The sequence below is a fragment of the Haliotis rufescens genome, unplaced genomic scaffold (assembly GCF_023055435.1).
Source record: "Haliotis rufescens isolate VD_foot unplaced genomic scaffold, xgHalRufe1.0.p SCAF_116, whole genome shotgun sequence".
Taxonomy (NCBI): Eukaryota; Metazoa; Mollusca; class Gastropoda; order Lepetellida; family Haliotidae; genus Haliotis; species Haliotis rufescens.
In genome coordinates, this window is record NW_025963798.1 from 618060 (window position 1) to 689775 (window position 71716).

Consider the following 71716-nt stretch of genomic DNA (forward strand, 5'->3'; position numbering starts at 1 on the left):
TCCCCAGTCCTCCACTCTTGTCGCTCCGTCTGAATACCGTGAAGGCTGGGTCCCCACTACCCCACTCTTGTCCCTCCCTCTGAATACCGGAAGGCCGCTCCCCAGTCCTCCACACTTGTCCCTCCGTCTGAATACCGTGAAGGCTGTTCCCTAGTCCTCCACTCTTGTCCCTCGGTCTGAATACCGTGAAGGCTGGGTCCATAGTGCTCCAGTCTTGTCCCTCCGTCTGAATACCGTGAAGGCTGCTCCCCAGTCCTCCACTCTTGTCCCTCCGTCTGAATACCATGAAGGCTGGGTCCCCACTACCCCACTCTTGTCCCTCCGTCTGAATACCGTGAAGGCTGGGTCCATAGTGCTCCACTCTTGTCCCTCCGTCTGAATACCGTGAAGGCTGCTCCCCAGTCCTCCATTCTTGTCCCTCCGTCTGAATACCGTGAAGGCTGCTCCCCAGTCCTCCACTCTTGTCGCTCCGTCTGAATACCGTGAAGGCTGGGTCCCCACTACCCCACTCTTGTCCCTCCCTCTGAATACCGTGAAGGCCGCTCCCCAGTCCTCCACACTTGTCCCTCCGTCTGAATACCGTGAAGGCTGTTCCCCAGTCCTCCACTCTTGTCCCTCCGTCTGAATACCGTGAAGGCTGGGTCCATAGTGCTCCAGTCTTGTCCCTCCGTCTGAATACCGTGAAGGCTGCTCCCCAGTCCTCCAGTCTTGTCCCTCCGTCTGAATACCATGAAGGCTGCTCCCCAGTCCTCCACTCTTGTCCCTCCGTCTGAATACCGTGAAGGCTGGGTCCATAGTGCTCCAGTCTTGTCCCTCCGTCTGAATACCGTGAAGGCTGCTCCCCACTACCCCACTCTTGTCCCTCCGTCTGAATACCGTAAAGGCTGCTCCCAAGCCCTCCACTCTTGTCCCTCCGTCTGAATACCGTGAAGGCTGCTCCCCAGTCCTCCACTCTTGTCGCTCCGTCTGAATACCGTGAAGGCTGCTCCCCAGTCCTCCACTCATGTCCCTCCGTCTGAATACCGTGAAGGCTGCTCCCCAGTCCTCCACTCATGTCCCTCCGTCTGAATACCGTGAAGGCTGGTCCCCAAATACCCGACTCTTGTCCCTCCGTCTGAATACCGTGAAGGCTGCTCCCCACTACCCCACTCTTGTCCCTCCGTCTGAATACCGTGAAGGCTGCTCCCCAGTCCTCCACTCTTGTCGCTCCGTCTGAATACCGTGAAGGCTGGGTCCCCACTACCCCACTCTTGTCCCTCCCTCTGAATACCGTGAAGGCCGCTCCCCAGTCCTCCACACTTGTCCCTCCGTCTGAATACCTTGAAGGCTGGGTCCATAGTGCTCCAGTCTTGTCCCTCCGTCTGAATACCGTGAAGGCTGGGTCCATAGTGCTCCAGTCTTGTCCCTCCGTCTGAATACCGTGAAGGCTGCTCCCCAGTCCTCCACTCTTGTCCCTCCGTCTGAATACCATGAAGGCTGGGTCCCCACTACCCCACTCTTGTCCCTCCGTCTGAATACCGTGAAGGCTGGGTCCATAGTGCTCCACTCTTGTCCCTCCGTCTGAATACCGTGAAGGCTGCTCCCCAGTCCTCCACTCTTGTCCTTCCGTCTGAATACCGTGAAGGCTGCTCCCCAGTCCTCCACTCTTGTCGCTCCGTCTGAATACCGTGAAGGCTGGGTCCCCACTACCCCACTCTTGTCCCTCCCTCTGAATACCGTGAAGGCCGCTCCCCAGTCCTCCACACTTGTCCCTCCGTCTGAATACCGTGAAGGCTGGGTCCATAGTGCTCCACTCTTGTCCCTCCGTCTGAATACCGTGAAGGCTGCTCCCCACTACCCCACTCTTGTCCATCCGTCTGAATACCATGAAGGCTGCTCCCCAGTCCTCCACTCTTGTCCCTCCGTTTGAATACCGTGAAGGCTGCTCCCCAGTCCTCCACTCTTCTCCCTCTGTCTGAATACCGTGAAGGCTGCTCCCCAGCCCTCCACTCTTCTCCCTCCGTCTGAATACCGTGAAGGCTGCTCCCCAGCCCTCCACTCTTCTCCCTCAGCCTGAATAACGTGAAGGCTGCTCCCCACAACCCCACTCTTGTCCCTCCGTCTGAATACCGTGAAGGCTGCTCCCCAGCCCTCCACTCTTCTCCCTCCGTCTGAATACCGTGAAGGCTGCTCCCCAGTCCTCCGCTCTTCTCCCTCCGTCTGAATACCGTGAAGGCTGCTCCCCACTACCCCACTCTTGTCCCTCCGTCTGAATACCGTGAAGGCTGCTCCCCAGCCCTCCACTCTTGTCCCTCCGTCTGAATACCGTGAAGGCTGCTCCCCAGTCCTCCACTCATGTCCCTCCGTCTGAATACCGTGAAGGCTGCTCCCCAAATACCCGACTCTTGTCCCTCCGTCTGAATACCGTGAAGGCTGCTCCCCACTACCCCACTCTTGTCCCTCCGTATGAATACCGTGAAGGCTGCTCCCCAGTCCTCCACTCTTGTCGCTCCTTCTGAATACCGTGAAGGCTGCTCCCCAGTCCTCCACTCTTGTCCCTCCGTCTGAATACCGTGAAGGCTGCTCCCCAGTCCTCCACTCTTGTCGCTCCGTCTGAATACCGTCAAGGCTGGGTCCCCACTACCCCACTCTTGTCCCTCCGTCTGAATACCGTGAAGGCTGCTCCCCAGTCCTCCACTCTTGTCCCTCCGTCTGAATACCGTGAAGGCTGGGTCCCCACTACCCCACTCTTGTCCCTCCGTCTGAATACCGTGAAGGCTGCTCCCCAGTCCTCCACTCTTCTCCCTCCGTCTGAATACCGTGAAGGCTGCTCCCCAGTCCTCCACTCTTGTCGCTCCGTCTGAATACCGTGAAGGCTGGGTCCCCACTACCCCACTCTTGTCCCTCCGTCTGAATACCGTGAAGGCTGCTCCCCAGTGCTCCACTCTTGTCGCTCCGTCTGAATACCGTGAAGGCTGGGTCCCCACTACCCCACTCTTGTCCCTCCGTCTGAATACCGTGAAGGCTGCTCCCCAGTCCTCCGCTCTTCTCCCTCCGTCTGAATACCGTGAAGGCTGCTCCCCAGCCCTCCACTCTTCTCCCTCCGTCTGAATATCGTGAAGGCTGATCCCCAGTCCTCCACTCTTGTCCCTCCGTCTGAATACCGTGAAGGCTGCTCCCCAGTCCTCCACTCATGTCCCTCCGTCTGAATACCGTGAAGGCTGGTCCCCAAATACCCGACTCTTGTCCCTCCGTCTGAATACCGTGAAGGCTGCTCCCCACTACCCCACTCTTGTCCCTTCGTCTGAATACCGTGAAGGCTGCTCGCCAGTCCTCCACTCTTGTCGCTCCGTCTGAATACCGTGAAGGCTGCTCCCCAGTCCTCCACTCTTGTCCCTCCGTCTGAATACCGTGAAGGCTGCTCCCCAGTCCTCCACTCTTGTCGCTCCGTCTGAATACCGTGAAGGCTGGGTTCCCACTACCCCACTCTTGTCCCTCCGTCTGAATACCGTGAAGGCTGCTCCCCAGTCCTCCACTCTTGTCGCTCCGTCTGAATACCGTGAAGGCTGAGTCCCCACTACCCCACTCTTGTCCCTCCGTCTGAATACCGTGAAGGCTGCTCCCCAGTCCTCCACTCTTGTCCCTCCGTCTGAATACCGTGAAGGCTGCTCCCCAGTCCTCCACTCTTGTCGCTCCGTCTGAATACCGTGAAGGCTGGGTCCCCACTACCCCACTCTTGTCCCTCCCTCTGAATACCGTGAAGGCCGCTCCCCAGTCCTCCACACTTGTCCCTCCGTCTGAATACCGTGAAGGCTGTTCCCCAGTCCTCCACTATTGTCCCTCCGTCTGAATACCGTGAAGGCTGGGTCCATAGTGCTCCAGTCTTGTCCCTCCGTCTGAATACCGTGAAGGCTGCTCCCCAGTCCTCCACTCTTGTCCCTCCGTCTGAATACCATGAAGGCTGGGTCCCCACTACCCCACTCTTGTCCCTCCGTCTGAATACCGTGAAGGCTGGGTCCATAGTGCTCCACTCTTGTCCCTCCGTCTGAATACCGTGAAGGCTGCTCCCCAGTCCTCCACTCTTGTCCCTCCGTCTGAATACCGTGAAGACTGCTCCCCAGTCCTCCACTCTTGTCGCTCCGTCTGAATACCGTGAAGGCTGGGTCCCCACTACCCCACTCTTGTCCCTCCGTCTGAATACCGTGAAGGCTGCTCCCCAGTCCTTCACTCTTGTCGCTCCGTCTGAATACCGTGAAGGCTGGGTCCCCACTACCCCACTCTTGTCCCTCCGTCTGAATACCGTGAAGGCTGCTCCCCAGTCCTCCACTCTTGTCGCTCCGTCTGAATACCGTGAAGGCTGGGTCCCCACTACCCCACTCTTGTCCCTCCGTCTGAATACCGTGAAGGCTGCTCCCCAGTCCTCCACTCTTGTCCCTCCGTCTGAATACCGTGAAGGCTGCTCCCCAGTCCTCCACTCTTGTCGCTCCGTCTGAATACCGTGAAGGCTGGGTCCCCACTACCCCACTCTTGTCCCTCCCTCTGAATACCGTGAAGGCCGCTCCCCAGTCCTCCACACTTGTCCCTCCGTCTGAATACCGTGAAGGCTGTTCCCCAGTCCTCCACTCTTGTCCCTCCGTCTGAATACCGTGAAGGCTGGGTCCATAGTGCTCCAGTCTTGTCCCTCCGTCTGAATACCGTGAAGGCTGCTCCCCAGTCCTCCACTCTTGTCCCTCCGTCTGAATACCATGAAGGCTGCTCCCCAGTCCTCCACTCTTGTCCCTCCGTCTGAATACCGTGAAGGCTGCTCCCCAGTCCTCCACTCTTGTCGCTCCGTCTGAATACCGTGAAGGCTGCTCCCCAGTCCACCACTCTTGTCCCTCCGTCTGAATACCGTGAAGGCTGCTCCCCAGTCCCCCACTCTTGTCCCTCCGTCTGAATACCGTGAAGGCTGTGTCCCCAGAACCCAACTCTTGTCCTTCCGTCTGAATACCGTGAAGGCTGCTCCCCAGTCCTCCGCTCTTGTCCCACCTTTCATGTTGATTCGCGGTGTGATGCTGTCTTGCTGAAACATGGTCCAAAGGCTTTGTTGCAGTGAAAACCAGGGCGAAATACCCCATCCCGTAGCATTGTTCCGTGAGTGAGTGAGTGTGTTAGGTTTAACGCCGCTTTTAACAGTATTCAAGTCATACCACGGCGTGTCAGCTTAATGTGGGAGGAAAGCCCGAAGTGATGCAGGTCTCAGACGTTTACCACTTTGGTGAAACCCACGAGCACTGGTATGGTGCTGACAAACCTAGAAACATAATCGGGGCGAACCGGGATTCGAACCCACAATCATAGGTTTCTGGCGTGCTCAAGGGACGCAACTCTGCGAATCGCAGCGCCTTAGACGACTAAGCCACCCGTCCCCCCGTTGTGCCGTGAAATTGCCGTTGAAAACTACGTTGTCTGCTGTCCACAGATACCGCTCAAACCGTGACGCTACCAGCAACGAAAGGAACGGCCTCCTGATTGCAACAACGTGCCGTCCCTCTCCCCGTCGACGGTGAATACGAACTCTGCCATCATGCCAGAAGAGCTGAAATCGACTTTCGTTAGAAAAGAGAACCAGTGAAATCTTTGATGTGGATGTTGAGGCGTCAAGGCTATTCCGTGGTACGGTTTTCATTCACGAATCCCATGTTTCCGTAGCCTCCTCGATGCAGTTGTTCGACTGACAGGGCTGTTGCTGACGATCACCTCACTGTGGCGAATCTGTTCCTCAGGTGTATGACGTGTAGATACCGGTCTTCTTTGCATCACTTCGGTCTTTCTTGGGGGGCACGGGTGGCCAAGTCGTCTAAGGCGCCGCGATTCGCTGTGCAGAGTTGCGTCCCTTGGGCACGCCAGAAACATATGATTGTGGGTTCGAATCCCGGTTCGCCCCGATTATGTTTCTAGGTTTGTCAGCACCATACCAGTGCTCGTGGGTTTCACCGAAGTGATAAACGTCTGAGACCTGCATCACTTCGGGCTTTCCTCCCACATTAAGCTGACAGGCCGCGATATAACTGTAATACTGTTAAAAGCGGCGTTAAACCCAACTCACTCACTCACTCACTTCTGTAGGGTGTCGTGACGGATGGCCTACCACCCCTGGGGAAGTGCACGGTACGGCCACTATGCCGGTCAACCTTGTGATTGCAGTGCGGGTACAACTGACACGTGACCTTGTGAAGCTCCCATCTGTATCATACGTGTTGCTGTGTTTGTTTGTTTGTTGTTTGATGCCGCACTCAGCACTATTCCAGCTATATGACGGCGGTCTGTAAATAATCTGGACCAGACAATCCAGTGATTGATTTCCTGAGCATCGATCTACGCAGTTGGGATCGATGACATACATCAATAAAATCAGCGAGTCTGACCACCCGATCCCGTTAGTCGCCTCTTACGACAAGCGTAGCCGCCTTTTACGGCAAGCATGGGTTGCTGAAGACCTATTCTATCCCGGATCTTCACGGGTTTCATAGTTTTGCCCTTTATCTCTCTTCTGTCAACAGCCTTCGCATGGTCGTTTTGTTTTTACTCCCATGTGGGTGACATCGAAGACAGCCTAACTCCTGTTATAACCTAACTGTTCAAACAACATCGTGCTGCACGTGTCACAAACCTTCACGGTTAGCCATTTTGTACGAGATCCCGTTACCAGAATTGTGGCTTTCAGAAACACCCGTTTGGGTGATTGATTTACATCATTTGTTTTATTACGACAAATTATTATTTAAAGTTAAGTATAGTTTCTCTTGTCCGTGACTATGTTATTTATCTGCCGAGGAATCAGTTCAAATAAAGCCTGCTTTATGTTCATAATTAAACCGTCTAGCAAAAGAACGTATACACTTGAAAACTGGATTTGACAAAAAAAAAGGATGCAAACGTTACAAAGCTGAAACCAGTCGCCAAAACACTGTACGCGTCCAGTCCAAAACACATGTATGACACCCGTATAAAAAACGTGTTTGTTTCATTTTTAGCCACCATCAAACATTAGTGTTTTCTTTCCTTTTTCGTGGATGTATATTGGGTTTCGACAAACATGTGTTTATATCTACACCTTAACAAGGTAATCAGAATACAGTATGCCAGTGACCATATTGATCAGCTGTTGAGACGTTTTTGTATCGATCACGTGAATCTGCCAAGAAACAAAACCAATATTTATGTCGTCAAAACAGTTGATGCTTGCATTCGGCTAGACACAAGATCATATTTACTTTCGACAAGACTCAAGAGCATATTTACTTTCGACTAGACACAATTTTCCCACCATACACAAACTTCACGTAGTTCCTTCAATAAACGCAACGTTTGAGAATTGAAGTATATGTTTTAATGTTTGCTAGGAGGTGAGGTGAGGTGAGGTGAGGTGAGGTGAGGTGAGGTGAGGTGAGGTGAGGTGAAATGGGGTTTAAGGTCGCGTCCAAGAATAAAACCCCTTTAGAGCGACGTGCATGCACGTGTGTGTGTGTGTGCGTGTGTGTGTGTGTGTGTGTGTGTGTGTGTGTGTGTGTGTGTGTGTGTGTGTGTGTGTGTGTGTGCGCGTGCGTGTGTGTGTGTGTGCGCGCGTGCATGTGTGTGTATGTGTGTGCGTGCGTGCGTGCGTGCGTGCGTGCGTGCGTGTGTGTGTGTGTGTGTGTGTGTGTGTGTGTGTGTGTGTGTGTGTGTGTGTGTGTGTGTGTGTGTGTGTGTGTGTGTGTGTGTGTGTGTGTGTGTGTGTGTGTGTGTGTGTGCGTGCGTGTGCGTGTGTGTGTCTGCTTGTACTAGTCCGGACTGAAATACAATGCTAATGTTTAACATGAATACACCACCCACACACAGTATACTGACTCCGACCCTACCAGACCTTGCTTTAGCCCCTTAATAGCGAGTGCCAGGCAGGGCAACAACAGATACAATCTTTCAACGCATTTAGGTCAGGCAAAGAAAGGGATCTCTCGGTCACAACATCAACTTGATGAATAGTACGCGGAGTAACCCAGGCGAAAACTTCAGGGACAAATTGTTCAGTTTCAATTTCATATTATACAGCAGTGAACGTTTTAACACCAGGACACTGAGCAGGTGAACCTGCTGAATCACAGGAGTCTGTCTGAACCTGTGTTTAAACTTACTTAAAATTCAACTCACTGACTGGCTTTGTTAAAATGTGTCGTCATTCGTCACAAATGTTAAATTTGGAATAAAACTTTCTCAGTAAAGTACAGATTCACGTACTTTTTGGGCTGACTCCCGTCCGGGATTCGAACTCGCACTGCCAGAGTGAAGCACCTAGTCGCCAGCACACAAAGTCAGCGATCTAACTCACTCAGCCCCCGAGGCTAACCCACTCAGCCACCGAGGCTTCCACCGAGGCTTCCATGGAAGACCTGGTAGTCTAGATTAAGTGTTATCCCAAATATAACATTTGTAACATTTGACCACTTTCCCAATGGCATTTTGTGTTCGCGTCGGCTTTCATTGCATATTTCCGGAAAAAATGTAATACCGGCTCCCCCGCTGTTTCATAAAGGTGTTGTGTTGATATTTGAAAAAAACTCAATGTCTATCCTTTAGCGTACATCCAACTCGTGATTAGAACATTAGGATTAAGGGAGAGGTCTGTAAGAGGGCACTACACAATCTATAAGGTCTGAAGTGATCAGAGCAAGCAGAAGGTGTCGCGTTTAGTGATTGGTCGATTGATTGCAGTTAGTTATTAGCCTCCTCCAAGAATGAGGAGTTGAGGTTAGTACTGCTTGTCAACCAGTACTGGATGCAGAGTCCTCCCAGTATCATTGCATGCAGCCATCAGAAGTCCCTGGGGCAGTGTATGTCACTCTGCCTCCAGTCTTCTGATACAGTCTGATCGGTTTACGATACTTGATTTCAGCATTCTACGGTTTATATTTGAGCACTGAATATGTGTAGTTAATCAATCAAAGTGTTATTATTGTTCCTGTGACAGTTCAAATAGAAATATCGATATCATTCAACTCCGAATCTCTTTCAATATCCCCGTAGACGCGGAGAAGACATGTATACGGTAAACGCTGAGATGACTAGCCCTCGCGACAATTCTATTCACCTTTCATAATGTTGAATAAAGCTGTTTTCACGTTGCCAACAAACAGTCATAGTTTCTAAGGTGTTATTTTCACCATTAAGACTTGCTACAAACAGACTGGAAGCACTCCTCTCCAGTGAAGAGCTTGTACAATGGGCTTCTCAGACGCATCTCTTCTCACCAAGGTTGCGCTAGGTTTGGCCATTGCCAGTTTTCTGTTTCACATAATTGGATTCCCGACAAATAGCTGGCTGACTTTCTCCACGTCTGCGGGGACGAGACACGTGGGCTTGTTCAAAGTGTGCGTTGTGGATGTATGTGTTGACATCGACTCCTCCGACTGTGAGTATACAGTGTCACGTGTAGATACATGGATACAGCGTGTGCAGTCCCTTGAATATACAGCTCCGTAAATACAGCTGCTTGTGTTTACAACCCCTTGACCATACAGCTCCTTAAATACAGCTGCTTGTCGTCATAGCCCTTGACCATACAGCTCCGTTAATACAGCTGCTTGTCGTCATAGGCCTTGGCCATACAGCTCCGTAAATACAACTGCTTGTCTTCACAACCCTTGGCCATACAGCTCCGTAAATACAGCTGCTTGTCGCCATAGCCCTTGGCCATACAGCTCCTTGTTTAAATACAACTGCTTGTCTTCACAACCCTTGGCCATACAGCGCAGTAAATACAGCTGCCTGTGTATACAGCTCCTTGACCATACAGCTCCGTAAACACAGCTTCTTGTGTTCAGAGCCCAATGCGGTCGGGTAGCCTAGTGGTTAGAGTGTTCGATCGTCACGCCGAAGACCCGGGATCGATTCCCGACATGGGTACAATGTGTGAAGCCCATTTCTGGTGTCGTGATATTGCTGGAATATTGCTGAGAGCGGCGTAAAACCATACTCACTCAGTCACTCACTCACAGCCCAATGACCATATAGCTCCTAGTTAAATTATAGTTGCTTCTGTTTACAACCCCTTTATCAAACAGTTCAGTGTAGTGTGTTTATGTGTTTCCAGGAGTTGTGTGTGTCTAAAGGAGCTGTATGTGCTTCAATAAGCTGTATGTGTTTCAATGAGCCGTATGTGTTTCAATATGTGCTGTATGTGTTTAAAGGAGCTGTATGTGTTTAAAGGAGCTGTATGTGTTTAAAGGGGTTGTATGTGTTTAAAGGAGTTGTATGTGTTTAAAGGAGCTGTATGTGTTTAAAGGGGTTGTATGTGTTTAAAGGAGTTGTATGTGTTTAAAGGAGCTGTATGTGTTTAAAGGAGCTGTATGTGTTCAAAGGAGCTGTATATGTTTAAAGAAGCTGTATGTGTTTAAAGGAGCTGTATATGTTTAAAAGAGCTGTATGTGTTTCAATGGGATGTATCTGTTTAAAGAAGTTGTGTGTGTTTAAAGTACCTGTATGTGTTTCAATGATATGTATATGTTTAAATGAGCTGTACATGTTGAAAAGAAATGCATGTGTTTAAAAGAGCTGTATGTGTTTCAAGGATTTTTATATGTTTAAAGGAGCTGTATGTCTTTAAAGGAGCTTATGTGTTTAAAGGAGCTGTATATGTTTAAAAGAAATGTATGTGTTTAAAAGAGCTGTATGTATTTAAAGGAGTTGTATGTGTTGAAAAGAGCTGTATGTGTTTATAGGAGCGGTATGTGTTTAAAAGAAATGTATGTGTTTAAAAGAGCTGTTTGTGTTTAAAGGAGTTGTATGTGTTTAAAGAAGCTGTATGTGTTTAAAGGAGCTGTATGTGTTTAAAAGAAATGTATGTGTTTAAAAGAGCTGTTTGTGTTTAAAGGAGCTGTATGCGTTTAAAGGAGCTGTATGTGTTTAAAGGAGCGGTATGTGTTTAAAAGAAATGTATGTGTTTAAAAGAGCTGTTTGTGTTTAAAGGAGCTGTATGCGTTTAAAGGAGCTGTATGTGTTTAAAGGAGCGGTATGTGTTTAAAAGAAATGTATGTGTTTAAAAGAGCTGTTTGTGTTTAAAGGAGCTGTATATGTTTAAATGAGCTGTATGTGTTTAAAGGAGCTGTATGTGTTTAAAAGAGCTGTATATGTTTAAAGAAGCTGTATGTGTTTAAAGGAGCTGTATATGTTTAAAAGAGCTGTATGTGTTTCAATGGGATGTATCTGTTTAAAGAAGCTGTGTGTGTTTAAAGTACCTGTATGTGTTTCAATGATATGTATATGTTTAAATGAGCTGTATATGTTGAAAAGAAATGCATGTGTTTAAAAGAGCTGTATGTGTTTCAAGGAGCTGTAGATGTTTAAAGAAGCTGTGTGTGTTTAAAGTACCTGTATGTGTTTCAATGATATGTATATGTTTAAATGAGCTGTATATGTTGAAAAGAAATGCATGTGTTTAAAAGAGCTGTATGTGTTTGAAGGATTTTTATATGGTTAAAGGAGCTGTATGTCTTTAAAGGAGCTTATGTGTTTAAAGGAGCTGTATATGTTTAAAAGAAATGTATGTGTTTAAAAGAGCTGTTTGTGTTTAAAGGAGTTGTATATGTTTAAAGGAGCTGTATGTGTTTAAAGGGGCTGTATGTGTTTAAAGGGGTTGTATGTGTTTAAAGAAGCTGTATGTGTTTAAAGGAGCTGTATGTGTTTAAAAGAAATGTATGTGTTTAAAAGAGCTGTATGTGTTTAAAGGAGCTGTATGTGTTTAAAGGAGCGGTATGTGTTTAAAAGAAATGTATGTGTTTAAAAGAGCTGTTTGTGTTTAAAGGAGCTGTATGTGTTTAAAGGAGCTGTATGTGTTTAAAGGAGCTGTATGTGTTTAAAGGAGCTGTATATGTTTAAAGAAGCTGTATGTGTTTAAAGGAGCTGTATATGTTTAAAAGAGCTGTATGTGTTTCAATGGGATGTATCTGTTTAAAGAAGCTGTGTGTGTTTAAAGTACCTGTATGTGTTTCAATGATATGTATATGTTTAAATGAGCTGTATATGTTGCAAAGAAATGCATGTGTTTAAAAGAGCTGTATGTGTTTCAAGGATTTTTATATGTTTAAAGGAGCTGTATGTCTTTAAAGGAGCTTATGTGTTTAAAGGAGCTGTATATGTTTAAAAGAAATGTATGTGTTTAAAAGAGCTGTTTGTGTTTAAAGGAGTTGTATATGTTTAAAGGAGCTGTATGTGTTTAAAGGAGCTGTATGTGTTTAAAGGAGCTGTATGTGTTTAAAGGGCTTGTATGTGTTTAAAGGAGTTGTATGTGTTTAAAGGAGCTGTATGTGTTTAAAGGGGTTGTATGTGTTTAAAGGAGTTGTATGTGTTTAAAGGAGCTGTATGTGTTTAAAGGGGTTGTATGTGTTTAAAGGAGTTGTATGTGTTTAAAGGGCTGTATGTGTTTAAAGGGGTTGTATGTGTTTAAAGGAGTTGTATGTGTTTAAAGGAGCATTATGTGTTTAAAGGAGCTGTATGTGATTAAAGGGCTTGTATGTGTTTTAAGAGCTGTATCTGTTGAAAGAAGCTATATGTGTTTAAAGGAGCTGTATCTGTTTAAAGTACCTGAATGTGTTTAAAGGAGCTTATGTCTTTAAAGGAGCTGTATGTGTTTAGGGCGCTGTATGTGTTTAAAGTACCTGTATGTGTATAAAGGAGTTGTATGTGTTTAAAGGAGCTGTATGTGGTTAAAGGAGCTGTATGTGTTTCAATGAGCTGTATCTGTTGAAAGAAGCTATATGTGTTTAAAGGAGCTGTATATGTTTAAAGTACCTGTATGTGTTTAAAGGAGCTGTATCTGTTTAAAGTACCTGTATGTGTTTAAAGGAAGCTGTATGTGTTTAAAGTAGCTGTATGTGTATAAAGGAGTTGTATGTGTTTAAAGGAGCTGTATGAGTTTTAAGGAGCTGTATGTGTTTAAAGGGGTTGTATGTGTTTCAAGAGCTGTATGTGTTCCAATGAGCTGTATCTCTTGAAAGAAGCTAGATGTGTTTAAAGGAGCTGTATCTTTTTAAAGTACCTGTATGTGTTTAAAGTACCTGTATGTTTTAAAGGAGCTGTATGTGTTTCTCGAGCTGTATGTGCAAAAAGTACCTGTATGTGTTTAAACGACCTGTATGTATTTCAATTATGTGTATGTGTTTCAGCTGACTGGTGCTATATATGTTTCAGGCGCTGTATGTGTTTAAAAGTGGTGAATGTGTTTCAAGGAGATGTATGTGTTTCAGCTGACTGGTGGACTGCCACTAAGGCCCTGGAGGTCCTGGGTTTTCTGGTCGGCCTCGCTTGTCTCGTCCTCCTCGTCGTCTTCATCTTCCTCAAGACCGATCTGAGCATCCTACACATCGTCGCTCTCGTGGCAGCCTTTGTGGCCGGTGAGTCTCTCCATCAATGTCACATAATCAATGTCACACACGATATATAATCAATGTCACATAGGATATATGATCAATGTTACATATGATATATAATCAATGTCACATAAGATATATAATCAATGTTACATATGATATATAATCAATGTCACATAGGACATATAATCAATGTCATATAATCAATGTCACATAAGATATATAATCAATGTCACATAATCAATGTCACATAAGATATATAATCAATGTCACATAAGATATATAATCAATGTCACATAGGATATATGATCAATGTCAAAAAGGATATATAACCAATGTCAAATAGGATATATAACCAATGTGACACACGATATATAATCAATGTCACATAGGATACATAACCAATGTCATATTTGATATATAACCAATGTCACATATGATATATATGCAATGTCACATATGATAGATAACCTATTGTCACATAGGATATATAACCAATGTCAATTATGCTATGTAATCTATGTCACATATGATATAAAACCAATTTCAAATATGATTTATAACCAATGTCAGATAATATATATAATCAATGTCACATGGGATATATTGTCAATATCACATAGGCGTCAACAATCTTGACGACTGCTTCGCAACTTGTTTATAGGAATGATCCACTCGTATAACTGTGATCACTATTCTGCCAAATGGAATTTGTCTGGGCAGATATTCGACATTGATTATTCTCTTGATTTGACGTTTTGAACTGGTGTGTAGGAACCATCTATGTTATTAATCATCGTCACCTTTCGGGTTGGTTCGGTATAGTCCGGAACCTACACAATCGGTCGGTCACAACTGTATGTGATTCAGTATGGTTTAATTCCGCTTTTAGCAATATTCCAGCAATATCACGGCGGGGAACACCAGAAAAAGGCTTCACACATTGTACCCATGTCGGGAATCGAACCCGGGTCTTCGGCGTGATGAGCGCCCCTCTGTCAAAACAGGAGTAGTGATATTAATTTACTTCACTTATCCGTTTACCGCCAGATACCACCTCGTCAAGTTCCTTAATGTGTTGGCCATTTTACAAACAGTCTATCGAATCTATAAATACACTATAGAAGGTTAAGATTGAACAAGAACCCTTTCACCGTTTACATCCGGGTCTCGACTGCGGTCAAGTTTGTCGTCATGTGATAGTCACGTGGTTGAAGTCCAATATGAATTTCTCCCAGCAGCAGTCGAGATGACTGGATCGGGAAACCGATCGTTTTTGTTTGTAGTGTAAATAACGACTGAAAAGATGGACACACACAACATTCACTTGTATTTGCCGTTGACGAACACATCATGACAACTGGCCGCAACACACACAGGTGGTGCCAATCTAGAGCGCTGATACATCCATTAATCTGTTATCCATTTTTTTCAAATAACACTTACATTGTTTTAATTTGTTGCAAACGTAAATGGGGGCTGTGCAGAAACCTATGATTGTGGGTTCGAATCCCGGTTCGCCCCGATTATGTTTCTAGGTTTGTCAGCACCATACCCGTTCTCGTGAGTTTCCCCGAAGTGGTAAACGTCTAAGACCTGCATCACTTCAGGCTTTCCTTCCACATTAAGCTGACACGCCGTGATATAACTGGAATACTGTTAAAAGTGGCGTTAAACCCAAATCACACACACATACAAACATAAATATATTAACGCTCACTGGAAGTGTTAAACAATAAATTATAACACGTTACGAACTTGTTCACAGACGAAAAAGAAGAAACCTCTGTATTTCGAGTTGTTTATTTTGTCTGTTTATGAGATACAAAATGACGAAAAACGTGCGAAATGTAATTCCTACAGAGACACTTTCCACCAGTCAGTCTGTTGGTAACATGACGTACTGTTATCGAATCGTGACGTCATAAACAATAGTTATCTGGAGACGTCTGACGTCATACCGCTTCAGCTGACCAGTCAACACCGAGAAGCCCTAAAACGCATGCGCATAAATACCGACACGTGACTCCATTCGTGTTTCAACCTCTATGCACTCTCATTAAAATCAGATCTTAGTTCTCGCTATCGCTAAACAAAGATCTTTCATCCAACCAATCAGAGCGTCGCTTACCAGATTATGAAAGTAACAGTATGAATGTATTTTCTAATCATGCAACCACGAAGTATTGAATACGGGGTATTCCGAACGACAGTTTTTATCGACGGTCTTTATGATTATTTACATAAAATCTAGGCCATCTATTAGTCATTCCAGAATGTTTTTCTTATTAGTTTTAATTTTTATAATCGAGAATGCGTCAGAATATGTTTCGAAGCGTAGTTGCCGGTTTGAAACTAGTGTCGTAAAGCTCGAGAAAGCCGCTCCTGATTGGCTAATGTCGATTTCTTATCAGTCATTTCATTGGTCGGTCAAAATTCGCGAAAGGTTGTTCTGACGTGACCCGTAATGGGATGTCCTCAGAGTTTGTTTAGCGGTAGTGAAAACTAAGATCTGATCTTAATGAGATTGACCTCTATGGAAATTCATGTATGATGAAAGTATGCCCCATCTGAACGGGTATGTAGGCATGGCCGAACAACGAATTCTTGATTTGTCTTCCAGGAGGGTTCGTCTTGCTTGGCTGCATCGTGTTTGGCGCCAAGAGAGATGCCACGGATGCGTTCCCCGCCTACAGTATGGGCTGGTCGTTTGTCTTGACCCTCATCGGGTCGCTGTTGTACCTGGCGACTGGGGTCATCCTGCTCGTGGACAAGCTGAAGGGATGACCGTCACGTTATGCAGGAGGTCAGCGGTGACCACCCATCACACTGCAGACATTTTTGTCTTAAGGACTCATTTTTGATATCAGTTTTATATAAAAAAGGTTCACGATGTACTAGCATTACTACTGAAATGTGTGTTTCATGTGTTTCATGTGTTTCATCACCATACGCTAAAGTAGCTCGTACTGATGTGGTTAAGGTAGGACAATGATAATCTACAGGCGACAACTGTCAAGATGCATCATTTACAGTAGTATCACTTTGTATAGCTGATATCAAGATATGATCAATTCGTGTCAGCATAACAATGATATGACATGAAACGTCAAGATATGATCCAATAGTGTCAGCATAACAATGATATGCGTATATTGTCAAGATATGATCCATTAGTGTCAACAATATCAATGTATGACATATGATGTATGACCTGTCATTAGTGTTCGCCTACATTACATTTACAATGTCAAGATATGACCCGTCCTTAGTGCACACTTACACATATGAAAATAAATATCAGGATATGATTAGTGTCAGTCTACATAGGATAGATAATTACAAATACATAGAGGTTATCCCGCAAATGTGTTTGGGGATTGTAAATATCACTGGGTAAGTGATGTGTCAGTCGGGCAGTGACAGTAGCCAATATAGTTCCCACTAAAATCTGTTTCTTATACAGTGGCGATGCAACATATACGCAAAACAACAATTGTTTTTAATTGCCTTTCGCGGCAATCTATCGGTCTGTCAGCTAGAGTAACTGCACTTTGTCAAAGGGAAGCTACTCTAACCCTAGTCTATGAGACGTCACGGCCACGTTCAGACGTTGTTGACAGTCGGTCTGCCCTGTCATAACGTTAAGAAGTTACGTCAGATGTACACACAGCAACAAAAAGAAACAAGGTAACAAATGAAACATATTTCGGCCAAATCCAACTATTTTAATTTGTGGAAAAGATTTCAAGCACAGATATGGCTACTGATCCCGCTTTGCTAGGCCTAGTGCCCTCGCAAAATTGTTTCGAAATTTATATCTCCAAAGTTGCCAAAACTTATAAAATGCCTTAGCTACGTCACAGTTAGACACTGATTTTCAGTATATTAGACTGTTCTTTTGATAATAATAGAATTATCCCTTTAGTTTATAATTATCCAGATTCCCGATGGTTAATTCTGACTCGATCGCCGAATGACAAGAGCGACGCCATTTTTGTTTATAAACACTGAAAGTAGTCCCTACTTGACCTTTGATATTTGCATCTCTATCCGCATATGACCCCCAACGGATATCGTTTGTATCCGTTGGCTTTATCCTGCCGAGAAACCTACCCATTATATGATAAAATATCATATTTATAAACTGCTGGGCAAACACTTGAACATTGGATTTGACCATCACAACACTGGAATTGAAGGTCCAAACACACAACTATGTTACCCATTCCTTGTTTGTTTCACATTGAAACAAACAGGGGTGTATTCATTCTTTTACATTGCAGTTTATAGTGTTTTATCTTTATTGACAGTAGTGAATGTTTACTGAAAGCTTTGGAATTGTTGTAGCTTCTGAGGACTTAATAAACATCCATGCCCTGATACTTAGTGTATTATTAGCTTATGTTACACTACTTGTTGTCATCATTAGAAGGTCAGACCGACAGGACTTGATCTGGAGAAGTTTACATGTGTGTTCGACATGTGTGTTGTACTTGTGTGTTGTACGTTTGTGTTGTACATGTGTGTTGTACATATGTGTTGTACATATGTGTTGTACGTGTGTGTTGTCCATGTGTGTTGTACATATGTGTTGTACATATGTGTTGTACATATGTGTTGTACGTGTGTGTTGTACATGTGTGTTGTACATGTGTGTTGTCCATGTGTGTTGTACATGTGTGTTGTACATGTGTGTTGTACATGTGTGTTGTACATGTGTGTTGCACATATGTGTTGTACATGTGTGTTGTCCATGTGTGTTGTACATGTGTGTTGTACATATGTGTTGTACATATGTGTTGTACGTGTGTGTTGTACATGTGTGTTGTACATGTGTGTTGTCCATGTGTGTTGTACATGTGTGTTGTACATGTGTGTTGTACATATGTGTTGTATGTGTGTGTTGCACATATGTGTTGTACATGTGTGTTCGACATGTGTGTTGTACATGTATGTTGGACATGAGTGTCGTACGTGTGTGTTGTACGTGTGTTGTACATGTGTGTTGTACATATGTGTTGTACATGTGTGTTGTACATGTGTGTTGTACATATGTGTTGTACATGTGTGTTGCACATATGTGTTGTACATATGTGTTGTACATATGTGTTGTACATATGTGTTGTACATGTGTGTTGCACATATGTGTTGTACATATGTGTTGTACATTTGTGTTGTACATATGTGTTGTACATGTGTGTTGTACATGTGTGTTGTACATATGTGTTGTACATATGTGTTGTACATATGTGTTGTACATGTGTGTTGTACATTTGTGTTGTACATATGTGTTGTACATTTGTGTTGTACATATGTGTTGTACATATGTGTTGTACATATGTGTTGTACATTTGTGTTGTACATATGTGTTGTACATGTGTGTTGTACATGTGTGTTGTACATATGTGTTGTACATATGTGTTGTACATATGTGTTGTACATATGTGTTGTACATATGTGTTGTACATATGTGTTGTACATGTGTGTTGTACATTTGTGTTGTACATGTGTGTTGTACATGTGTGTTGTACATATGTGTTGTACATATGTGTTGTACATATGTGTTGTACATATGTGTTGTACATTTGTGTTGTACATATGTGTTGTACATGTGTGTTGTACATATGTGTTGTACATATGTGTTGTACATATGTGTTGTACATGTGTGTTGCACATATGTGTTGTACATGTGTGTTCGACATGTGTGTTGTACATGTATGTTGGACATGAGTGTCGTACGTGTGTGTTGTACATGTGTGTTGTACATGTGTGTTGTACATGTGTGTTGTACATGTGTGTTGTACATATGTGTTGTACATGTGTGTTCGACATGTGTGTTGTATATGTATGTTGGACATGAGTGTCGTACGTGTGTGTTGTACATGTGTGTTGTACATGTGTGTTGTACATATGTGTTGTACATGTGTGTTGTACATGTATGTTGGACATGAGTGTCGTACGTGTGTGTTGTACATGTGTGTTGTACATGTGTGTTGTACATATGTGTTGTACATATGTGTTGTATGTGTGTGTTGCACATATGTGTTGTACATGTGTGTTGTACATATGTGTTGTATGTGTGTGTTGCACATATGTGTTGTACATGTGTGTTGTATGTGTGTGTTGTACATGTGTGTTGTATGTGTGTGTTGTACATGTGTGTTGTATGTGTGTGTCGTACGTGTGTGTTGTACATATGTGTTGTACATATGTGTTGTACATGTGTGTTCGACATGTGTTTTGTAGATGTGTGTTGTACATGTGTGTTGGACATGAGTGTCGTACGTGTGTGTTGTACGTGTGTGTTGTACATATGTGTTGTACATGTGTGTTGTACATATGTGTTGTATGTGTGTGTTGCACATATGTGTTGTACATGTGTGTTGTACATGTGTGTTGTACGTGTGTGTTGGACATGAGTGTGGTACGTGTGTGTTGTACATATGTGTTGTACGTGTGTGTTGTACATATGTGTTGTACATGTGTGTTGTACATGTATGTTGGACATGTGTGTTGTACATATGTGTTGTATGTGTGTGTTGTACATATGTGTTGTACGTGTGTGTTGTACGTGAGTGTTGTACATATTTGTTGTACGTGAGTGTTGTACATATTTGTTGTACTTATGTGTTGTACATATGTGTCGTACGTGTGTGTTGTACATATGTGTTGTACGTGTGTGTTGTACATATTTGTTGTACTTATGTGTTGTACATATGTGTTGTACATTTGTGTTGTACGTGAGTGTTGTACATATTTGTTGTACTTATGTGTTGTACATATGTGTTGTTCATATGTGTTGTACGTGAGTGTTGTACATATTTGTTGTACTTATGTGTTGTACATATGTGTTGTACACATGTGTTGTACATGTGTGTTGTACATATGTGTTGTACGTGTGTGTTGTACGTGTGTGTTGTACGTGTGTGTTGTACGTGTGTGTTGTACGTGTGTGTTGTACGTGTGTGTTGTACATATGTGTTGTACATGTGTGTTGTACGTGTGTGTTGTACATATGTGTTGTACATATGTGTTGTACGTGTGTGTTGTACGTGTGTGTTGTACGTGTGTGTTGTACGTGTGTGTTGTACATATGTGTTGTACATGTGTGTTGTACGTGTGTGTTGTACATATGTGTTGTACATATGTGTTGTACGTGTGTGTTGTACGTGTGTGTTGTACGTGTGTGTTGTACGTGTGTGTTGTACGTGTGTGTTGTACGTGTGTGTTGTACCTATGTGTTGTACGTGTGTGTTGTACATGTGTGTTGTACGTGTGTGTTGTACGTGTGTGTTGTACCTATGTGTTGTACGTGTGTGTTGTACGTGTGTGTTGTACATATGTGTTGTACATATGTGTTGTACATGTGTGTTGTACGTGTGTGTTGTACGTGTGTGTTGTACGTGTGTGTTGTACGTTTGTGTTGTACGTGTGTGTTGTACGTGTGTGTTGTACGTGTGTGTTGTACATATGTGTTGTACATATGTGTTGGACATGAGTGTCGTACGTGTGTGTTGTACATATGTGTTGTACGTGTGTGTTGTACGTGTGTGTTGTACGTGTGTGTTGTACGTGTGTGTTGTACGTGTGTGTTGTACGTGTGTGTTGTACATGTGTGTTGGACATGAGTGTCGTACGTGTGTGTTGTACATATGTGTTGTACGTGTGTGTTGTACGTGTGTGTTGTACGTGTGTGTTGTACGTGTGTGTTGTACGTGTGTTGTATGTGTGTGTTGTACATGTGTGTTGTACATGTGTGTTGCACATGTGTGTTCTACGTGTGTGTTGCACATGTGTGTTCTATATGTGTGTTGCACATGTGTGTTCTACGTGTGTGTTGCACATGTGTGTTGCACATGTGTGTTGTACATGTGTGTTGCACATGTGTGCTGTACGTGTGTGTTGTACATGTCTGTTGTACATGTGTGTTGGACATCTGTGTTGGACGTGTCTGTTGGACGTATGTTGTACATGTGTGTTGTTCATGTGTGTTGTACATAGGTGTTATACATTTATACAAGTCTCACCAATGCAATCCATATCACATATGGCCAATGCTCTGTTGTCATTATTGCGGTCGAGAACGTTATGCCAGTTTCACGCTGATCTCACCAACCAATTTGCAGCAATATGTCGCCGTCCTGTGAATCTGGGCGATACAAACCAGTGATTGGTGCTGGACCAGCGTCACACGCCGCCTCTCACGACTTTACGCAATTATTGTCACAAAGTTACCCAGCCTGACCGCTTGATTACGTTGCCTCACCCAGCCTGACCGCCTGATTACGTCGCCCCACCCAGCCTGACCACCTAATTAAGTCGCCCCACCCAGCCCGACCGCCTGATTACGTTGCCCCACCCATCCTGACCGCCTGATTACGTCGCCCCACCCAGCCTGACCGCCTGATTACGTCGCCCCACCCAGCCCGACCGCCTGATTACGTTGCCCCACCCATCCTGACCGCCTGATTACGTCGCCCCACCCAGCCTGACCGCCTGATTACGTTGCCCCACCCAGCCTGACCGCCTGATTACGTCGCCCCACCCAGCCCGACCGCCTAATTACGTTGCCTCACCCAGCCTGACCGCTTGATTACGTCGCCCCACCCAGCCTGACCGCCTAATTACGTTGCCTCACCCAGCCTGACCGCCTGATTACGTCGCCCCACCCAGCCTGACCGCCTAATTACGTTGCCTCACCCAGCCTGACCGCTTGATTACGTCGCCCCACCCATCCTGACCGCCTGATTACGTTGCCCCACCCATCCTGACCGCCTGATTACGTTGCCCCACCCAGCCTGACCGCCTAATTACGTTGCCTCACCCAGCCTGACCGCTTGATTACGTTGCCTCACCCAGCCTGACCGCCTGATTACGTCGCCCCACCCAGCCTGACCGCCTAATTACGTTGCCTCACCCAGCCTGACCGCTTGATTACGTTGCCCCACCCAGCCTGACCGCCTGATTACGTTGCCCCACCCAGCCTGACCGCCTAATTACGTTGCCTCACCCAGCCTGACCGCTTGATTACGTTGCCTCACCCAGCCTGACCGCCTGATTACGTCGCCCCACCCAGCCTGACCGCCTAATTACGTTGCCTCACCCAGCCTGACCGCTTGATTACGTTGCCCCACCCAGCCTGACCGCCTGATTACGTTGCCCCACCCAGCCTGACCGCCTGATTACGTTGCCCCACCCAGCCTGACCGCCTGATTACGTCGCCCCACCCAGCCTGACCGCCTAATTACGTTGCCTCACCCAGCCTGACCGCTTGATTACGTTGCCTCACCCAGCCTGACCGCCTGATTACGTCGCCCAACCCAGCCTGACCGCCTAATTAAGTCGCCCCACCCAGTCTGACCGCCTGATTACGTAGCCTCGCCCAGTCTGACCGCCTGATTACGTTGCCCCACCCAGCCCGACCGCCTGATTACGTTGCCTCACCCAGCCCGACCGCCTGATTACGTCGCCTCACCCAGCCTGACCACCTAATTAAGTCGCCCCACCCAGCCCGACCGCCTGATTACGTTGCCCCACCCATCCTGACCGCCTGATTACGTTGCCCCACCCAGCCTGACCGCTTGATTACGTTGCCCCACCCAGCCTGACCGCTTGATTACGTTGCCCCACCCAGCCTGACCGCCTGATTACGTCGCCTCCTACGACACGCAAGGGGACCTAGCCTAACCTGAGTCCAAACGCAATATGCAGAGCATGAACACATAAATAAATAGTATGATACGATATTCTTTATAATTTTATCACCACTTGTATAAACTTACAGAACAAAGTTTACACAAACAGGCATCAATGACACGATTATATAACACAGTCATGTGACGGACAATAGCTAACACATCAAATGAGTTGACACGAGTGGTGCCTGTTTGGGAGATGTCCATCCGTCGTTTATCGAGATGGTGCTCACACCCCAGGTTACAGCAGATACATTTGTTTATTTGTTTCGTCGTGTAAGTTTCAAGGGTAGCAAGCTGAGAGACAAACGCTACTATACCTCTCAGTTGATTTAAGCATATCTCTGACTGACAATCACAAATATTTTAAGCTAGACAATTTATATCCCCAACTTATATACTGGCACTTAGTCAGCACACAAACACATACTACTACATCGCTTTATTATATATATATAAATTTGATTTAAAATTTTTAACAATATAAAAATTCGCATTATACAGAACTGTTGATGGGTATCAAAGACATCTTTTCTTTTAATAATAATAAATTTGCTTTTTCAGGCACAAATTTCAAAAATAGTAGAGCTCATGTGGTTACATATTCATTTCTTCATTGAACCAATATATTTTTACACAAACTTACCCATCCACAGATTACTCCATACAAACTGCTACTGGAATGAGTGATGGTGAAATAGCCAGAATCAAATTTAACAACAGCAACTGGATTTCAAATTTTAATTACATTAATAACAAACTCGTCCCTCATGGGCACGGGTGGTCCAGTCGTCTAAGGCGCCGCGATTCGCTGTGCAGAGTTGCGTCCCGTGGGCACACCAGAAACCTATAATTGTGAGTTCGAATCCCGGTTCGCTCCGATTATGTTTCTAGGTTTGTCAGCACCATACCCGTGCTCATGGGTTTCACCGAAGTGGTGAACGTCTGAGACCTGTATCACTTCAGGCTTCCCTCCCATATTAAGCTGACACGCCACGATATAACTGGAATACTGTTAAAAGCGGCGTTAAACCCAACTCACTCACTCACTCTTTCGCCCCTCGGTTTAATATACGAGCATGTGTGTCATGAGTTTACGAAACGAGTGTCAGAATTCTCATATTTCCCGAGCGAGGGCGTCTTTCCGTCCTTACGTCACAATAAGATTCGAATGACGACAACAATGCCGGTCGGAGGACGTGAACAATACACTGGTGTGCGTGACGTGATATTTTCACTACTGCGGATACGATATTTTTCAACTCGTTTATTTCTAACCCTATAGGCAATAAATTTCGATATGCCGTTATACAATGTCGATACAGACGACGGCATACCGGGACTGCACGTTTTAAGCCCAGGGCTTAAATACAGATTTTTCCTATTTTAATTAAGTAACATTTTGTAGGAATTTGAGCCCAAGGCTTAAGGACAAAAACATGATAAGAAGGATGAATATCTCAAAATGCATTAATACCCACAAATGGAATGCGAGAGCAATACTTTTACATCACACATTATGTTCTTTTTCAACTTGAAAATTATGAGGCAAGAGCACGTTCAAAATTGACAGCTGTAAAAAACGAAACCACAAATCAATATCGCATTAATGCGTGTTGGTCATATGCGTTTAAAATGTGACACTGAGTTTCAAGAATATCACCTCCGCATCACCATATAGAAGCGTGCTACAACGCGGGTTGCAGCACATCCGGTATGATCAATCGATTTTCAACATAAAGCGTTTTAATTTTCTGTTTCGAAAACCATGGGCTGAAAAACGGGCGGACTTAAAAGCGTTAAAAGCGTTCGATAATCAGAGGGGGGTGGGGGGGGGGGGGGGGGGGGGGGGTGTTCTCAAGGTCATAGTTTATAGTTCATATATGATGTGTTGTTGAATTGTGGCAGCACTATATACATCAACACTGTACTGGGGGATACATGTCTTCATTGCAGCACTATACACATCAGAACTATACCGGGGGATAAATGTCTTCATTGCAGCACTATATACATCAACACTATACCGGGGGATAAATGTCTTCATTGCAGCACTATATACATCAACACTATACCGGGGGATACATGTCTTCATTGCAGAACTATATACATCAACACTATACCGGGGGATACATGTCTTCATTGCAGCACTAAATACATCAACACTGTACTGGTGGATACATGTCTTCATTGCAGCACTATATACATGAACACTGTACCGGGGGATACATGTCTTCATTGCAGCACTAAATACATGAACATTATACCGGGGGATACATGTCATCATTGCAGCACTAAACACATGAACACTGTACCGGGGGATACATGTCTTCATTGCAGCACTAAACACATGAACACTGTACCGGGGGATACATGTCTTCATTGCAGCACTAAACACATGAACACTATACCGGGGGATACATGCCTTCATTGCAGCACTAAATTCATGAACACTGTACCGGGGGATACATGTCTTCATTGCAGCACTAAATACATGAACACTGTACTGGGGGATACATGTCTTCATTGCAGAACTATAAACATCAACACTATACCGGGGGATACATGTCTTCATTGCAGCACTAAATACATGAACACTGTACTGGGGGATACATGTCTTCATTGCTGCACTATATACATCAACACTGTACCGGGGATACATGTCTTCATTGCAGCACTAAATACATGAACACTGTACCGGGGGATACATGTCTTCATTGCAGAACTATATACATCAACACTATACCGGGGGATACATGTCTTCATTGCAGCACTAAATACATGAACACTGTACTGGGGGATACATGTCTTCATTGCTGCACTATATACATCAACACTGTACCGGGGATACATGTCTTCATTGCAGCACTAAATACATGAACACTATACCGGGGGATACATGTCTTCATTGCAGCACTATATACATCAACACTGTACCGGGGGATACATGTCTTCATTGCAGCACTAAATTCATGAACACTGTACCGGGGGATACATGTCTTCATTGCAGCACTAAATACATGAACACTATACCGTGGGATACATGTCTTCATTGCAGCACTAAACACATGAACACTGTACCGTGGGATACATGTCTTCATTGCAGCACTAAATACATGAACACTATACCGGGGGATACATGTCTTCATTGCAGCACTTAATACATGAACACTGTACTGGGGGATACATGTCTTCATTGCAGAACTATATACATCAACACTATACCGGGGGATACATGTCTTCATTGCAGCACTAAATACATGAACACTGTACTGGGGGATACATGTCTTCATTGCTGCACTATATACATCAACACTATACCGGGGATACATGTCTTCATTGCAGCACTAAATACATGAACAATATACCGGGGGATACATGTCTTCATTGCAGCACTATATACATCAACACTGTACCGGGGGATACATGTCTTCATTGCAGCACTAAATTCATGAACACTGTACCGGGGGATACATGTCTTCATTGCAGCACTAGATACAAGAACACTATACCGGGGGATACATGTCTTCATTGCAGCACTAAACACATGAACACTGTACCTGGGGATACATGTCTTCATTGCAGCACTAAATACATGAACACTATACCGGGGGATACATGTCTTCATTGCAGCACTAAATACATGAACACTGTACTGGGGGATACATGTCTTCATTGCAGAACTATATACATCAACACTATACCGGGGGATACATGTCTTCATTGCAGCACTAAATACATCAACACTGTACCGGGGGATACATGTCTTCATTGTAGCACTATACACATCAAAACTATACCGGGGGATACATGTCTTCATTGCAGCACTAAATACATGAACACAATACCGGGGGATACATGTCTTCATTGCAGCACTAAATACATGAACACTGTACCGTGGGATACATGTCTTCATTGCAGCACTAAATACATGAACACTATACCGGGGGATACATGTCTTCATTGCAGCACTAAACACATGAACACTGTACCGTGGGATACATGTCTTCATTGCAGCACTAAATACATGAACACTATACCGGGGGATACATGTCTTCATTGCAGCACTAAATACATGAACACTGTACTGGGGGATACATGTCTCCATTGCAGAACTATATACATCAACACTATACCGGGGGATACATGTCTTCATTGCAGCACTAAATACATGAACACTGTACTGGGGGATACATGTCTTCATTGCTGCACTATATACATCAACACTGTACCGGGGATACATGTCTCATTGCAACACTAAATACATAAACACTATACCGGGGGATACATGTCTTCATTGCAGCACTAATTACATGAACACCGTACCGGGGGATACATGTCTTCATTGCAGCACTATATACATCAACACTATTCTCGCCGTTTCTTTCTTTACATGTCTCCATTGACGCTGTGTAAACATCAATCTCTCGGGTTTTTCCTTTGTACAACAGGTTCCTGTTTGCACAAGGGAATATATCGTTTCTCTCACCTCGGGTACCTACTGCACTGATCAACGTATATTTTACGTACCCTTCTTTCATAGACAACGTCTTCATGAATGTGTGCTGAGTCGGTACACCCAAGCAGTTGTTCAACCTATTGGTCATGCAATTTCCAAAATGGCGTAATGTGAGTCTTGTTCGAAAAATGCTATATCTTGAATGTACATTTACAGACGTGGACCGAAGCTGTTATGTACCCACCACGGCCGACCGGTCTTTCCTGGTAACGGTTCTTGAATTTTATGAGAAGTTTACCCTTGGGTCCATAACTTGGTGTACCCCTATATTCTTATTCCCTTGTACCAATGTACCCCATTTACAACATCCCCACGTCAGCCGTGTACACCAGAACCAACATATACCACTGCACTGCTATACTCATCAACCAACATATACCATCGCACTGCTATACTCATCAACCAACATATACCACTTCACCGCTATACTTATCAACCTACATATACCATCGCACCGCTATACTCATCATCCTACATATACCACTTCACCGCTATGCTCATCAACCAACAGATACTATCGCACTGCAATACACATCAAACAACATGTACCATCGCACCGCCATACTCATCAACCAACATATACCATCGCTACGCCATACTCATCAACCAACATATACCATCGCTACGCCATACTCATCAACCAACATATACCATCGCACCGCTATACTTATCAACCAACATGTACCATCGCACTGCTACGCTCATCAACCAACATATACCATCGCACCGCTATACTCATCAACCTACATGTACCATCTCACCGCTATACTCATCGACCTACATATACCATCGCACTGCTATGAACATCAACCAACATATACCACTGCACCGCTATTCTTCATCAACCAACAGATACCATCGCACGGCTGTACACATCAACCAACATATACCATCGCACCACTATACACATCAACCAACATCTACCATCGCACCGCCATACTCATCGACCAACATATTGCACGGGGCTGTACACATCAACCAACAGATACCATCGCACGGCTTTACACATCAACCAACAAATACCATCGCACGGCTATACACATTAACCGACCCACCAATCCATCATTTCACCCATATACCACAGTTTTCGAGGACAATATACCTCAACCCCAACGCCTCAAAATACTCGTGCAATATTTAACCATATCTAAAGTACGTTATTATTATGCGTAATAAAACATATCCATGTACAAATATAAATGAATTCCATGTATCAATAAACCCATATTCTTTTTACACTAATATACACACACAAACACCAATGTACCGATTTACTTATACGACTATACCAAAATAATCCAAATACCAATTTCATACTGTACTAGTTTGTTTTCGCTATGGACAGTATTACACAATAATATCAAAATGTGGACTTATGTATCGCACAAAGTCCTGTATCTCACATGTTCCTCAGATCACAAGACATCAACAGAAAGTACTAGTGTAAGGGTGTTTTCTGACTGACATATCACTGAAATGTGACTCCACTGACCGTTCAGACAATGCTCTGACTAGACTCAAATCTCCCCCTCATACATGCTTTTCGTCATTTCGTCCATCTTCCCGAGGCAAAGGAGTTAACTGACTAGAAAAGTCCAGTTTCCACCCTTGCCGAACTAGGCTGGTATTATGGAGTTACATTTTGGCAGGACTAACGAGTCTATGCATAGTCCAATAAAAATCGCGCATCGAAATCCAAATCCGGTTCGTAAAATGTCATGCAGATTTCGGTGGATTGTAGGATTTGTAGAGCATGTGCACGCCAACTTCCCAGCAAATACTTTCAAAATCTTTGTCCACCTCGTCACATGCCGATACTAGAGCTTATGTTGTTTATTTCTCCACCTCGTCATATGCTGACACATGAGGTTATGTTGTTTATTTCTCCACCTCGTCACATGCCGATTCTGGAGCTTATGTTGTTTATTTGTCCACCTCGTCACATGCTGACACTGGAGCTTATCTTGTTAATTTGTCCACCTCGTCACATGCTGACACAAGAGTTTATGTTGTTTATTTCTCCAAAGCGTCATATGCTGACACTGGAGTTTATGTTGTTTATTTCTCCACCTCGTCACATGCTGACACAAGAGTTTATGTTGTTTATTTGTCCACCTCGTCACATACCGATACTCGAGTTTATGTTGTTTATTTGTGGATGTGCAGCACTACGTCTGTAACTCAATCCAATGATGTCGCTTGCTGAAAAACAAATAATTGGAAACGTTTAAAAACCGTTATGAAAAAGCACGCACACACCCACATACAACCACACCCATATACACATCCACTCACGAGACCCGTGAAGATCCGGGTTAAAATAGATCTTCAGCAACCCATGCTTGTTGTAAGAGGTGACTAAAGGGATCCAGTCCTGCTGACTTGGTTGATGCACGTCATCGCATCCTAATGGCGTGATCGATGTTCATGATGACAATCACTGGACTGTCTGGTAGACCTGATTATTGACAGACCGCCGTCATAAATCTGGAATATTGCTGAGTGCGGCGTTAAACAACAAAGAAACAAAACGAAACTCACCTACACATACACAAACAAACAGACACGAACACCCGTACGTACACCCACAACCAAAAACAAACATTCAACCGTAATTATTTTCGTCAACCACCAATCTCGACAAAACAGGGCATAGCCAGGCTACACTCAACACTGAACGTTTTTGCAGAACACATATATACAGGACAGTCGTCAACTCTGCTCTCAAGGCCAATACAGGACGACGCTGTACTTAATAGATTTGCATCGTCATTCGTGACGGTTTTCAAGCTGAATTAAAGCTGAATAGAACGGGCAAAAGTAACAGAACATGATATACCTTATCATGCAATACCTTCAGAAAAACACCCATCTCTCATGCGATAATGAGTCATACAAGACACGTTGGTTGTCGACCCAGCTTGTACAGCAAGCCACGTGTCTAGTCATGCAGTAAATAAACACACCGGTAGAATTACAACTGGTATATTTTAAAGCAGGAAGTGGCGTAAGGTTAAACTGCAGACGATATAATCTGGCTTCAAATCCCCAGCTGTGGCAGGCATATTACACCCGCTTGTTGATAAACCCTGACAACGCACCCCGGAGGGTATATAACGACAGAAAACAGCAGTACGTTTGATATGTGGGAATCATGATGTATATTACTATCATATTCTGCTTCTCAAAACCTCTCAACCCACTTGACAACGTATCATTTGCGTATGTTAAGCCAGGCATCCTTTGCTTTGAGAACGAATAATCAGTGATGAGTCACTGCCTGATTATTTTGATTGTTAAGTTTCTGGACAAAAAAGAGTTCTGAAAGCAAACGGCCTATTAAGAAAACCCACTTAATACCTAAACGCCAGCAATACGAGGACTGGTCAAAAAGTTCAACAAAACCAACAACTGTGAAGGCGTCTTCAATTTGTTTTTTAACATATTCTCCCTGCTTTTCAATACATTTCTCATATCGATGGTGAAGCTTTTCAATTAGAGTCAGGAAGAAGTTTTCTGAAGCCACCCTGAAAAACACATTCAGCTTTGAGGTCATTTTGTCGTCATAGCGCTTTCCACGAATGTGTTCTTTCAGTTTAGGAAACAGGTGGTAATCAATTGGTGCCAGGTCTGGCGAGTATGGAGGGTGAGGAAGCTCATCGAACCAACATTGTCGCACAGCAGCCTTTGCAAGTCGAGAGGTGTGAGAAGAGGCATTGTCATGAAGTAGTACAACTCCAGCAGTCAGCATTAATATCCTCGCCGCTTTTCTCTAATAGAAGCAAATCAGCAAAGTAGGCACGGGTAATCGTCGTATGACTTTCTTAGTAAACAACAGGGATAACACCCTTTGCATCATTGAATTCAGTAGCCATAACTTTCTTCACTGATCTCGAAGACTTGAATTTCTTTGGTGCCGGAGAAGATGAATGGTGCCATTCCTTCGACTCGGGATAACAGTTTCATCACCCGTTACTAATCTCTTATTGAATTTGACAAAATCCTCCCCAATAGATTTCATCGGCAATGTCAGTTCAGTTTTCCTAAAGATCAGAATTTAGAAACTTTGGCACCCAACGAGCAGATATCTCATTCATCTGTAAATTTCACGAATACTTGTTTCAATCGACCCATGGCTTAGACCTGTGTCTTCCTCAAGTTCAACAATTGTAATACGTCTGTCTGACAGTATAAGGTTTTTTTCTATCTCCTTGGTTGTATCTTCAATGATGGAAGTTGAGGGACGTCCAGACCTAGGGTCACCTTCAAGGCTTGTTCTCCCTGCCTTAAATGTAGCTGCCCAACGTTTAACAGCGAAATAGCTAGGGCACTTATCCCCATACACTTGTGACATACGGTCATGAATGTCATTTTCTGAAGTAAACAACTCGGTGACTGCTCGGTAGACGTGCTTTTTCCATTTCTGTGTCCATTCACTGGACACCTACCCCGTTCAACTGGCTCTCACTAGTATACAAATGGCCTCAACAGACCAAATAAACTTGCAATGATCTACTCACACCATGTACTACATTGGCAGGTTCACTTTGTTATGGCCCATAGTTGAAGCTTAAGGTTAGTCAGGTTTGCAACTCTTTGACCAGCCCTCGTATAAACAGATGGAGTTGAGCAGTAGAAGACAACCTATAAGGATTGCTTGTTTTTTTAACTAGAATATATAATACAAAAGAACAGAGGAACGAAACAGTTGTATAAGTGAAAGTATTTGTTTAAGGGGACAAATTATTTAATTATCCCAGGTGTAGGGGTGTTAAAGTCGCAAGAAGTAGCATGAGGATGATGGAAACGACGACGATGATGATGATGATGATGATGATGATGAGTGAGTGAGTGAGTATGGTTTTACGCCGCTTTTAGCAATATTCCAGCAATATCACGGCGGGGGACACCACAAATGGGCTTCACACATTGTACCCATGATGATGATGATGGAAATGATGATGATGATGATGATGATGATGATGATGATGATGATTGCCATTAACAGTAAAGAAAAAATTATACATACATGAACTACTCGATGACGTCACTGGTGACCGTAATGACCTTGATATGGTAGAGATCAAAGTCGAACCTCTTTGACGTGGGAGACGTCGTGGTCTTTGACAGCTGAAGGTAATACGGGCCTCCTTCCGGAATCGTTTTCCTTTGACAAAACACGTGATGAAGTTGGTGGAGTTGTTGAGGTACATCAGAAGGCTCACACATGCATTTATAAGATCTCGCTGTGCTTCTGCCTCAGCCCCTGGGGAACTGTCCTTCCAATAGTTCTCGAGAGCGTAGAAGACGGACACGGGCAAGGTGCAGAGGAGGTACACCAGGTTCAAACTCAACAGCATCGTTGTCATGGACTTTACGAGACTTTGCCTTGATCCATCTGCCCCAGGCGTGGAATCATGTCTAGCCATGGTCCGAGCATGCGTACGTAGTCGGTAAATGATGAGAATATTGCACACAAGATGGACAACGACAGGTACAATACACCACACACACAGATCTATCCAGGGAAACACTTTGCTGAGAAAGTCTTCATACTCAGCTGTCTCTACGGAATCACACACATAAACTCCTGGTTCTGTTTTAGTATGTTCCAAGAAGATCAGAAAGTGACTATTTAATATCAGGCATATGCTTATAACAATACCAACACTGATGGTGGCTACACGCTTGGTGCACAAGATCCTGTATCGCAGAGGTCTCCAAACAAATACCGTGCGTTCAATGGTCATAGAGACTTGAATCCAAGCCGATGTGTGAAGGCTTGAGTAGGTTAACCATGCGTGGATCTTACAAGCGACTGTATGAACGTCGCGGATATCCTTCTCAAACCCATGAAGCACCCATTCTCTTAGAAGTCCCACATACAGAACCGCTAGATCAGCCACTGCCAGACAGGTTAGGTATTTGGACATATTGGACTTCCGCATTGCCTTACGGGTCAACACAACAATGGAAAGGAGGTTGCCTACCGTGCCAAGTAGAAGGAGAATTGGCGAAATGATCGTCCACAAGAGATTAGCTGTTTCCTCGTTAGGCAATATGGCTTCATTCTCTTCGTTCGAACAGTTTGAATCATTCATCCTCATATTGGGTAGATCATATAAATAAATAAACTCCTTTGCCAACTATAAACAGAAGTGGTGAAATAATTCTCCAGAGAATGACTGGCGGTTTCCCGGTTTGGCAATATGTCTTCACCTTGAAGTTTGACTTGTTTGAATTAGTCATTTCTAAACTTACTTTAAAATATATAAGCAGCTTATAACCAATATGTTCCATGTCCTAGTGTTGTGTTTCTCTTAACTGATCTCTTCCCATTACAATGTGACTAGCTTAGCCAGGCAGGTTAGGTATTTGGACATATTGGACTTCCGCATTGCCTTACGGGTCAACACAACACTGGAAAGGAGGTTGCCTATTGTGCCAAGTAGAAGGAGAAATGGCGAAATGACCTTCCACAAGAGATTGGCGGTTTCCTGGTTTGAATCATTCATCCTGATATCGGAAAGAACATATGTGAATGCTATGAGTAAACCTTGTTCCAGTGAAAGTGTATATCTTGAACAGTGTGCATCTGCTGCTGGTTCCCTTAGGGTAATACTGATCTTCTTAGCATGTCATCAGAGAATCTCCACGGTATGATTCATGTGAACAGGGTGTCCCCACGGTATGATTCATGTGAACAGGGTGTCCCCACAGTATGATAAATGTGAACAGGGTGTCCCCACAGTATGATTCATGTGAACAGAGAATCTCCACAATTTGAATCATGTGAACAAAGTATGCACAGTCGATTCATGTGAACAAAGTCTCCACAGTTTGAATCATGTGAACAAAGTCTCCACGGTTTGAATCATGTGAACAAAGGCTGCACAGTCGATTCATGTGAACAAAGTCTCCACAGTTTGAATCATGTGAACAAAGTCTCCACGGTTTGAATCATGTGAACAAAGGCTGCACAGTTGATTCATGTGAACAAAGTCTGCACAGTCGATTCATGTAAACAAAGTCTCCACAGTATTATTCTTGTGAACAGAGAATCTCCACAGTTTGATTCATGTTAACAAAGTCTGCACAGTTGATTCATGTGAACAAAGTCTCCACAATTTGAATCATGTGAACAAAGTCTCCACAGTTTGAATCATGTGAACAAATTCTCCAGTTTGAATCATGTGAACAAAGTCTCCACAATTTGAATCATGTGAACAAAGTCTCCACAGTTTGAATCATGTGAACAAAGTCTCCACAGTTTGAATCATGTGAACAAAGTCTCCACAATTTGAATCATGTGAACAAAGTCTCCACAGTTTGAATCATGTGAACAAATTCTCCAGTTTGAATCATGTGAACAAAGTCTCCACAGTTTGAATCATGTGAACAAAGTCTCCACAGTTTGAATCATGTGAACAAAGTCTCCACAGTTTGAATCATGTGAACAAATTCTCCAGTTTGAATCATGTGAACAAAGTCTCCACAGTTTGAATCATGTGAACAAATTCTCCAGTTTGAATCATGTTAACAAAGTTTCCACAATTTGAATCATGCGAACAAAGTCTCCACGGTTTGAATCATGCGAACAAAGTCTCCACGGTTTGAATCATGTGAACAAAGTCTGCACAGTTGATTCATGTAAATAGTCGGGGTCCACAGCCCGGACACCTTTCACTCCAACAGCCCTGTAGTCTTCCTGCCTTGTTCTATCCCAACCTCACCCTCACCTTCCAACAACGTCTTGGGTCACCACAGCCGTAGTCCTCCATGAACGTGCAGCTGCCTGCTACCGGACGATCCATGCACAACACCATGCATCTGTAACGCGGATGTAAAGATAGTGTCATGGTGCATGGGCTGATTTCAGATTGACATAGCTGCATATTGCCTGCACAATGCAGGAGACACAAGACACACATCACGCGCTAGGAATAGATACGTCACAGTGTATGCCCCAGGTGGTTAAACAATGCAGGGGGACTTTTCATGCATTCAGGCCAAAGAAGAATTTAAACATGATAGCATGTTGTTTTTTTACGAGCGCGGTCGTAATGGTGACAAAACATATCTGTCAATACTTGAGGGTTGTTTTTTCATCTGATACTTTGCCAAATTTGTATCTCTAACATGACATATTATTATTTCTTTAAGTGAAATTCAGGAAACGATTTTGTACCTTTAACGTTACGACAATTGGGATAGCAAGCATGGGTATGTCTGTATGTCTGTGTGTGTGTGTATGCATGTGTGTGTGCGAGTATGTGCATGTGTGTGTGTGCATGTGTGAGCATGCGTGTGTGCAAACGTGTATATGTCAGGTGACAAAATGACCAACAATAAGATTAAAGCAACCCACCAAACAGGAAGGAACCAGCCTCTATTAATAACTGCTGGTTACATATTTAAGTTTATATCGTGACAAACGTGATATCCATCTGTATGCCTGATACCTCATACCTCCTGTAGTTATACTACACATGTATTACAATGCTGTATTCAGCAAAATACATAATACCGATAAGGTTGCTTGGCTACTACACAAAGCCTCCACACACTGGAACACAGGCACAACTTTGCTAGATTAATGATATCCGAGTTTAGCTTGTGCAAATTACAGCTATTAAGTTTGACAAGGCGGATATAATAGTTTGTTTATTGTTTAACGCCGCACTCAGCAATATTCCAGCTATATGACGGCGGTCTGTCAATAATCGAGTCTAGACCAAACAATCCAGTGATTGATAGCATGAGCATCGATCCACGCAGATGGGATACGATACGCTTCATCCAAGTCAGAGAGCCTGACCACCCGATCCCGTTAGTCGCCTCTTACGACAAGCATGGTCGCCTCTTACGACAAGCATGGGTTGCTGAAGACCTATTGAAACCCGGATCTTCACGGCACTGTAGACATTAAAAGCTGAGCATTCATAAACAAAAAAATTAATTTCCCTCCATGAGAACATAAATAATTCTATGCCATGAAGGAAGGTTCTTTCGTGTTGATCAAGCTCAAGGAATATATAACTTGACTTTTTGAACATTAAAACAATAAAGCAACGATCATGAGAACAATTTCTAGATTGAATCTTTCACATGATAATCTACGTAGCTGTAATATAGCACAGAATAGTCTACATCGTGTCTGCTATTCATCATCCGCGACTCGCAATTTGAATAAAAATGTTTGTTTGTTGCCCATGTCGCACAGCAATGCCCGTCAAACGACGGCGGCCTGTAGACAATCACGTCCTCCCTAGACAATTCAGTGACGGACCAGACAAGGTACGTGGTGGACCTGGTGTTGAAATACAGTTGTTGTCCAATCTATTCTCTAATATCGAGATAGTCTTATTTGTCTTATATGTTATTTCAAAATGTCACCTGATTAAAGGATTAACTGGCCATACCGACCGGACTGATTTGTACTTGAATGTATATATATATCTATGTTTTACAAAATATATTTCTATGTTATTAAAGAAGTCTCAAAGAGTGAGTGTAAAAGTTGGGTGCTTATGATTTCATACATATACTCTACGCTAAATAAGAGGTGAGGTGAGGTGAAACTGGGTTTAACGTGGCCTCCAAAACTATTGCACTTTTATAGCGACGTTCACACTAATTGAGAACCTGAAGGACTAGCTATATGACACATCAAATTGTCTTGAACATGGGCGAACTCCCGTGCATAATTGACATACATGTCCAATAAACTACATTGACAAAACAAAACAAACTATAGACAGTGTTCTAGATTGGCATGAATATTAAAACTTAGTAAAACCCATGACTAAGTATTGGTAAACACAATTCTTTCATTACTCACTTCTGAAACAATATTGATGGTTTCGCCATGTCTCCCCAAATGTTCATAATAACACCCGATAACCAATCACAGGCGACGACACAAATCAGGTGAAGTAAAGCAACATTGTTTGCTGAGAGACCTTGGCAGCTCATCTTCCCGAGGCAAGGGAGTTAACTGACTATAAAAGTCCAGTTTCCACCTTGCCGAACTAGGCTGGTATTATGGAGTTAAATTTTGACTGGACTAACGGGTTATGCAAAGTCCAATCAAAATCGCGCACCGAAATCGAGATCCGGTTCGTAAACTGTTATGCAGATTTCGGTCGATTGCAGGATTTGCCCAGCATGTGCACCGCCAACTCGTTGTCAACTGATATTTTTCAATTCTTTTCAAGTTTTTAATCAAGCTGCTCACGTGATTTGATGCATTTCGCGATGTAGGACCCGTTTTCTCACAATGTAGATCTTGATTGTCGATCAGATCGTCTTAACTGGGAGCCGCCATTTTGTTTGAAGAAAATGCAAGTGATACGAGAGGTGGAATCTGATTGGTCCATAGGAGAGGCATAGAAGGGACTTAACTCGTAATAGCCACTGGTGGCGCTATGATCGAGCCCAGGAATTCCAGCCTAGTTCGGCAAGGGTGGAAACTGGACTTTTAAAGTCAGTTAACTCTCTTGCCTCGGGAAGATGTGGCATCTTGGCTCCTGAGAGTTTCGAGGGCTTCGGTCATGTAACACAAGTGGCGTCTCCTGTGAGGCTTTGTTCGAATCGTGCCTCTGTTCACCCAGCAGTGAATGGGTACACGGTAGGATGAGATAACAATGTAGTTATCTCCTAGTGCTTCAGACAGCTTGGGTTGTATACTCCCCAGGGAGCTGAGAATGATTATTGAGTGTACACTGATCCAGTGATCGGGGCAATAAGAGTCATTTGAGCATGCCCCTAACTGTTGTGGACATGTCCGCAATATGAATAGCCTATTATAATAATACAAGATCATGGACGTTGTCAAAAGTTTATTACGAAACATAAACATAAATACGATAACTGGAAATGTGGGGATATTTGGAAAGCTAAAACAGATATTTGTTTGCTAGCCGTGTGCTGTAAGTGCCATGCATGCATCTGCCAGTGCGAGGTGAATGTTAGCAGGTATAACTAATTATGGTAGCTGCAAATCAAATTCTGAAGACGCCGCTTCTTATTTCTCATATTTTCCCGTTATTACATGCTTAGTGGTTGAAGCGTTCCCTCGTCACGTCGAAGACCATGGTTCGAATCCCTACATGGGTACAATGTGTGAAACCCATTTCTGGTGTCTCCCGCCGTGATATTCCTGGAATATTGCTAAAAGCGGCGTAAAACCATACTCACTCACTACTTGCCCGTCACGTGACTTGTAACTGGTGGGTTTGGCATAATTAGTGACATGTTTCTCTACCTGACCATAGGAGTCACAATGTCGTTACATGTGACGTGCTACTGACAACTGAACAACGAATGCTATATGGCTATTAAAAAGTAAACTATTTTACTAATTGTTCCCGAGTGACAAAAATAGACAGACTGTAATAAAAACATTCATAGAGTAAACCATCTCTACATCAAAAGACATATAAACCGCACTGAACTAACTTTCAAGCAAATCCTTAGAATCAAAGACCTTGGGAACACGTAGCTTTTTCCATGTTATTTCAGAGCTGCACACATATTTGTCACCTCTCATATTGTTGATGCAGTATTACTCTGTTTGATGAGGGAGTGATTGTGTGTTGATTGTGTGAAACTGTCAGTTATAAACATATATCATCTGTGACGTATGTTTCATAAACTAGCGTCAGCTTAATATCAGTAGTCATGAAGAGGTATATACTTTTAGACAGTATACTTAAAAGTACATGGCTGGACCATATCCACAACAAACACGATGTTTTGGAAATATTAATTTTGCATATAAACCAAATGAAAACTAAAGTGTGGCCATGACCCTTAACACGCACAAGACAGTAACACCAGCATACATGTATTAAAGTAAAATACATTTGTCATTGGGATACAAATGCAAAGTACTTTCACGGGAGGACTACGAAAAGGGTGAACATATACAAAAGGTTGACCATTGAAACGTAACACATCAGAGTGGTTATAAAGAACCATCTTTAAAGCAGGCACACAGCCCAGGAGACCTCACAGTTCACAAGTGTACAGACAGCAGCATGTACACCGTTTCCAGTTTTGCAGCGAGTGCCAAACCTGGATCATTTTCGGTACCAACCAGTCGTCATGAAAACAAAAACGAAATAAAATGAAAAATCCCAAATCATCAAAAGGCACCATTTCACTACTAGACTGACCTGTATAGCAAGTTTCAACAAGCAATATTCAATAGGTCAGGAGTTATTGGTCAAAAGGCGGCGGAGTGGACAAAAACGACTGTCTGTTCATGTGGGTGAAAGGTACCTGTTCGGTAGTATTATTGTACATATCTATTAAGGAAAGATAGGCTTGTCATGGGGATACAACATTAATGCAGATCACTTTTACAGGGTGACTAAAAAAGAGTGCTGAATACAAAATTCTGATCTTAGACAATGAAAACATCACAGTTGTTAAAGCCATCTTTAAATCATGCCTACAACCCAGGCAAGCTCACAATTCACATGACGTGTACATACAGCAGTGTATGCACCATATCTAATTTCTCATATTCCCACTGGGTAAACCGAGACTGCTGTCCTAGTCAGAGGACATAGAGTCTTGAAGGAAGTCATCAGCAAACCTTAGGACCTGCTTGAGACACAGCAACAGAGGCATATCAACACGCTTGTCTACCTCGACCTCGTCTTCGTAGTTCTTCACTGGGAACACACACGATCGAGGAAGGCCGAAGAGTTGTCCCGCTTGTTCCACAAGATCACCGATGGTGGCGCTGTTGAACATTTTGCCGACATTTTCCTGTACCTCCATGCAGACTTTGTCAGCCTTGGTCAAGATGATCACTTGGGGTATACCTTTGGAATTAAATAACATAGGTAAGAATTTCAGAAATGGAATGACATGCATTCCCTTCAAAACGTAATCAAGTGACTTAGGAAATAAAACGATATATTCACGCAAGAGAGACATTGGAGCTATGAGTTGACATTGGTCGATATTGGGATTATCACAGGCTTCACGTGAAGACGACATCGGTGGTCCAGTCGCCTCAGCTCCGCAAAGACGCTGTGCAGAGTAACAGCGTGACACAAACCTATGATTGGGGGTTCGAATCCCAGGTGTGCACTCGTTATACTTCTTGATTTGTCAGATGTATAGTCTGGAGGCTTTCAGACACCTGCATCACTTCGAGCTTCCCTCTCACCTCAAGAGTGAGTGAGTGAGTTGGTTTTAACGCAGCTTTTAACAGTATTCCAGTTATATCGCGGCGTGTCAGCTTCATGTGGGAGGAAAGCCCGTCACAGACGTTTACCAGTTTGGTGAAGCCCACGTGCACGGTCGTTGTCCTGCAAAACTAGAAACAATCGGGGCGAATCAGGATTCGAACCCATTATCAAGGTTTCTGGCGTGCCCAAGGGACGCAACTCTGCACAGCGAATCGCGGCGCCTAAGACGACTGGGCCACCCAGTGGATCAAGAGGATATGCTCTGATATAATAGATGTTTCCAAGCAGCGCGAAACGAAACTAACGAATTTTATCCACACGGATGCTTAATTCCCATTTATTATAGTTTTACTCGTAAACGATCAATACTTATGTTTTTGTCTGCTTTTCGACTTCATGTAGACATGGCGGTGAATAATTCTTGTTGGAATTTACGATTTTCCTGAAGTTACCTTTTGTGTTTATTCTTTGCTGTAGTGACTTGATGGCGTGAAGAATTTTCTCAGGGAAAACGTCGACAGTTGTACCGTCAATGACAAAGGCGATGCAGTGAATCTTGTCATCTGGGGAGGGGCTACTGTTGTACCCCGTACAGTCAGAGTTGATAGGCACCGTTGGGTTAAACTAAAACACATATTAATTCAAATCAATAAGACATCACTGACATCAAACAGGGTGGGGGGCAGAAGATACCCATTTGGGTCATCGATTATACATGCATCATGTACACGATTGTATTATGTCTCAATTTATTATGTGTACTTTGTATTATGTTTACTTTGTATAGTGTCTCCATTGTATTGTGTTTACTTGGTATAGTGTCTCCATTGTATTGTGTTTACTTTGTTTAGTGTTTACTTTGTATTGTGTTTAATTTTTATAGTGTGTCCATTGTATTGTGTTTACTTCGTATAGTGTCTGCATTGTATTGTGTTTACTTTGTATAGTGTCTCCATTGTATTGTGTTTACTTTGTATAGTGTTTACTTTGCACCTGGAATTCGATCTGAAACTGGTTTCTCACCTACAGTTTTGTAAGTAATGTATTTCCCACATACTCATGTATGTAAGGTATAAGGCGACACCTTTCACGGGAGGCCTAGTTTTATAAGGTGATTGCGTCCTCAGGGTACACCAGAAAATTACGATAGTTGGTTCCAATCTCCGATTACCATATTTTCATATTTTCGAGATTTGTCATGGGTTTCAATGTAAACGTCGTAAATGGATTTGTAAACGTCTGAGACTAACATGACTCCGGGATTTCCTCCCACATTAAGCTGACGCCCCATGATATAGCTGGAATATTGTTATTTGCAAAGCGGCGTAAAAACAACTTCACTCATACTCACTCCATTAGGACAAAAGTATTGTTCGATAAGGCTGAAATATTGCCGATGTGAACTTTCAAGTGAACATTATTCAATATTATTAACACGATATGATTCTGATAGTATATACTATGTTCATACCCGCTGTATTGTGGTGTCACACACTACATTGTATTATATCCTATCATAAAGGATTAACCCACCGACCTGGAATCTGTCTGGGACGTGACCTTCGATGACGGCAATGAGGTCAACAAGGTCAAGGCCACCGTCACACTCCAGTCCCCTGGTGTCACAAAAACGCATCTTCAGGGTATCTCCGGTCACGTTTGACTTCACTCTGTAGCGTCGGTACTTTAGTTAACAGAATGACAAAACAAATTATACAAAGCTAACCAATTTGAGGTATTGTCTGACAAATCACTTTTTTTTAAATATTTTTTTTAATTTATTTTTTTATTATTATTATTTATTTTTTTACAAAGTTGAGCAACTGTAAGCACTTTCTGACAAATAAATGTAATTGGGGTGTCTTTTCTTACCATTGGCTACATGCTGTTTTCACTTACCGTGGTTGTTAAGCTCCTGTCAGCACTTCCGCTTCTAGCTAGACCAGTTATCTCCCTTTGGAACACTGAGTTGATGGAGTTAAAGAAGCTAGATTTCCCTGCTCCAACCGCACCTAACAGTAGCATGTTGACAGCCTTGACCTTGCTGCCTTCTGGCGGGGTGAATCGTTCAATGTAGGACTGCAGCATCTGAAACCAAACAATTCTCCCTGGCTCAAAGGCACATAACCAATCCACTTTCATCACGACAGACACATATCAGACATAAAGACACTAAGCATGATCGCTATAAGGCTTACTGTTTTAAATTTGTGATAACAACTTAAATCCTCAAGTGTTTACAAATACTTAATTAAGTAAAAATCGCAATGAGAAACAGGCTCCCAGGACAAGCTTATATTCCGACAAGCTACACATTCACATGCACAATCTTCATGACTGAAAGAAAAGCGCTATATATTAACCTATTTTGCGCCAAACACTATCGATGGAGGCTGAGCGCATGCGCTCGGACTATTTATAAAGATATGAATATGGTAATGGGGCCAGGGGGATGAGGTATGCACGCACAAACATATAAACCCGGTTCAAGAGATCAGCTTAAATCTTAAAGTGTTTACAATGACTTATTTTAGTTAAAAGTCGCTTCCGACAAGCTCAATTTATAGCATATACAATCACCCTACAGTCTGCACACACACTATTTGAAAGAAAAGCTTCAACGTACCTCGTAATTTACTTGACCAGTTTGGCGCCAGGCACCATCAGCAAGGAGCTTGCTTTCGGACTCTACAGAAAGACATGAAAATGCTCATTATTTAAAGTGTATTTGTGTATATAAAGTCAGGGAATATATATATATATATTATACATATTACATATAATACATGTACATGTAATATATAATACAAGATAAAGTCCACGATAGTCCAACATCTTCTTTATATCACTTAAACTGATAAAGAAGATGTTGACCTAACGTGGGCTTTATTATTTTATGTTTTATACGTATAAATATAATGTGTGTGTGTGTGTGTGTGTGTGTGTGTGTGTGTGTGTGAATGCGGGAGGAGAGGTATGTATATAAATAAAACATAACATACACACACAAAATGGTTTCAACAAAACAATCGTTATCATGTTAACGACAGATTTATAGAACTGTAATGAACTATTGCCTTTCCGTAAGGGGGAGCTGTGTTTGATTGAAGCATCACGAATATGTAAACAGTAAGCTGATACAGTTAACCCTCTTTTCATGTCATTACCTGTGACGCGGTAGACCTCAGAATTTCCTGTGACGTGTTAGACCTCGATATTACCTCTGACGGGGTAGACCTCAGAATTTCCTGTGACGTGGTATACCTCGATATTACCTCTGACGGGGTAGACCTCAGAATTTCCTGTCAGGTGGAAGACCTCAATATTACCTGTGACGCGATAGACCTCAGAATTTCCTGTGACGTGGTAGACCTAAGAATATTACCTGTGACGCGATAGACCTCAATATTACCTATGACGTGGTAGACCTCAATATTACCTATGACGTGGTAGACCTCGATATTACCTGTGATGAGGTAGACCTTGATATTACCTGTGACACGGTAGACCTCAATATTACCTGTGACATGGTAGACCTAAATTTTACCTGTGACACGGTAGACCTCAATATTACCTGTGACATGGTAGACCTAAATTTTACCTGTGACACGGTAGACCTCAATATTACCTGTGACATGGTAGACCTCAATATTACCTGTGACGTGGTAGACCTCAGTATTACCTGTGGCGTGGTACACCTCAATATTACCTGTGACGTGGTAGTCCTCAATATTACCTGTGACGTGGTACACCTCAATATTACCTGTGACGTGGTTCACCTAAATATTACCTGTGACGTGGTTCACCTCAATATTACCTGTGACATGGTAGACCTCGATATTACCTGTGACATGGTAGACCTCGATATTACCGGTAACTTGGTAGACCTCGATATTATCAGCGACGATGTAGACCTTGATATTACCTGTGACGTGGTAGACCTCAATATTACCTGTGACATGGTAGACCTCGATATTACCTGTGACGTGGTAGGAATCAATATTACCTGTGACATGGTAGACCTAAATTTTACCTGTGACTTGGTAGATCTCGATATTACCAGTGACGTGGTAGACCCCAATATTACCTCTGACGTGGTAGACCTCAATATTACCTGTGACGTGGTAGATCTCGATATTACCTGTGACGGGGTAGACCTCGATATTATCAGCGACGATGTAAACCTTGATATTACCTGTGACGTGGTAGACCTCAAAATTACCTGTGACATGGTAGACCTCGATATTACCTGTCACGTGGTAGGAATCAATATTACCTGTGACATGGTAGACCTCAATTTTACCTGTGACGTGGTAGATCTCGATATTACCAGTGACCTGGTAGACCCCAATACTACCTCTGACGTGGTAGACCTCAATATGACCTGTGACGTGGTAGATCTCGATATTACCTGTGACGGGGTAGACCTCGATATTATCAGCGACGAGGTAGACCTTGATATTTCCTGTGACGTGGTAGACCTCAATATTACCTGTGACATGGTAGACCTTGATATTACCTGTGACGTGGTAGACCTCAATATTACCTGTGACGTGGTAGACCTCAATATTGCCTGTGACGTGGTAGACCCAAATATTACCTGTGACGTGGTAGGAATCAGTATTACCTGTGACATGGTAGACCTCGATATTACCGTCACGTGGTAGACCTCAATATTACCTATGACGCAGTAGACCTCAATATTACCTGTGAGGCAGTAGACATCGATATTATCTGTGACGAGGTAGACCTCGATATTACCTGGGACGTGGTAGACCTCAATATTACCTGTGACGTGGTAGACCTCAATATCTGTATACTGAACGTTGTTTCCACAGAACGCAGTCTTGTCATCTCCCGCCATGTTGTAGTGGGTTCCCACATTTATTGACCCATTTCCCTGGAAGTAGTTGTGAGTCTTGGTGACAGTCTTGGTGAAGGGCTGTAGGTCGGACCCGAAGCAGGGGCCGTTAAGGCTGTTCTGCATAACTGCATTTCCAGCTTGTTTGACAGGGTAACATTTTGGCTTGAAGGACTTCTTGTCTGTGAGTCGGAAGATGAAGGCTGTGGGGTCATTGCTATACTGGCTTGTTGTAGACAAGTGGGATTCGTTACGGTTGTTGCCGCAATAAGGGCAGATCCATGTGGTAGTGGCTGGTGAATAACTGGCATGGTTACCACACAGACAAGTGACGGTCGTCGCTGTCCACGGGATGGAGGTGTATCCGCCGAACACATAACCTGCTGTGTTGTACAAGAGAGTGACCGTCGGGCCTTTGCCATTACACTTCTGATGAAACACAGGTGCACTGCATCCATCTCTCGTAGCCTGGTACAACAGAGTAAACTCCTTCCTCCCTCCCAACCACTTACTCAGGACAGACTTGTAGCGACGCTGTATTTCGGCCATCGTCGTTTACCATGGACTATCTACAAAACAACAACATCGACATAGATATGGCGTACATGGCATGTGTAGAAATGTATTAGTCAGACCGAAGACGTATATAGTCATTGTATACACGTCTTTGGTCAGACAACTTTTGATATTGAATATCAGTTTTCCATGTGTCAGATTGGTCCACATATTGGATTTGATATCGAATAGGGAGGGGGGACTAACACGTCCGTCACCAAACTACTTCGCGATCTTAGGTGAGTTACGTCGGAGTGACTTTAAGTGGTGTGTGTGTGGGTGGGGGTTTGAGGAGGTGGGGACTAACGCGACACATGCATTTAACCTGCGATTCTTCATACTCTTTTAACACAATATATGAGAGGTAGAGGTTATCACGCGAGTTTGTTTGGGGATGGTAAATATCCTGTATAAGGAATAAACATTGTATTTAGTGAGCCTTGATATTTAGCCCCAACGGATATCGTTTTTATCCGTTGGCTTTATCCTGCAGAGAAACCCAGCCATTATATGATAATAGTGTAGATCCCTTTCCTTTATTTAATTTAAATTGTGAAGTCTTTGTTTCGGAATTTGATCGTCTTTATCATGCAAAGTATTGTTTAAAAAATAGAGCTTAAGGTGATCTCGATCTTTGGATCGTGGTCTCACATGGACACATTGATAGTAGAGGTGGAAGTTACCTCCCTTGAGACCGTGTATGACAATCTGAAATAAAAATTATCAGCAACACACAGGCCAGATAAGATTGATTGATGGTGTCAGGTACAATGTAGGTCAGAACAAACAAATTAACGGCGTTTTACTCCTGTGTTCGCGTGGTACCAGACACTACACACAGTTCAGGTGAACCTTCATCCTACATCCCCACACCAGTCAGTTGATGGACATGGACAAGGAGTCTGATGTCTCACCTCAGTACCTGGATAACGTATAGATGGTGACAGCGAGCCGGACTTTCATCAGCTTTATCCGGAAAGGGATGACGGTTGCACTTCCTGTCTCGGGTGCGCATACACCTACTTTCGGTTTAACATTGGGGTATTTTACGACGTCTTCTACAACTAGCGACGATTGAGTTGGTAGTCATTGTGTTGTGTGTCTGTAAACATTGTTGACGCAGTAGTCAGCCAAACAGACACACATCCAGACATGTTTCTTCCTTATCAAGGCCTAATGGTCGGGGTTAGCCTAGTGGTTAAAGCGTTCGCTTGTCACCCGGGTTCTATTCCCGACATGGGTACAATGTGTGAAGCCCATTTCTGGTGTTCCCCGCCCTGATATTGCTGGAATATTGCTAAAAGCGGCGTAAAACCATACTCACTAACTCACCCTAATAGCCTAAAATTCAAATACAATGCAAGAACGTCAGCATGCAGTTGTCAATAGTACACAAGTAAATCTTCGAAGCTTACATGAACAAGAAAATTAATTCATCATCACTGCAACGTGACACGATTAAATTGCTGCTTGGACTGAAGCATTTTTACAAGGTCTTGTTGAAATTAATAATATTTAGTAAATATTTATTTCTCAACATGTGTAGATATATTTCACATTTATATAAAATATGATATCCTCAATTGCACCACTACCACAACTGTGCATACAAAATCACGTACCTGACCAATACATTCTCTTCACGGGAGGGGGGCGGTCGGGTAGCCTAGTGGTTAAAGCGTTCGCTCGACACGCCGAAGACCCGGGTTCGATTCCCGACATGGGTACAGTGTGTGAAGCCCATTTCTGGTGTTCGTTTACTCTCTGCTCCATTGATGACACACGTTCAATGTTTACAAGCCACTATATGTTGCGGGCTGTCATCCAGGTTATATTGAAACTGTTCCTCTGGTTGCCGCCATATTGCCAGAACTGTCATGGAATTCCGGGACAAGGTTTCAGTCGGTGTGAACAGATAACCCTCCCGTATGCATCACATCTGGGTAGTGTCTACAACATCTTCCCGAGGCGAGAGAGTTAACTGACTATGAAAGTCCAGTTTCCACCCTTGCCGAACTCGGCTGGTATTATGGAGTTACATATTGGCTGGACTAACGAGTCTATGCATAGTCTAAATCTTTTCATGTTTTTAATCAAGGTGCTCACGTGATTTGATGCACTTCGGGATGTAAGACTCGTTTTATCACAATATAGATCTTGATTATCGATCAGATCGTCTTGATTGGGCGCCACCGTGTTGTTTGAAACAAATGCAAGTGATACGAGAGGTTGAATCTGATTGGTCAATAGGCGAGGCATAGAAAGGACATAACTCGTAATAGCCACTGGTGGCGCTACGATCGCGCCCAGGAATTCCAGCCTAGTTCGGCAAGGGTGGAAACTGGACTTTGAAAGTCAGTTAACTCTCCTGCCTCGGGAAGATGTGTCTTCAAGAGAAGGATGCTAGGCCCAGGAACACAGGAACTTGCATCAACACATATCCATGAAAGGTGGCGTTGCATTAAAATTCATAAACAACAGACCGCCTCCGTGGTCTAGTGGTAGAGCGTCCGCCCGTAGAGCGGAAGGTCTGGGGTTCGATCCCCCGACCGCGTCATACCAAAAGACGTTAAAAGATGGTACTTGTTGTTACCATCAAGATTTGATACCATATAGATTTGCGATGTGCCTCAAAATACTTCAGCACAAGTGGCACACACTTGGCAAGAGCGAATATTTATTTTCTCAATTTGCAGGTGATACATGTTCAACTATAACATTAGATGACACGGGGACTAGTCTTAGGCATAGCATTTACTTAAAACAATCTCGCAAAGAGGGTGAAGCTTAACAACAAAGACAAACTCAAGAGTATTAAAAAAACTAACAAATACTTACAACAGCATTACCTCTGGTCAGCTGGACATGCTCATGATATTGTCGGAATTGTACAATCGATTCTGCTTTTAGATCAGCTAAAATATTGGCAAAGAACAAGATATAAGTAAGAAACAAATTCTGCTGCTAGTATTGAACTGAGGTTAAGATTGGCAAAGAACAACACATAGATGTTTGCTAATTGTGAGAGTGGCGGGTGCTGTCAGAAAAGCAGGGCATGATTGACGCTTCCTGTGAACATCTGCTGTCATCACTGATTTTCAGTGATCCATTTATAGAATTTCCCTCACTATTGACGCCCGATGGAATCTGTTTCGGCAAATAAACGAGACTGGTTACACTCTGCCGTTGACGTTTGAAATATATTTGCGTGGCAGATTCGTTTTCTATTTCATTACATAAGTACTTCCCTGGAACAGAAGAACGCCATCTCTGTCATAGAACTCATTTCTGTGCGTACGAATAACTGAACATATATCTCAGTTCTGCAAGTAATGGTGGCCACAGCAACCTCACAGATTGTGACAACTGTCACGTGTCTGGCCACGACTCCGCCACATCCCAATCCCCGGACACTTCGACTGCAGACAAAAATGCTGACATTTGAAACCTCTGACAACCTATGAATTTGTTTAATGTTAAGTCAGGTGCTCTTAACTTGTTTGTGCACCGCAGCTGGAATGTATTAATGACATGAAAAAAGAAGGAGTAGTTTTTATTTTAGTATCTGTGTTTAAGAATATATATATATATATATATATATATATATATATATATATATATATATATATATATACAAAAATGAGGTAAATGTTCACTCGGTGTACATGTAATATATAATAAAATAATAAAGTCCACGTTAGTCCATCATCTTCTTTATATCAGTTTCATACATAGTACTTTCGCTGTCTCATGACAGCTCTTCAGTGTGAAGTTCATGAAGTGTGCTCTTCTGTCATGAGACAGCGAAAGTACTATGTATGAAACTGATATAAAGAAGATGATGGACTAACGTGGACTTTATTATTTTATTATATATATATATATATATATATATGAATATATATGAATAACTGAATAAATAGCGGGAAGCCTCTGTTTACAAAGGAATATTAATAATAAACTACAAATAATAATTACTTGCTTAAAATGCGGTTGATATCGTGTCATTGTGAAAGTACATGTTTTATATATCATGTATATATGTTTAGTTTCCACAACTTGCTTTGATCACAGATGACATCCCCCTCAATATTTACAGCTCGACAATCCATGTAGGCATGGGTCGCCCTACATCATAATATGTATGTATAACTTATGGAGAATATAAGTGATCCAGGCAGATCCGTATTCCAGGCGGTTACCCTTGTGACGTTCATCTTTATTAATAAAACATGTCTACTATTTTTCTTTAATCCGGACACCTGTTTATCTGGGCGATTTCCCCCGGAACTGACTGACACGGTGTCACCGTATATATCTACAGCAGCATGTACAGGCTTTTGTTGTTTGTTTGTTTGTTTGTTTGTTTGTTTGTTTGAATTGTGTATTTATAGATTACATACACATATTTCATGTTACAGGTATCTCCTATGGTACCCATCACTTCCAGGAAGACGTCATGTCCGCCCCTTCCTCCCTGGAATCACGATTGTACATACAATGGAATCTGTCAAAACACGACTAGAACTATCCGGATCTTTATCAATACCGGACAACGAGTACGATCACGAACTTACAATGATAATTTATCGTCAATAAGCTGGCTGGTGTGCAATTTGGATTCAATATTATGTACGATCCTGCTTGTTCATGGCTTGATATCAAGGGACGCAACTCTTGCTGAAATATCACTGATACGGACCAGTTTGTGAATTGGACTCAACTTTCGATCCAACACAATTCCAATTTAGACAGATTCCACTAGACACTATGCATATCAGGATAAGTATTATTTCTGTGACTGTTGTGTTGGAAGTACCTGATTGAGCGCATGGTGGGAGTCCCTCCTGGCCAGTTCCCCAAACACCCAGTCCATCAGATCTGAGGATAGCTTCTGGTGTTGTGTGCCAGGGAGAGGCCACGGAGATTGGCATGGACCCTATCCGACCAGCCAGCCTATCAGGGAAGACGGTCTTACAGCCACACATGACCAGGGTTCTTAGTTCCTCACGGAAACCATGTTGCTAATACTCACTATCTATCTATGATAATAACTATTTAATTTCTATGATAATATAAGTGATATCAGGTGAATTGGGGTTTAAGGTCGCATTCAAAATTATTCCACTTAGCGACGTTCAGACGCGTGCTTACGTGCGTCTGTGCGTGCGTGCGTCCGTGCGTGGTTGTTAGTACTAGTCCGGACTTTATAGTGCTAGCGATTTTAACATGGATAGACAACTCGAACAATCTATGCTGGATCCAAACAGACCAGTCCTTGTTCTATCCCCTATTACAGTCAGGGTAACAACAAGTATCACCTTTTAACGTCTTTTAGGGATCGAACCACCGACCTCCACTCTCACGGCAGACGCTCAACCACGGGGGCGGTTTTGTGATTATCGGGCAATATGTGTTTGTTGCTGCTTGTACTAGTCCGGACTGATGCCGATTTATAGTGCTAGCTCACTGAGATACCATGCCGCAGTTTCACATGAATACCCCACTCAGACACAGTATACTGTGCGCCAGACAGGGTAACAACAAGTACCATCTTTTCACGTCTTTTGGTATGACGCGGCCGGGGATCGAACCCCGGACCCCGGACCTTCCGCTCTCCGTCACCACAAGACCACGGAGGCGGCTGGGGCAATATCAGCTGCACATACAGAAATAAATGTCTATTGCATATCATGCTAATTAGTGTTCAGAAAGTGGACTAGACACCAGTTTACCAGTCTCTTGTTGAATAAATAAACGTGGAGATCACTGGTCCGCCTACGAAGATGTTGTCCTGACTGTTGGCAGATGGCAGGACTCCCATAAAAATCCAAATTAGTGGCGTGACCTTCTGCAAAGGGTCGTGACATTGTCCCGTGATAGCTCGGCTACACAATGCATTGAAATGTCAAGAGTAAAACTATCGGGTCACCTTTACATCCATTCTTTTATTTGTACATTCATCGATTAATTCCACGCGAACATAATTTGTTGTCAATTTATCTGCAAGAAACTGATAAAATGTGTCGAAGAGTTGGGCGAATATGCGTCGTGTGATTCCAGTTTGATCCCACTACTACTACCACTACTACTACTACTACTACTACTATTACTACTACTACTACTACTACTACTACTACTACTACTACTACTACTACTACTACTACTACTACTACTACCACTACTACTACTACTACTACTACCACTACTACTACTACTACTACTACTACTACTACTACTACTACTACTACTACCACTACTACTACTACTACTACTACTACTACTCCTACTACCACTACTACTACTACTACCACTACTACTACTACTACTACCACTACTACTACTACTACTACTACTACTACTACTACTACTACCACTACTACTACTACTACTACTACTACTACTACTACTACTACTACTACTACCACTACTACTACTACTACTACTACCACTACTACTACTACTACTACTACTACTCCTACTACCACTACTACTACTACTACCACTACTACTACTACTACTACCACTACTACTACTACTACTACTACTACTACTACTACTACTACCACTACTACTACTACTACTACTACTACCACTACTACTACTACTACTACTACTACTACTACCACTACTACTACTACTACCACTACTACTACTACTACTACCACTACTACTACTACTACTACTACTACTACTACTACTACTACAAATACTACTACTACCACTACTACTACTACCACTACTACTACTACTACAAATACTACTACTACTACTACTACTACTACTACCACTACTTCTACTACTACTACTACTACTACCACTACTACTACTACTACCACTACTACTACTACTACTACCACTACTACTACTACTACTACTACTACTACTACAAATACTACTACTACTACTACTACTACTACTACTACTCCTACTACCACTACTACTACTACTACCACTACTACTACTACAAATACTACTATTACTACTACTACTACCACTGCTACTACTACCACTACCACTACCACTACCACTACCACTACTACCACTACTACTACTACTACTACAAATACTACTACTACTACTACTACTGTTACTACTAGTACAAATTTTACAACCACTACTAATGCTGCTGTTGCTTCGACTGCTACTAGCTGCTACTACACTTGCCACAACAACCACTACTACTACTATTACTACTATTACTACTATTACTATTACTACTTCTCCCTGGTTTGACTTGTACCATATGTTCCCGTGTGTTTTCATGTGAATAATTGACTTGCCTTTGTGTGTGTTTGTGACGTGTTTTACGGGTGATTCACAAACACGTGCTTATGATATAGTTGGGATCCTACAACGGATTGCTAATAACTATGGAAAGGGTTTTGTAGCTTAGTTTGAATATGTAGGACATATCTCACACTTAATGACAAACGGGTGAGGACAATATTCTCCCTCCGACTCTTTATTAGAACATCACGTGTTCGTATGTTGGTCATTGAGTCAAAATACGACAGCGAACGGTACAAGGTCCAGGTGAAGATTTGAAAGTCCACGTGCATCAACATATAATGTTGTTTCTCGCCCCTCCCACTCAAACCCCAACCCCACCTCTCCCCCGCCCCCAATGTCATCACACCAACACACGCACGATGCCCCGCCCCTCCCCACCCCCACTGTCATGACATTAACACACGCACGATACCCCTGCCACCCCGCCCTTCCCCACTATCACCTCTCCCCCGTCCCCCAATGTCATCATGGGACCACACGCATGATGCCCCTCCCACCCCGTACCTCCCAACCCCCACCTCTCCCCCCCCCCCCACCCCCAATGTCATCATGGGATCACACGCATGATGCCCCTCCCATACCGTACCTCCCAACCCCCACCTCTCCCCCCATCCCCAATGTCATCATGGGATCACACGCACGATGCCCCTCCCACCCCGTACCTCCCAACCCCCACCTCTCCCCCCCCCCCCCCCCCCCACCCCCAATGTCATCATGGGATCACACGCATGATGCCCCTCCCACCCCGTACCTCCTAACCCCCAACTCTCCCCCACCCCAAATTTCATCACACTAACACACGCGCGACGCCCCTATCACCCCACACAACCCCACCCCCACTTCTCCCCCACCCCCAATGTCATGACATTAACACACACACGATTCCCCTCCAACCCCGTACCTCCCAACCCCCACCTCTCCCCCACCCCCAATGTCATGACATTAACACACGCACGATACCCCTCACACCCCGTACCTCCCAACCCCCACCTCTCCCCCATGCCACATTTCATCACACTAGCACACGCACGACGCCCCTCCCACCCCACACACCCCACACCCACTTCTCCCCCGACCCCAATGGCATCGCCGTCAGAGACAAATGACTGTCTGCCTAAGGTCTCACTTTGTCTCTGTGTAAGGTGTCGCATGTAAAGTGAGTGCCTGAGTATTGGTTTACGCCGCTTTAAACATTATTCGAGCAATATCAGGGTGAACGATGCAGGGAATAGGCTTCACACGGTGTATCCATGTGGGGAATCGAACCAGGGCCTTCGTCGAGCGAAGGCTTTAACCACTAGGCTACCCCTGCGTTTAAGGAAAAACAAAATTATCAGAAGGCAAAGTTCTGTTGTAGAAATGTCGTCATAACTTAATCGCCGGCCTATTGTAAAGCAAAACAACCACGGTAATCAAGATAGTATTTATTTGATCAACAGTGATCGTCGTTGGTATTCCTATGTGCAGATTTACAACGTATTGTAACACGTAATATGACAATCGTGATATGGTAATAATAATAATATACATGTATATCTTATATAAGTACTCAACTTGTCTGATAAATTCTAGATATATGCTAAATTAGTAAGTGCGTCAAGTCAAACGTGTACAATAATAATTACCTATATAAAGCTCAAATTAATTCTAACAACATCCAATTATTTCGTCACCGGGAATTCTATTTTTCTGATAAGTCCATTATCACTTGGGTCTGTGGGTTGTGTCAAGGTATGATTCATGCAATAACAATTTCTCGGGACAGTTATAAGAACCCACGGCTGTATCATTGCGCAGGTCTGTGATCCAAAACGACTGCATACGATATGATGTTACGTAGTTAAAGTGTGAATGTAGGTGGTCTTCTTTCTAGTAGGTCCGATATGATATAAAATAGGTAGCTGGCACGATCTGGAAATGACATTGCAAGATTGTTTCTTAAAGAAAAGAATTCTACGTTATTCCCAGATCAAGTACATACGTTTTGTACCTGGCTGTTCATTTTGAAAACATGTAATCAGATCAGCAAATATACTGTTACAATGTAAGCATGCCATTCGTTTGTGGACTGATTCCTCAGCATTGCAGTGTCACCCTGTTAAATTGTCATGTGTGTTTGTATATTACTAGAACGGACACACTGGGTTGTAAACATTCGATACGGTTGTAATTGTAACTTGTGGGGTGCGTATGTACAAAATAAATAAAAATACCACAGACACTGGGCATCAGAAGATACTATCTTCCTGGTGTTGACATGTTCCAAGCTTAAACAAGCCCATCCTTCTGATGGCATATTACCAATGTATTCCCTGTAAACGTAGAGAGAGTGAGTGAGTTGGGTTTAACGCCGCTTTTTTGTTCTAATGGAGTGAGTATGAGTGAAGTTGTTTTACGCCGCTTTGAAAATTATTACAGTATGCCAGTTATATCGCGGCGTGACAGCTTATTTTGGGAGGAAAGCCCGAAGTGATGCAGGTCTCAGACCTTTACCACTTCGGCGAAACCCACGAGCACGGGTATGGTGCTGACAAATCTAGAAACATAATTTGATAAACTTCAAACCACAGAGAGTTTTGAATACGAATTATGCTGAATAGTTCACAGATAATACAAAAATATAGGTTTTACACGGGTAATTTATTTGTTCAGCGGCAACGGAGTCCGAAATGAGAACACGTGTGGATGACTTGAAATGACAGGATAATGCGGATTTTATTCATATATACTCACCGACAAAAGAAAGGCAAATATCCTTTATGTTGGTTAATACATGAAGAATTACTCACATTCACAAACGAACATACTGGTTTGTTGTGTGAACCGACGCTCTTCAACGCATCAAATGTGACGTCATAGATCCATGACTCGAGATACACCATTAGTCTCGTGCAGGATTAGCATGTAATGTTTGGAAATCACGTGCAGCATATCGTGATAAGAATAAAGACAATGTGGTAACACTTGACTGTTAGTTTTGTCATTAATTGGTAAACATGACAAACATCTCTTCTGAAAGTAATACTTCTCTATATGTTTCTGTGGGTTGTGTTTCTTTTGCTGGTGAGTATATTTCAGTGTCTTTCCTAATACTGAGATAAAAATGTAAGTAATTTAGTTCACGCACATTTTAGGCGCGAAAGTAACTGTTCCCTGTCCTCAAATAACAACTTAACAACTATTAATTATCTATGTGTGGATAAACATAACATATATATATAAAGCACAGTAAAGTTCTAACTCTCAGGCACAATATAGTAATAATTACTTAGGTGGAGTTAGAGATTGAACCCCAGTTTTAATTTTAATTGGCTAGCGCTTTCAACTCGTATCACGTACGAGTCTCATTAGGCCATAACTGAATAACTGAATATAGTTACGTGACGTCACAACATTTAGAGAACTATGACGTCACAATACCAGGGTGACAATGGACAAATAACTTACGCCTTTACATTTAAAGTTAAATATAAAGGCGTAAGTTATTTGTCCATTGTCACCTTGGTATTATGACGTCATAGTTCTCTAAATGTTATGACGTCACGCAACTATATGTTACTACTTCAAGTCCGTTATTCAGTTATGGCCTGATGAGACTCGTACGTGGTACGAGTTGAAAGCGCTAGCCAATTAAAACTGTGTTCAATCTTACTCCACTTATTTAATTATTACTATATATATATATATATGTCTATGTGTATATAAATATAATGACAATACATCTTCACACGTGCGTTGATTATTTTCCTTAGTTTTTCAGCTCCTACTTGCAACGTTGTTGAAAGTTGTAAAATACATGGTGCTTGCTTCATGACGTCCGGTGATGGCCCGGACAGTGTAATATCTACCGTTATATCACAGATACACTTCAACAGGTCGTCGGTGGGGCCTCTCTCTATCTGGATCCAGGCCATATTTTACCCCCGTGTTTGTAGATGTTTGTGGGGTGGCCCCTCCCAGACGCTGTCGTCATTCTCCCCGACATGTCATACCCGTCATCAGACAGCGGGACGGACCCCCTCCGATTAGGCGCCCTGCGTTCCTCCCCCATCCACGACCCCTGGCTGCTCGGGGGACGCCCGTACGTGTCGGTCATGTTTCCGCTGCCCCTGTTCTTGAAGTATTTCCACAGTGCCATGCCTCCCCCTGCCAGAACCATGGAACTCAGGGCACCCGTGGCAGCCGCCAGACCGACACTACGCGTGTCCTTGGCATCGAAAGCCGTCGTGTCGCCATCTTGGAACGTGCACGTGCAGCCGGTGTTTGTATTACACTGTAAAGCAATTTACATGAGAGTGTTTATAAGATGAATTTCATGTTTTATTTGTTAGTGAGACCGCTGTAAGAAATAGTGGAGACACTAAATACTGCACATCACGAGATTATTCATGATGTAAGCTTGTATCTATACAGTTTTAAAACAGTAAGACATTTTCCCTCTTCGATTGTTAAATGCGGTAATATACGGCGGATTAATTTTGCATGAAAGTATTTTGGACCAATGGCCTGAAGAGATTCTCTATCTGTCTGTCTGTCTCTCTGTCTGTCTGTCTGAAAAGCAATATATCATGTTGATGCATTTCCAGCACATTGAATGGTGGGTAGTATAGAATTATTCTTAATTTTTTTAAAAATTATTTTTAGTATAGAATCTTGATAATACGATTTGGATGAATATTTGATATATCTATTTGATATCTGTTTGATCTATTGATATTTGACAAGTGAAATTTACCCGCGGGAAATACAAAAGGGAAGGTGTACAAAGGGACATGACATCATGACTTTATTTGTTTATCCTGGTGTAGGTAATACACATACTGCTATAGCAATGGACGATGTCGGGGATAGTCACCACGATGTCGGGGATAGTCACCACGATGTCGGGGATAGTTACCACGATGTCGGGGATAGTCACCACGGGTGACGGGGATAGTCACAACGATGTCGGGGATAGTCACCACGGGTGTCGGGGATAGTCACTACGATGTCGGGGATAGTCACCACGATGTCGGAGATAGTCACCACGGGTGTCGGGGATAGTCACCACGATGTCGGGGATAGTCACCACGATGTCGGAGATAGTCACCACGGGTGTCGGGGATAGTCACCACGATGGCGGGGATAGTCGACGCGATGTCGGAGATAGTCACCACGATGTCGGGGATAGTCACCACGGGTGTCGGGGATAGTCACCACGATGGCGGGGATAGTCGACGCGATGTCGGGGATAGTCACCGCGATGTCGGGGATAGTCACCACGATGTCGGGGATAGTCACCACGATGTCGGGGATAGTCACCACGATGTCGGGGATAGTCACCACGGGTGTCGGGGATAGTCACCACGATGTCGGGGATAGTCGACGCGATGTCGGGGATAGTCACCACGATGTCGGGGATAGTCACCGCGATGTCGGGGATAGTCACCAAGGATGTCGGGGATAGTCACCACGATGTCGGGGATAGTCACCACGGGTGTCGGGGATAGTCACCAAGGATGTCGGGGATAGTCACCACGGTGTCGGGGATAGTCACCACGGGTGTCGGGGATAGTCACCACGATGTCGGGGATAGTCACCACGATGTCGGGGATAGTCACCACGATGTCGGGGATAGTCACCACGGGTGTCGAGAACAATCCCGGAGAAAGGTCAGTCACTAATATCTGCCGAAGCAGTGATCTTGCATTGAAGGGAAAATAGTGATGGATCAGACACTTATATGACTGTATCCCTGACGTCAGTGATGACACCGGTTGTTCCCTCTTGTCATACAGCTTGGTACAGAGGTTGCCAGCATCTGAATGTTTATGCATCCACCCAGAAAGGACACTGAATACGGTATCTCAGTTTTGTCTATGACTTCCAATTCTGGTGGATAGATGAGGGAAGACACTCATTTATTTGGCTGACAGAAATGAGGTCATCTAGATGTCTGAAAGTGAGGGTGAACATTTCTTTTATGTAACTGCATTAGTCCTAGAATTCTATTGTTGACAACAAACCAGAGATCCGCTGTTAGAGGGACGCAATGGTGCGTTTTTATTTGTTACTCACAATTTTTACCCGCTCCCTCTAAATCTCAGCCTGAGTATTGTCCTGATAGCTACGACATAATAATAGTATATTACGTTATATGAACAATGCATTTTTAAAAACATTTAAAAATACCGATTTGGAAAATAGTGGAACTTTAGGAACTCTTGTAGATGCTTCAGATTAATAGCTATTACCATTTTGGCGCCACATGAATACGATAAGTTAAATATTTTTAAACAGGGTAAAAAAGTGTATCTTTAAAACAGGGGGTTCCGCCTCGGCAATGTGTACCTTGAGAGAGAGAGGTTGGGTTGGGGTGGTATGGGTATAATCCAAAAGCCTACCCACAACATCACGAACAGATATGTAAACCATTGTTGTACTTTAACAACCAAATTACCACGTTATCATGGTGGAATCTTTTTTACACTTTAAAAAGGGGGACGGTCACCCCCAGAACACCCCCTCCTCTGAATCCGCCACTGATATCGGCATCATTTACATCTACAATATATCGATTTCTGTCAGTGTCTGGTTAATGAAATATATATAGTTTGTTTAACTACAAAAATCCAAAATAATTTACAAACACCATTGTAGTTCTTTAGTTAGATGTTAAAATTAAAGTTAAACTAAAGTTAGTTAAATTATAATCTCAGTGAGGAAATTGAATCCGTCACCGAACTGCAATGCGTCAATACCAGTGTTGACAGCCGCTTCTGCCAATATGATGTACAGTATTTTGCTGGACAAGCTGATGAAGATGCTCAGTTCTCTGTAACTCACCTCCTCAGCAACCACTTCGATGAGAAGCAAGGTAATCCAACTGAGCACAATGCCACATACGGGCACCTTCAGACTCATCTTCCACTCCGCTTGGCGTGTCACGGTGTTGTCCGAGTCACGACAGCGCACCCCCATCCAGTCCAGTACCACGGTGACCAGCAGTAGCGGCAACCAGCGTTTACACAAGCGTCAGTCACGTGTCATTAGCAGACAATCGAAGTAGGTTATCAGGGTTCCCGTTGGCTAATACACTACAAAAGTCTCAACCCCACGTCCACGGACGAAAATAACAGAAATCAATAGGATTAAATTGCCTTCGTGAAGAGATATATCTTCCAGTGTTATCACATAGCCGTGCAACGTCGGGGTATCATGGACAGTTTGACATATGCTTATTTTTGTCTATTAAAGAGTTAATGTTGTGTTGACGTTTGTATGTAAGATTCCTCCCGTGTTGTGCACAACCCAATATACGTCATGGAGTTGAAACAGTCGTTGTTTGATGTGACGGCCAACATGACACAAGACGGGTTCTCTCCTTGTTGACACGTGTGAATAGCATCAGCCGTGATACCTTACCACGGCAGTGTAATGTGTACTGATTATAGTGGAATGATAAAGACGTATCTTATAACTATTTTATTTTCAAAATTGTTTATTTACATTCTCTTAAAGACAATATAGTTTACCGCAATACATTTTAAGATGGTGTAAATGTATGACGGCGACAGCATCTTCATCGTCTTATATAGTTATACTTATTCAGACACTCCACTCTTATCAAAAACCACTCCAATAAACGTACGTGAATCACCTTGCAGGAACTGCTTTTAATACGCTCCATGAATCCATACAATGTTTGTCTACTTAATACATATCAGGCTAATGTTCACAGTGTTTGTCTACTTGATACACCCAAGGCTAACGTTCACAATGTGTGTCTATTTAATAACAGCTTAGACTAACGTTCACAATGCTTTTTCTACGTAATACACATTCCCCTAACGTTCAAAATGTGTGCCTACTTAATACACCCTCCTCTAACGTTCACAGCGTCTGTCTACTTAAAATACCTTTCCCTAACGTTCACAATGTGTGTCTACTTAATACACCTCAGGTTAACGTTCACAATGTTTTTTTTCTACTTAATACACCTTCCCCGAACGTTCACAAAGTGTGTCTACTTATTACAACTCCGGTTAACGTTCACAATGTGTGTCTACTTTATACACCTCCGCCTAACGTTCACAATATTTGTCTACTTAATACACCCCAGGCTAACGTTCATAGTGTTTGTCTACTTAATACACCTCCGCCTTACGTTCACAATATTTGTCTACTTAATACAGCCCAGGCTAACGTTCATAGTGTTTGTCTACTAAATAACCTTTTCCTAACATTCACAATGTTGGTCTACTAAATACACCCCCGCCTAACGTTCACACTGTTTGTCTACTTAATACACCTCCGCCTAACGTTCACATTGTTTGTCTACTTTATACACCTCCGCCTAACGTTCACAATATTTGTCTACTTAATACACCCCAGGCTAACGTTCATAGTGTTTGTCTACTAAATAATCTTTTTTATAACGTTCACAATGTTTGTCTACTAAATACACCCCCGCCTAACGTTCACACTGTTTGTCTACTTAATACACCTCCGCTTAACGTTCACAATATTTGTCTACTTAATACACCTCCGCCTAACGTTCATAGTGTTTGTATACTAAATAACCTTTTCCTAACGTTCACAAAGTGTGTCTACTTATTACACCCCCCGCCTAACGTTCTCATTCTCTTAAAGACAATATAGTTTACCGCAATACATTTTAAGATGGTGTAAATGTATGACGGCGACAGCATCTTCATCGTCTAATATAGTTATACTTATTCAGACACTCCACTCTTATTAAAAACCACTCCAATAAACGTACGTGAATCACCTTGCAGGAACTGCTTTTAATACGCTCCATGAATCCATACAATGTTTGTCTACTTAATACATATCAGGCTAATGTTCACAGTGTTTGTCTACTTGATACACCCAAGGCTAACGTTCACAATGTGTGTCTATTTAATAACAGCTTAGACTAACGTTCACAATGCTTTTTCTACGTAATACACATTCCCCTAACGTTCAAAATGTGTGCCTACTTAATACACCCTCCTCTAACGTTCACAGCGTTTGTTTACTTAAAAAATCTTTTCCTCACGTTCACAATGTGTGTCTGCTTAATACACCCCAGGCTAACGTTCACAGTGTTTGTCTACTAAATAACCTTTTCCTCACGTTCACAAAGTGTGTCTACTTATTACACCCCTAGCCTAACGTTCACAATATTTGTCTACTTTATACACCCCAGGCTAACGTTCACAGTGTTTGTCTACTAAAAAACATTTTCCTTACGTTCACAAAGTGTGTCTACTTATTACACCCCACGCCTAACGTTCACAATATTTGTATACTTAATACACCTCCGCCTAACGTTCACAATATTTGTCTACTTAATATACCCCAGGCTAACGTTCATAGTGTTTGTCTACTTAATACACCTCCGCCTAACGTTCACAATATTTGTCTACTTAATATACCCCAGGCTAACGTTCATAGTGTTTGTCTACTAAATAACCTTTTCCTAACGTTCACAAAGTGTGTCTTCTTATTACACCCCCGCCTAACGTTCACAATATTTGTCTACTGTATACACCCCAGGCTAACGTTCACAGTGTTTGTCTACTTAATACACCCCAGGCTAACGTTCACATTGTTTGTCTATTAAATAACCTTTTCCTAACGTTCACACTGTCCACTAAATACACTCCCGGCTGACGTTCACAACGTTTGTCTACTTAATTCACCTCAGGCTAACGTTCATAGTGTTTGTCTACTAAATAACCATTTCCGAACGTTTATAATGTTTGTCTACTAAATACACACTCCTCTTACGTTCACAATGTTGGTCTACTAAATACACCCCCGCCTAATGTTTACAATGTTTGTCTACTAAATACATCCCCGCCTAACGTTTACAATGTTTGTCTACTAAATACACACTCCTCCTACGTCCACAATGTTTGTCTACTAAATACATCCCCGCCTAATGTTTACAATGTTTGTCTACTAAATACATCCCCGCCTAATGTTTACAATGTTTGTCTACTAAATACATCCCCGCCTAATGTTTACAATGTTTGTCTACTAAATACATCCCCGCCTAACGTTTACAATGTTTGTCTACTAAATACACACTCCTCCTACGTCCACAATGTTTGTCTACTAAATACATCCCCGCCTAACGTTTACAATGTTTGTCTACTAAATACACCTCCGCCTAACGTTCACACTGTCTACTTAATACACTCCCGGCTTACGTTCACAATGTTTGTCTACTTAATACATCCCCGCCTAACGTTCACAATGTTTGTCTACTTAATACACCTCAGGTTAACGTTAACAGTGTTTGTCTACTAAATAACCATTTCCTAACGTTCACAATGTTTGCCTACTAAATACACACTCCTCTTACGTTCACAATGTGTGTCTACTAAATACACTCCCGCCTAACGTTCACAATGTTTGTCTACTAAATACACCCCCGCCTAACGTTCACACTGTTTGTTTACTTAATACACCTCAGGTTAACGTTAACAGTGTTTGTCTACTAAATAACCATTTCCTAACGTTTACAATGTTTGCCTACTAAATACACACTCCTCTTACGTTCACAATGTGTGTCTACTAAATACACTCCCGCCTAACGTTCACAATGTGTGTCTACTAAATACACACTCCTCTTACGTTCACAATGTGTGTCTACTAAATACACCTCTACCTAACGTTCACAATAAGTTTACGACGGCGCTTTCTTTATGTGTTCGTCTGTTTGTACACAAACATGGTGACATATGATACAAAACAAACATGTGATACATAGGACGGTACACTCTAACATTGGGGGCAGTGGGGTAGCCCAGTGGTTAAAGCGTTCGCTCGTCATGGGTACAATGTGTGAAGCCATTTTGCTGGTGTCCCCCGTCGTAATATTGCTGGAATATTGCTAAAACCTTACTCACTCACTCACTGAAACTGTGTTTCCGTATTGGAATTTTCCGCATTATTATATATCATATATCAGGAACAGAAAATAGGTTGTATGCTCGCCAAAGGCTCGCTTAATGTGATTTGTATTCATGACATGGGATATATACAATGTAGAAACTGTAATCTTTGTACCTGGAACTGTGAATAAACAGATCTTAAGACTTAACGAAATGTCACCGGTGATGACATTGTCAATGAAATAGGAGCGACGAAGCTCTTTCCAGAATCTTTAGATATTTCCGTTGACAGTAGACTGAATTTATACGATTGCGACTTTGTCATAAGCCTGTGTCCAGGAATCACTGTCAACGAATATGATAAAAGATGTTCGCGAAAAGGTGAATGTATACTGTCACACTAATGATGCCTGTCACAAACACCTGCAAAGGCAAAGTAAGTGTTCATCTGAACAAGAACTGAAATATATGAAGGCAAAATAGGAATCGCATTGGACAAATCTTTTGCCACTGGCGTCAAAATATGGATCTGTCCACCATAAAATGTTTTGAAAGCCTTGCTGGGGCTTTGAATGTTGTAATCAAACATGTTTTGGAGCATGAGCCGTATGACACTCTTTTGAAATCTTTGAGGAAAGAACATGCTCGATTGTATCTCCATAGGTGGAGCTTCTGGAATGTTGCTCGACAGGAAGGGGAAATGTTACGATGAGACAATTGAAGTCATCCTTCTTGTCATACAATCTTGTGGATAGGCATTGTCACAAGGAATCGTTATGCATAGATCTAATTATGAAACACCTGTCTCTTTGATATCAACCTTAAGTTAAACTTCTTGGCCAAACTCCCTTGTTTCATTGTTTTCATATCCGAGCACAAATTTCGATTCCTATGCATAACGAAACAGATCAGCAAGGAGTGGAACAGGGTTGTTGCCTAGGCCAGGCCTTCTTGTTTCCTTAATGCCCTACCCGCTTACACTTATTCATTCATATTTGCTTTCATTTAGGGACAAACTTCGAAGATAGAGATGTAAGTATAAGAGAATGTCCGAAATCCCGCGATTATTTTCGCGCGTGAAGCTTGTTCGAGGCCGTCAGGCAAGTTTCACCTGCGAAAATAATCCCGAGATTGAGGACTTTCTCCTACTTAAAACAAAGGTTGATCAAGTTAACGCCTCAAACTAATCTTCAAGTGATATTCACAGTACTATGCGATACTATGGAAGGGTGACCGCTCTTGTTTAACTATGGAAGGGGAACCTTTCAAGGAAAACGATGGGACGATTTAGTGCCCATAATCAAACTATTGGAGTGTTGGCAAAATGATTGCATCTATCCAACTGTCATTGAAGTTCACGTAACTTTGTTTTAACTGTATCTACGGTCTCCGCGGTGAGGGACAAATACTCTATGGATCAAGGAAGGGTTCCCCAATCTTTGTGATAGTCGAAATATCCAATAAAGAAGATGTCAACTATGGATGTCAACTTCTTTATTATGAGGAGCACAACGTTTCGGAGTATGTAATTACAATTTAATCATGAGTTTTTAATTCAAGCGATTGTTTGGGACGTGGTTTGTAGGTAACAGGGCAATTATGTTGGAATTGATCAATAAACGATTTAAAACAGTTACCGCACATGTGAGTGCAAAATATGTATAAATAACTATATTTTATGAATATTGATAACCAAAAGTTGATTAATTGCAAATACGTTTCGATGCTAAGTCATGATAAGTCATACAGAGTTTATATTGTCTGATCAGCGACACTTTTAGCATCAGCTAGGTTTCGTTGTTTGAAGATATTAACACATACCAATCTGGACACATAAATCCTTCATTATATCGCCATACCAGGATCTCCCTCGTACAATCTCCCTTTACTTGTCTCTATTCACTTCAAGTTAATAGCTTAATCTCTTGAACAAATAGGTGCGTCTATAGCGCATGTTCCCTGTCGAGCAACCTGGGATAGTCCACGGTGGCGCAGATACTGACTCCTGTAAACGAGTCAAAGTATATCAAATAAATTGATCAGTAGCTGTTTTATTGTCATTTGCTGCCGGACTTCAGCTGCAGAACTGGCGTGTTTCCAAATGAGTTAATATAAAGTCAGCAGTGATTGAAAGGTTTATCTTCAAAGTCAATACTGATAGATTGAAGTTTAGCTGCTTATGACGTACTTATTTGATGGTTCAGCTGCTTATGACGTATTTATTATGATGGTTTAGCTGCTTGCGACGTTTCTATTGTGATGGTTTAGCTGCTTATGACGTATCTATCGTAATGGTTTAACTGCTTATGGCTGTATTTATTTGATGGTTTAACTGCTTATTGTGGTATTTATTATGATGGTTTAGCTGCATATGACGTATTTATTATAATGGTTTAACTGCTTATGGTGGGCATTCATTGTGATGTTTATGACGTATGTATTGTGCTGGTTTAGCTGCTTATGACGTATGTATTGTGATGGTTTACCTGCTTATGATGTATTTATTATGATAGTTTAACTGCTTATGACGTATCTATTATGATGGTTCAGCTGCTAATTGCGGTATTTATTATGATGGTTTAACTGCTTAAGGCGTATGTAATGTGATGGTTTAGCTGCTTATGACGTATGTATTGTGATGGTTTAGCTGCTTATTGCGGTATTTCTTATGATGGTTAAACTGCGTATGACGTATCTATTATGATGGTTTAGCTGATTATTGCGGTATTTATTTTGATGGTTTAACTGCTTATGGCGTATGTATTGTATTGGTTTAGCTGCTTATGACGTATGTATTGTGATGGTTTAGCTGCTTATTGCGGTATTTCTTATGATGGTTTAACTGCGTATGACGTATCTATTATGATGGTTTAGCTGGTTATTGCGGTATTTATTTTGATGGTTTAGCTGCTTATTACGTATGTATTGTGATGGTTTAGCTGCTTATGACGTTTTTATTGTGATGGTTTAGCTGCTGATGACGTTTTTATTGTGATGGTTTAACTGCTTATGACGTATTCATTGTGATAGTTTAGCTGCTTATGGCGTATTTATTTTGATGGTTTAGCTGCTTATGACGTATTTATTATGATGGTTTAACTGCTTATTACGTATGTATGGTGATGGTTTAGCTGCTTATGACGTTTTTATTGTGATGGTTTAGCTGCTGATGACGTATTTATTGTGATGGTTTAACTGCTTATGACGTATTCATTGTGATAGTTTAGCTGCTTATGGCGTATTTATTTTGATGGTTTAGCTGCTGATGGCGTATTTATTGTGATGGTTTAACTGCTGATGACGTATTTATTGTGATGGTTTAACTGCTTATGACGTATTCATTGTGATAGTTTAGCTGCTTATGGCGTATTTATTTTGATGGTTTAGCTGCTTATGACGTTTTTATTGTGATGGTTGAGCTGCTGATGACGTATTTATTGTGATGGTTTAACTGCTTATTACGTATGTATTGTGATGGTTTAGCTGCTTATGACGTTTTTATTGTGATGGTTTAGCTGCTGATGACGTATTTATTGTGATGGTTTAACTGCTTATGACGTATTCATTGTGATAGTTTAGCTGCTTATGGCGTATTTATTTTGACGGTTTAGCTGCTTATGACGTATTTATTGTGATGGTTGAGCTGCTGATGACGTATTTATTGTGATGGTTTAACTGCTTATGACGTATTCATTGTGATAGTTTAGCTGCTTATGGCGTATTTATTTTGATGGTTTAGCTGCTTATGACGTTTTTATTGTGATGGTTGAGCTGCTGATGACGTATTTATTGTGATGGTTTAACTGCTTATGACGTATTCATTGTGATAGTTTAGCTGCTTATGGCGTATTTATTTTGATGGTTTAGCTGCTCATGACGTATTTATTGTGATGGTTTACCTGCTTATGACGTATGTATTGTGATGGTTTAGCTGCTTATTGCGGTATTTCTTATGATACTTTAGCTGCTTATGACGTATCTATTATGATGGTTTAGCCGCTTATGACGTATGTATTGTGATGGTTTAGCTGCATATGACGTATTTATTGTGATGGTTTAACTGCTTATGACGTATGTATTGTGATGGTTGAACTGCTTTTGACGTATGTATTGTGATGGTTTAGCTGCTTATGACGTATTTATTATGATGGTTTGGTGTCGCTGCAACACATTGGGGAACGATTGGGGTTGGGTTTATGAATAAGTGTCATCTCATTTCAAACCTTCTTATCAGGTAAATAGAAATCGTTTACACCAGAGACAAGTAAGGGACCTACCATTTTATATGCAGGGGTTGGGAAAGGTGTGGATGTGCCCTAAAGATATGAATTGTTTAGATATTTAACATATGCTTTAAACTGTTGAAGAAAACAAAAAAATATCTGCCCAAAATTAACAGTTCAAGAGGTCATTTTATTTTATTTCAATTTTTAGGAAACAAATCTGGCATCCACATGTTTGCGTGCATGCGTGCGTGTGTGCGTGTGTGCGTGTGTGTACAAGTCATGACTAAATAGTGCAGTGCTAAGTGCAAACGTGATGCCATGTGACCTCGTAAAGCTGAGCAAGGAAGAGTTCGTTAAAGTTTACATAACGTGGTGTGTTGGTCTATCGTCCAATATAAGCGTCAACATACCTTCCAATATAAGTGTCAATATATCACGATCAATGCCAAGCAAATAATAAAAATACAAAATCATCATGGAATTGCTGTAGGATCAGAGCGTAGGATGTGTTTTATGTGTAGGCCTTAGTTGCACGAGGAATGTCACATTGGATTTCTAAATCCTCCAATCGTACTCTGACCGATATGGTGACGTCATAACCAGTCCCGGGGATTTATAGGATAACACGTCCGTGTCAGACGTCTCCGGGAGGTCCTCGCAGGGGAGCGGAGGGGAAGGAGGGGCGGGGGTGAGGGGGAGGGACAGAGTACACAAACTGAGGGACGTCAATAAAGACAAGTCGAACCACTGTTTACATCTAGGGTACCTATTGATTCGAAACACTAGTGTCAATACTTGTGCTGTCCACCCCTGGGCAAGTGACTTAGTTCAAATGTGCCTCTGTTCACCCAGCAGGGAATGGGTACCCGACATGTGAGGTGGATGTAAAAACCTTCTAGCGCTCCTGGGTAGCTTGGGTTGTATACTCCCCAGGGAGTTGAGAATGACGACTGGAGTGCAAACGGATCCACTGGTCGGGGATCAAATAAAACCGCATTGAGCAGATACTAGTACCTGGATACCTGCGGTATATAAATGTATAGTTGACGTAGTTAGTTAATTATCAATTTTAATAATCCCTAGCAACTCTCTGTACACCCTGTATAAACGCAGAATTCTTTCCTCCTCAGTGCTTCTCTCCGTCCCATTAGGTTATAATTCATTCATTGTTGTATCTTAAGAATTACTTATTCTCTAGTTCCATCATTTTGTGCGTCAACAAGTATATACATTATTTAAATATTATTTGATATTTGTAAGTACATTTGTGTTTCGTAACCTTATGGGGCTTGACGTTCCCAGTTTTACCAAGGTTACAATCATGATTTTATACACTGTAAATGCAAAGTGTGATACAAGAATAAAAGATTTTTCTTCTTCTCTCCTTTTTCTTCTTCTTCATATTTCAATTTTAATAAATTATGATATTCTTTTTCTTTGGTCTCGTGGATAATGCGTCTGCCTGGAGACGCCTCCGTGGTCTAGTGGAAAGAGCGTCTGCCTGGAGACCGCCTCCGTGGTGTAGTGGATAGAGCGTCTGCCTGGAGACCGCCTCCGTGGTGTAGTGGATAGAGCGTCTGCCTGGAGACCGCATCCATGGTGTAGTGGATAGAGCGCCAACCCGGAGAGTGGAAGGTCGGTGGTTCGACGCCTGGTCGCGTCATATCAAAAGAAGTTAAAAGAGTATATTTGTTGTTGCCTTGCTGGACATTCAGTGTATAAAACAAAGACTAGTCGGCTTGGAGACGATATAATGTGTCTGAGGGGTATTCATGTTGAACTGCGGAATATTTAATATGTTTACAAGGAAAGGATTACAGAGCATGTAATATTAGTGTATGTATTATTGTCAGTGACAAATACTTCTTTGACTACAGCAATGCATGCTTCCTAAAAACAAGGGAATCGCGTTTGTCCCGACGTTGCAGTTTCTTATTTGTCCAAGTTGACCTTTGTTTGACTAAACGCCAAAGTACAACATTGCGAGGACACTATACAGACTATAACTGGTTATAACTGTTGTGTTCTTCTAAAAAAAATCGGCCTCCCATTCGTTTTTAGTGGTTGTCGTTGTACTCAAGACGCGAATGGCATAAGGTAATGTACGCGGATAACTGCCTCAACATGTCGTTCGCTACAACCATGTCTTAACTCTACAATCATGTCTTAACTCTACAATCATGTCTTAACTCTACAATCATGTCTTAACTCTACAATCATGTCTCAACTCTACAATCTTGTCTTAACTCTACAATCTTGTCTTAACTCTACAATCATGTCTCAACTCTACAATCATGTCTTAACACTTCAATCATGTCTCAACTCTACAATCATGTCTCAACTCTACAATCATGTCTTAACACTACAATCATGTCTTAACTCTACAATCATGTCTTAACTCTACAATCATGTCTTAACTCTACAATCATGTCTCAACTCTACAATCATGTCTTAACACTACAATCATGTCTTAACTCTACAATCTTATCTTAACTCTACAATCATGTCTTAACTCTACAATCATGTCTCAACTCTACAATCATGTCTTAACTCTACAATCATGTCTCAATTCTACTATCATGTCTTAACACTACAATCATGTCTTAACTCTACAATCATGTCTTAACTCTACAATCATATCTTAACTCTACAATCATGTCTTAACACTACAATCATGTCTTAACTCTACAATCATGTCTTAACACTTCAATCATGTCTCAACTCTACAATCATGTCTCAACTCTACAATCATGTCTTAACACTACAATCATGTCTTAACTCTACAATCATGTCTTAACTCTACAATCATATCTTAACTCTACAATCATGTCTCAACTCTACAATCATGTCTCAACTCTACAATCATGTCTTAACTCTACAATCATGTCTTAACACTACAATCATGTCTTAACTCTACAATCATGTCTTAACTCTACAATCATGTCTTAACTCTACAATCATGTCTTAACTCTACAATCTTGTCTTAACTCTACAATCATGTCTTAACACTACAATCATGTCTTAACTCTACAATCATGTCTTAACTCTACAATCATGTCTTAACTCTACAATCATGTTTTAACTCTACAATCATGTCTTAACACTTCAA

The 71716-nt window shown here is 42.5% G+C and overlaps 4 protein-coding genes across 4 annotated transcripts; 1 reads left to right on the forward strand and 3 right to left on the reverse strand.

Moving 5' to 3' along the window:
* The first annotated feature begins 9172 nt into the window (after positions 1–9172).
* Positions 9173–17028, forward strand: LOC124121573. Its single transcript, XM_046484586.2, has 3 exons — positions 9173–9406; positions 13239–13385; positions 15985–17028. The coding sequence occupies exons 1-3, from the start codon at positions 9217–9219 to the stop codon at positions 16146–16148; spliced, it is 501 nt and encodes a 166-aa protein (XP_046340542.1). The 5' UTR covers positions 9173–9216; the 3' UTR covers positions 16149–17028.
* An 11692-nt stretch (positions 17029–28720) lies between these two features.
* LOC124116828 (probable G-protein coupled receptor 139) lies at positions 28721–33965 on the reverse strand. The gene is made up of 2 exons (XM_046478367.2): positions 32608–33965; positions 28721–29780 (listed from the first exon to the last, which is right to left on the reverse strand). Exons 1-2 carry the CDS (start codon positions 33683–33685, stop codon positions 29698–29700), a joined length of 1161 nt encoding a protein of 386 aa, XP_046334323.2. The 5' UTR covers positions 33686–33965; the 3' UTR covers positions 28721–29697.
* Positions 33966–38404: 4439 nt separating this feature from the next.
* On the reverse strand, positions 38405–47190 carry LOC124116825 (interferon-induced protein 44-like). Its single transcript, XM_048393165.1, has 7 exons — positions 47117–47190; positions 45575–46216; positions 43413–43474; positions 42686–42874; positions 42324–42470; positions 41239–41410; positions 38405–40414 (listed from the first exon to the last, which is right to left on the reverse strand). The coding sequence occupies exons 2-7, from the start codon at positions 46194–46196 to the stop codon at positions 40140–40142; spliced, it is 1467 nt and encodes a 488-aa protein (XP_048249122.1). The 5' UTR covers positions 46197–46216; positions 47117–47190; the 3' UTR covers positions 38405–40139.
* A 9981-nt stretch (positions 47191–57171) lies between these two features.
* Positions 57172–60561, reverse strand: LOC124116805. Its single transcript, XM_046478319.2, has 2 exons — positions 60321–60561; positions 57172–57768 (listed from the first exon to the last, which is right to left on the reverse strand). Exons 1-2 carry the CDS (start codon positions 60453–60455, stop codon positions 57391–57393), a joined length of 513 nt encoding a protein of 170 aa, XP_046334275.1. The 5' UTR covers positions 60456–60561; the 3' UTR covers positions 57172–57390.
* Positions 60562–71716: the final 11155 nt, after the last annotated feature.

Bases quoted from the DNA above. Each gene is read 5' to 3' on its own strand.
- LOC124121573 (XM_046484586.2), top strand. From the start codon at position 9,217: ATGGGCTTCTCAGACGCATCTCTTCTCACCAAGGTTGCGCTAGGTTTG. The intron at 9,407-13,238 runs GTGAGTATACAG...TATGTGTTTCAG, and splicing joins TGACATCGACTCCTCCGACT to CTGACTGGTGGACTGCCACT. The intron at 13,386-15,984 runs GTGAGTCTCTCC...TTTGTCTTCCAG, and splicing joins CGTGGCAGCCTTTGTGGCCG to GAGGGTTCGTCTTGCTTGGC.
- LOC124116828 (XM_046478367.2), bottom strand. From the start codon at position 33,685: ATGAGGATGAATGATTCAAACTGTTCGAACGAAGAGAATGAAGCCATA. The intron at 29,781-32,607 runs GTATGTATAATT...TTTGTTTTTCAG, and splicing joins GACGTCATCGAGTAGTTCAT to CAAGCGACATCATTGGATTG.
- LOC124116825 (XM_048393165.1), bottom strand. From the start codon at position 46,196: ATGGCCGAAATACAGCGTCGCTACAAGTCTGTCCTGAGTAAGTGGTTG. The intron at 43,475-45,574 runs GTAATATTGAGG...GTCTTTCTGTAG, and splicing joins TGAGGTCTACCACGTCACAG to AGTCCGAAAGCAAGCTCCTT. The intron at 40,415-41,238 runs GTAACTTCAGGA...TTAATTCCAAAG, and splicing joins GCAAAGAATAAACACAAAAG to GTATACCCCAAGTGATCATC.
- LOC124116805 (XM_046478319.2), bottom strand. From the start codon at position 60,455: ATGGGGGTGCGCTGTCGTGACTCGGACAACACCGTGACACGCCAAGCG. The intron at 57,769-60,320 runs GTGAGTTACAGA...ATTGCTTTACAG, and splicing joins TCGAAGTGGTTGCTGAGGAG to TGTAATACAAACACCGGCTG.